Source organism: Falco cherrug, chromosome 10, assembly GCF_023634085.1.
Source record: "Falco cherrug isolate bFalChe1 chromosome 10, bFalChe1.pri, whole genome shotgun sequence".
NCBI lineage: Eukaryota > Metazoa > Chordata > Aves > Falconiformes > Falconidae > Falco > Falco cherrug.
In genome coordinates this window covers 8,813,219-8,885,307 of record NC_073706.1, presented here as the reverse complement: position 1 = coordinate 8,885,307, position 72,089 = coordinate 8,813,219, and the positions used below count along the sequence as shown (strand labels likewise).

The 72,089-nt window shown below is 41.3% G+C and overlaps 1 protein-coding gene across 1 annotated transcript; it reads left to right on the top strand.

Moving 5' to 3' along the window:
- The first annotated feature begins 12,410 nt into the window (after positions 1-12,410).
- ZFP64 (ZFP64 zinc finger protein) lies at positions 12,411-23,872 on the top strand. The gene is made up of 6 exons (XM_055722812.1): positions 12,411-12,660; positions 13,200-13,439; positions 14,764-14,925; positions 15,918-15,980; positions 16,596-16,847; positions 20,698-23,872. The coding sequence occupies exons 1-6, from the start codon at positions 12,606-12,608 to the stop codon at positions 21,996-21,998; spliced, it is 2,073 nt and encodes a 690-aa protein (XP_055578787.1). The 5' UTR covers positions 12,411-12,605; the 3' UTR covers positions 21,999-23,872.
- Positions 23,873-72,089: the final 48,217 nt, after the last annotated feature.

Genomic DNA, 72,089 nt, shown 5'->3' with positions numbered 1-72,089 from the left:
TTTTTGTGTTTGCTGCTATCTTCTCTTTTTCTCCATTTTAGACACAGAGTTTCTTATCTGGAGCATGGTTATGTGGCCACAGATCTGCCTGTATTCAGTCTGATCATTCCTAACTGTTTCGTGGGGCTCATGCACTGAAGGGAAGGATGAGAGGCAATTGTCAACAGTTCGCTGTATTAAATATGGATAGATATTATTCATGTAATTTGACAGTTCTTGACTTTCAGCTGTATAATGGCAGTGAAACGGTAGGAATTTGAGCAGCCGAACTTCTGTCTTACTTCAAGATAAGCTTATCAACTGTAGCCTGAATCCATTCAACTCATAAGCAGATCAAAACTCATGTCATGCTGAACTGCTGTGCTGATTCCTGCTTCCTACTATTGCTTTACATGTCCATATGGTCTTACTTGTTTGCCATCTTACAGTTATTTTGCAAGGTTTTAAGGAGACAGACTGTCTCTTGTATTTGTTCAGCACCTTGTACAGTGAAGCCACGGATCCTGCTTGATGCCACCAAATGCTCATGTAACATAAATAACATGTAATGAAGTGGTAATAGGTGATGGTCAGCCCTTGTATTTTTTTCTCTCTTCATCAGTCATGCACTTGATCTATGAAGAGTGGCTGCTTTGTTTGGCTTCCCATTTAACATGAAAAAACGCCCTGAGGTTTATCCTGTGCTATTTATACTGGAGATTCAGAGTGATCTCTGAACAATATGTAGGAATCATGGACATCATTGGGGCGCTCCCGCCGCTGCAGCATGGTGTGGCAGCTGCAGACTGAACAATGCATTTGGGTTAAGGATTGACCAAGTGGCTGTGGAATTTCCATACTCCCTTTCATGCTTTCCAGATTACAACATTTTCCAAACTGGTGGGATTTGGTGTCAGGGGGAGAACAGTGGATTTGGAGAATGTCTGGCAGTTGAATGTTCGATTTTTTTAAAAAAATCAAACCCCCAAACAAAACAGAATTGTGAAAGCAAATATGAAATCTCTCTGTAAGTCATCTCATTCATTTTCTTGTCTGCCAGTTCACTGGATTTTGATCTTACAGGGGCTGTAAACTCCTCCAGGCTAGGATTGTCATTCTGTTTCTGCCTGTACAATCAAGAGCATAAGAACATATAAAAAGGTACAAATGTTGCTACTGGCTGCGGCCACAGCCTACTATCCCATTTTCAGCTAGACCCTCTCCACTCACCATTGTGGCCAGTATCCCCCTTCTAGCTGGCAACTATGGGACACTGAAGAAAGTCAATCCCTACAGGCTCTCAAATAATATTTTCAATAATTTATGTTTCTTAAAGCATTGTTGATATGTTTTTCTTCTCTGAATTGGGTTGCTTTTTGAGTACACTGTTGAGCAGCAGTAAATCAAAATGATCATTGTCAGAATAATGGACGATACAGAAGTTTTGCAATTTCTTAACAGTAGGAAACCCTTTGCTATTTGACTTTTCACTAGAATATGTTGGCAGAAATATGACTTCAGGTTTCAGAATTAAATGCATGCCTCAGTGGCTCAGTTTATGCATTCATAATTATATTTACAATTAGAAATAATGTAATCAGGAACAGAATTTTTTTAATTGGCTGAGTGCACAAAATGAGTGGGAGGGAAAATGTAGTTTTAAGCCAGGCTTTCTCCCCCACAATTCAGGATCATTTCAGCTTCATCTCTGACATACATTAGGAAATTATAGGCTAATGAAGTCCATATGGGGCAGTGTTACAGCTAAAGATTGCTGGGTCCCTCACTAGACCTGATTCTGTAGTTACACCATGCAATGGTTTCCTGTAAATATTTTAATTCCTTTATAAGGGAAAAGTGAAGCTTTAAATGGGAAAACGGATGGGGAGAGGGCTCACGGCATCATGTAATTGAGAATTCACGTGCCCTGCTAGGCAGGGTTAATGGGCATTGCCCTGCAGTAAACCAGCTCCTGTGAATCCTTGAAATGTCAAAGTGGTACAAGACAAGACTGTGAACCAGGTCCTTCTGGTGTTAAATGGAGGCTGCAGGGCAGCTCTGAACCCAAATGCATAATTTGTAGACACAGGATGTCATTTACAATTGCTTACCTCTCATTAAAACTAATCAGAACGGCTTTCTGTGAAAAATTGATTTTTAATTGGAAAAGTTAAATCTGTGAACCCGTTTTATTTTTCCTTGAAAAGCTGGAAACATTTTGCTGGGAACTGATGGAGAATGTCCTTCTTGGCTGATAGCTTCAAAAGCACCGAGTGATCTTTATTTCCTTCAGTCTTTGCCCAAAATTAGCAATGAAAAATATTTGTTTGCATACTTTGCACAACGATTTTTGTCAGAAAAGTCATTCTCCATCAAAAAAAAAATGTTCAAGGGATGTTTTCACTTGCCAGATTGAGAGGCACACTAATGCTGGGATGCAAACAGGAGGGCAGGCTCTTGCAGTGGGCTTCCACACTTCTCATGATACTTTTCAACAGGACTGTCACTAACAGCAGAAGGTGCAGCAATGTCAGTTTTAATTAAAACCTTTTGTTTTACCTACTGCACAGAACAGCTGCAATATAAACTGAGAAGCAAAGGCACCACAACATGTGCAAGTTCAGGTTTTGTTGAACATAAATAGGAGACATTACTAATGTGAACCTCACACAAAGGTGGTTCGTCCCATAAATTCTAGAAAATGTTGATCGCTTCTCCCCGAAATGTTCTGCACAAACTTTTGCTGATTTTCAAGGAATGTCAGCTAGAAAACTTTGCAGGGTAGTTTTATTCCTTAAAAAGTAAAAGGCAACCAACTATTTTAAGCTTAGATATATGCATGAGTGGCTTAGGAATCCCAGGTAGATACCATTAAATAAGTAGCCCACAGAATGTGCTGGATCTAATTCAGTAACAATTATAAATTTAAGCTTGCTCTCCAAGCTTTCTGAATAAAACAATACTTTTTATAGGGTGGGTAGTAGCTGTTTACTGTTACTAACCACAAACTTAGACTTGGAAGATGGTTAAGATGAAGGGCCTTTAGGTAACAAATAGTTGTAGGTATCAAGTTCTTTTTGAATTTTGGTGTGACTGAAGGATTGGCAACAGAAAATCTTAAACCTCCATAAACAGTAAGTCTTCCTCTGTCCCTAAGCCTCAGGACTGCCCCATGTGCTGCTGCTCATCCCTGCCTGACAATGACACCTGCTGCTCTGACTCAGCTGCTGCCACTCTTTGAGGATGCTCAACCTACGATCTTGAAGTGGTCAGTGCAGTTCTCCAACTCTCTTAGCAGTAGAGTCAAAAGATTAACTTGGGGTAAAAGTCAATCCTGGGTAGAAAGGCTGACACAAGTGTGTACGCTTTATGCTGACCCATCGCACAGGATAAATCTTGCCTGGAATTGAATGCCCATTTGAGAATGTAGAGAATGAGCTGGGTGAGCAGGTGTGATCCTGAAGGAGGCAAATTATCACCTTCCCCAGCAATTAAAAAGGGGCTGGAAGTGTGTATCACCAACCTAGGGTGGGCCCTCATCTTCCTCAGGCCCCATTTAAGTAATTACTACAGGACATCCTAAGCTGGTGTGTCTGATAGTCCTCATCTTAGAAATGGGAGCTGTGGCCATGAGGGTGCAAGTACAAATTCACTTTGGAAGCAGCTACGTGAGCCACCAGGGGTGGTGACAAGGACCTGAAAATGACAGCATCTTCCCTGGGCAGCTGGGCCTGAAGGAGGGCGTTTGCCTGCAGCCTGGCTACAGCTGCCAAGTCCCCTCTGCCTCAGTTTCCCCTGACATGCAAAATGCAGGTAAACATATTCACCTCCCAGAAGGGGGTGATTGTTAATTAGATAATGATAGTCAAGTTATTTTAAACTGAAAAATCGCTAAGTTGGGTGTGCAATGTGTTTTTATTTCTTTCTTTGGTTTTCAGAGATATTTTTTTTTCCCTTTGTGAGCATTTGTGAGCATTCAAAGAAATATCCTTGCAAGACGTGCATCTCATTTTCATGAGAATTTTATGAAAACCCCAGGGAACGGCAACTATATTACCCGAAGTTACCTTTATGTCGTAAGATACAGGTAACAACTAGTCAAGGGACACAAAGGACCTTTGGAATTTAAACTTGTTAGGTGTTCTGCTTAATATAGCTGAGGAAGAATTTATGCTGGTATTGAAGTTTTCAGAGCTAGGCTATGCTATTTAAAATGGAATTTCACACTAATGAGCCTAAAATAAGATAATGTGTGGAAGGAGATTTGAAAGTATACTGAATTCTATCAGTCGTTCCGTATAAACAGAAAAAAAAATTACAACTACAACCTAACAGCACCCTCTCCCGGACACTAACACCCATGCAAAACGCTTTTCCAAAAATAGAGATTTTTCAGCAAATCCTAAGAGCTGTGCTGGTCCTAAAGGAGAAAGGGAGAGAAGGCAGGATGCTGTAGATGATGTTTCTCATTGCATTTTCCAAGAAAAACACAGAAAATATGACTCTGGTTTTATTTTTCTGTATGTTTTGTATTAAATCATGAAAAAATAACAGAAACAGAGAGCCAGTTTGCTTCAAAAGTAGATCCTAGTTATGAAAGGTTCATTTTCATCACAGTTTTATCATTACTGGAAGACCTTTCAGGTGTGTCACTCAACAGATCTGAGTTAATAATTTTTTTTTATCAGATACTTCATTTTTGTCTATTTCTGAGCTTATCGTCAAAAGGCTCCGCCGCTCCCCACCCACCCCCACCCCCCCCGGGGCCCTGTTCAGAAAATAGCTTGTGGAGATACATTTCATACTATAGTTCTTTATGAGCAAATATATTTTAAGAATATTATATTCTGCCTTCTTCACGAAGATCTTATGTTTCTGATTCTTGACTGAATAAATTTAATTCTTAAGTTCAAGTTTCCAATGTAAACATAAAATTTGCTTCTAATGAATATGCTGCCATAGGCTCTGAAACTCAGGAAGCCTGACAATAGATCAATGGATTTGTTACAGGATTCCCAGAAAGCAAACCCGTATGGCCATGGGGAATATTATCATGATAAAAGATTTAATTGTAAAATTAAGATAAGTAGCAGTTGAAATCCAGATAGTATTTCCCTAGTTGTGATTTCTGCATGCGGATGTTACTTTAAAGGAATTTAAGATGGTGCCCCCTCATGTTTGTTACCCTTTTCATGATCTTTTCAGTGCCGGAAAAAATGAAGTAGCAACATCTTGTCACATGAAGACAAAGCTAATGACTTCTTTCAGAAGGATTAAATTTTTTAAATTATTTTCTTGTGCAGTGGATGGTACAGAGCTCAAGAATAGTTGTGGTGAAAAAACAGTATTTTTTTTTAATTATCATCACCATTATCATTTTGCATCAGGACTGACCAAGCTAAATAACTTGATAACTCAAGATAAGTAGATAGAATTTTCTAGCCGGAATATCCTCTGATGCTTTGTAAAATAGCGGTATGTTTTTACAGTTCAGTTGCAGAGTTCTCTGCACGCTATTTCTGACAAAGAAGATCGGGAGTCATATGTCTTCTCTGTGTCAGGGCCGAGTTAATTAAAATTTGCATACAAACAAAGTGTCTCTCATACTTTGGTTATCATTCTAACAATATCAAATGTAATCTACAATAGCATAAAAAGAAACTCTGCTCTTGCTCACTTGAATAATCCCAGTAAACTCAGCATAGGACTTCCCTCGTAAGAAAAACCTGCAGCTGTCAGGAGCTGTAGCTCCCATGCCCAGGACGTGGTATTTAGTAACCGATGTATAATTAGGGATTTTCTTTTTACCTATCATCAACTAATCTAGCTGAAGAAATCTTGTGATTTAAAAGTTGGAGAGGTTTGTTCTCTAACAACCAAGATACAAGCAGAAGTCCTTCTTACTGTCAGTAAAACATTCCTCTTTTATGAACCTTTGCAGAAACCACAGCTGTGTGAAGAGGCAACCCAATAAAGGTGGTTTTGTGGCAAACTGACAGGCATTGCTTGTACTGAAACCCTGCAGTCTTTTCTATATGCACAGACTTTGTGAAAGATGGTAAGATTTATAGCGAAAAACTGAAGGAACAAGATTATTTTTGGTAAGCTTTGGAGTGTATGAATTAATAAATTCTAGTTGTCCTGGCTCTTAGGAATTCCATTCTGTCTAAATTTCAGTTTTGTTTTCTACTTTCCCTCCCCAGTAGAGTTGAACCTGGGAATAGCATCACTCAGTGGCTCGTTAGGTTGATAAAGTGGCGTAAGTGACTATAGCTACAATGGGTACTTCTAGCTCAGAAGCATTTATAGGTCTCAAGGGAATTCTGAAAAACACCAGAAAGTCTTTACGTACTGAATCACAGGCAAGTATTTTGAATCTTTAATTTTTTACATATTTTCTTTTCTATGAGAATGTCAGAACTAAAATATGGAATATGCTTTTCCCACTTGGTTTCTATTACTTGTAAAGCATTCTAAAGCTTCTAGAATAAAATTACCTCTATGCCCTGCTAGGGAGCAGGCAAAACTCCACTGAGTATCAAGGGAGTCCCTCTGCTGGTGTTGCTTTCCATTTTTAACCCAAATATAATAATAAAAATGACTAAATATTAGACTGGAGCTACACAATCTTAGATCCAGCATTTATTTGTTATCATGTTTGTCCCAGTGGGGTTTTACTGTACTCCTATATTTATAAAAATGTGCTGAAATATATTGCATAAATTAACTAGTTTATTTTCAGGTGTGACATTCATCATCATAATAACGTAAGTTTGTTTTAGAAGTTTGTTCAGATTATGATAAAAGCCAATTTGCATTTAGAAAAAAAGTAGAATTGAAACAGAAATGCAAAGATACAAGAGGTGCAGGAAGGAAGGAAAGGTATGGCAGAGAAATGGTTTGCAAAGAAAGAAGTGAATTGCAGATAACAGATTAACGGGGGAAAAAAGATTACCAGCCTTCAAAAAATCCAACAATTTTACAATAGTTTAGGGATATTCCAATTCCACAAAAATCTGAAGCCCACACAACTCTCAGGGGAAAAAAGGGGCATAGAACATCTTCTTAAGGATAACCAGAGCCTGCTATCAGAACAGCACTTTCATGCACAAAGCCCCAAGCCACTGCAGCCTGCCTGTGCCCCAGCTACGGCAGTGACAAAACCAGGAGAGCTCAGGTCCACGTCCACTGATGCAGCTGGTCACTTGCTCCCACTGGTCACTTGCTCCCACGTACTGGTCCTGCCGCACCTCCATCTGCATGAAGGGTAACGGAGCGAGGAGACTGCACCAGCCAGGGCTGCCAGGCAGCCGGTAAGGGACAGTTCATGCTGAGAAGCAACTGCACATCATCAGAAACTCCCTAAGAATCTGAATTCAATCCTGAAACAGTATAGGTACCTTTTCTAATCATAACTGTATTTTCCATACATGAAAGACAGTGTGAAAGACAGTGTATCATAGTAGCGCAGTTAACCCCATAAAACCCTGAAAATTTCCCCAGTGTGGATTTAGGTCTGCTTTCTGACAGTAAATAATTAAGACATCTCAACACAAAAATACATTTCTATTTTGTTACAGTACTCATTTGAGGCTTAACCACACATGTCAATGTGCTTTTTCAGTGAATAATATTTTTATATTGAATTATTTTACAGTTCATACAGCAGTAAGAAATATCTTAAGGTACTAACTGATTATTTAGACTTTATTTATTGTAGAGGAAAGCAATGCCACTGAAAATATTGTATAAATAGCAAATACATTAAATAGCAAAATACCCACCTTGCATTATGAACTGAAATGGCATTATTTTGAAACATTTGAAAACATCATCATAATTATGTTATCAACACAGAGACAGATTAGCTATTATTTTAACATAATTAATTTGAGCTCAGTGGATTTATGTTGCTGTGTATGTCATTATCCATCAATATAATTATGAAATGCTAAAAATTGGGTTTGAATCTTTAAGTTCTTTTAATTGCCTGGGTTTTTTCTCTAAACCCACCGTTCATTTGTCTCTATCTTTAATGTCTGAAAATTTTAATTACAATTTACATTTCCTTTTTTGTCTGTCCCCTAGGCCACATTCCGATGTCACTTGTGATGTTTTCGCGCCAGGGCCTTCAAGAGAGATAAGCTTCCCCTCTTCAGTGACCACTTTTCTTTTCTTGCAATACGGTTGGGGTTTTTTTCACATCTTATTGGTACGTCTGTTCATTTATACCTCTGGTTTCCATCAATTTTTTTCTCTTTTAAACCCATCTTCCTCCATCTACTGTGAATGGACTAATAAATCACGTAATATTTTAAAGGGCTTTCTCTGTGTCAGGGTTTGTTCTCCTGTCTAGCTCAACTGATAACTCTCTTCCCAGTACTTCAATGGGTTCGGGTTTGTGGGGGTTTTTTCCTCCGAGCTTGCAAGGTAGGATACATTGCCCCTGTGTGATCTCAGATGACAGGAGGGTGGATGGAAGCTCTGTATGAAGGTAAAAGTCTACACATTTCTTGTCGTACATAAATGTCTGTCTCCAGGAAAGCACTGAGGCCACGGCTGTCCAACACAGTGCCCAGGAACGCCTGTCTCCAAGGCTCTGATGAGGCCTGACTTTTTTTATGCCTCTGTCTGATTTTTTTTCTTTCTCTCTCGTGATTGACATTTGTCTTTTCTGGGCCTTGTTTGCTTGCACTGCACTTGTAGGGAGCCTGAAGCACTGCAGTATTTTCATTTCAGTCAGGTTAAGGGTGATGAAGATTACACATGCATACTGATTTATGCCTTAAAGGCTGGAAATAGTGTCAAGTGTGATCTCAGCAGAGCTCTGCTCGATGACTCAAGTGCTCAGTACGGTGTTATACTCTCAGACATCAATCCTCATGCAGGAAAATGAAAACTCTCTGTCCAGAACATCGTTCAATAAAGTCCTGATCTGTAAGTGTTATTAGTTATTAATAAGATAATAATGGTATTTTCAATGTTCATGCCAAAGCCAGAATTGAGTCTTTATCAGGCTAAGTTCCATTGAAACACAAGCAGTGAGTAGTGCCAGCTTCAAAGAGCTCTCACTGTAAATGTGCACCAATAACCGGTATCTCTGCAAGCTATGTTATGCACATACTGGTGTGCTTCTGAGAACATTTCACTACGCAGGTCTTATGCAAAGAGGCGACATAACTGTAAGTCCAAAGTTTTTAAAGACAGGTCCTTACATGATTATATTTGGAAGTGCCGTATGGCAGGAGTTCTTGTAAATAGCAATGGATCTGACAGTGGCTGTTATCCCAAAGAAACGAAGCATTTTTAGAAGTATTTCAAGCTCTGCATTACACTGAAGTCAGTGCCTGTTGACTGGGGTTTTCTCTTCTTCTTCTTCTAATCATGCATGTAAAACAAAACCCAGAGAGAGCTATTTGACAGTTAACAGTCCCTTAAGATATAAAAGGCCAAAGACTTGAACAACAGGCGCCTGCATTGCAAGCTACTGGTTCTTCTTGTACAGCTGTCTTTCTTCCTCTGGTTTTAACCACGTGTAGCTGCCTGGACCTCAAAAATCTTTCCCAGCACAGTCATTATCAAAATTCATATGTCCCTAAGACAAGTATTAATTTGGCCCCATCTCCTCTTCCCCCTATGAAAAAAGGCCTGAAAATTCCCAGCCAAGCTGTATCTGCAGCATGCTGGGAAATACCAGAAATGGGAAGAACAACGCAAGAGCAGTCCAAGACTGAGCACTTTCCTTCCAATTGCTTTCAGACCTTGCCAGCACAGGGAACTAAGCAGTTTGCTACTGACCAAGCGCTTTTTGCAAGACAGCTGGAAGGAATGATGGAAGGGGTGGAGGGAATTCCTCTTTCAGATGCCAGTTGCAGCAGTACAGTTAGCTCTGAATCTTTTCCTGCAAGTTAATTTAACACCTCCCGTTAATAGTGTCCAATTGAATAATGTAGCAAATGTTTCTAAAAGCGCTGGTAACACACCAGACATGAAACCATTCATATCTGACTCAGTAGTGCAACCTCAGACTATCCCTGTATCAATTAAATATTGTTACCCTGACACCCAGGCTGAAGGAGCAAGCACATCAGTGAGTACAGCTGCAATGCTCTTTCCCTGCTGTATTTGTTCTGGCAGTCAAAAGGGGGCACACAGCCTGCCTGTCTTTACTGGTCTTTGGTAAGTGAAAATTCACTTTTAACAAACCGCAATGCTTATTCTTTCCTAATCAAGTCAAGCAGGCTTGTATCCTAATGAAAAGGCATTAAAACGAGGGAGAAAGAGATAAAAATAAGTTATGCTGTACTCCAAAGTACACCTGTGACTGCAACTATAATTGGTGGAATAGAGAGACAGGCAGACGCTCTGTCAGCTTTGGAAATGGGTCATAGTGTTCTGGAAAAAACAGCAAAATGAGTTAAAAGTCAGCTTACAGTTCTACAGCTCAATCTATACTGCAGAAAAATAGATCTGGGTTGATTACTCTTACTCTAAGGTTTAATTTCTTTTGGATATATTCCCAAAACAGTCTCATCAGCACTAACTGTACTCTTATTTCTGTGCTATGCTTTATAGGTGCTGGCTGTGTAGCCATGCTAACATAAAACCATCTGTATTTCCAGAGTCAATATAAATTCCTTAATTTTTATTATTTTGGAGGAGAAGGGGGGCTGGGGGGGGGGGTGGTCCTGAATAAATTTTGAAACTCCTAGTAATGTTCCACATTTTATATGCATTGTGTGGAGTTTATTTGGTTTCCTTTGTTAGTATTTTAATGCGTTAATAAAAATTTTAATCTAAAATTGCATTAAAATATACCTGAGGTCTTTAAGTGAGATAAATTTGATCCTTGCAACCAGCACTACGATGTGCTACCAACACATTTAGCATGTTTCAAAGGCCGGAACTAGGATTATCACCTTTTGTGTCTTATCTTGGCCCCCTAACAATCCCATGTCTGTGCTATATTGTTTTGGCAAAATGGGTCAACGGAAATGTCAAGCGGACACCACTTTCCCAGGAAAATAAAACTTCAAGTGTAATATGAACTGGCATCTGAAATTCTGGGTATGTTTAGTGCATACAGCAACTATATTCTGCATTTATTAATGAATACACAGTTACATCTACACTGCTATAAAACCATTCAGCAACAAAATCAAATTTGCAAGCAGAAAGCAGAATTAATAGTCTGTTTTCCCATTCACATTCATTCAGATTACACAATCTCCAGTTTCCCACATTAGTCCACCTTCCTCCCTCTGCTGCCACTTTACCCTTGTAACGCCAGGTAAGTGTTTTCCTCCCCACTACTGCGCACTCCCCAGAGCAGAGAAGAAATATCGGTGCCTAACACAAGTCTGGAGGCAGCAGGAGCCTGAACTGGATGCAAAGTGCACATAGATGGAATGTGTCTGTGAGACACTTCAGCTGCCAAACTAAGTCTTTACTGATAGCATGCAAATAGAGCTTTTTGTGTCTTACAGCTTGGTGAAATTCAAGTACCAAAAGGCATCGACCCAAAATAAAGGCTATCTGACTTCCAAATTTTCATTTTCTACTCAGCATACACATAATGCCGTGGGTCTTTCCCGAATAGCTGCATATTTAATATAGAGCAAAGCAACGTAACTTTTTGTGAGCTGGCACTCCAAAATGGCTGACTCAGTCAGCTGCTGCAAAGCACTAAATGAACTTGGTGCAAAATACATCAATTCCCCATAAAAATGGCTGTCATCTTACAGGGGAGAGTTCCCTCCAAACCTCAGCCTGAGGAACACTCTGCCTGTAATGCACAGCAAGGTCTGCACCCAGAAACCCACCCAAACAATGGAGAGGCTTTCTAGTAACTTCAGTGGGTGTCAGCTTCTTATCTGGCACTACTAACAAAACTATCTGTGAGATTTGGGTGCGCACGACTGAAGAAAAACTTGAGGGCTCGTGCAAGGCAAACGGCCTGTAAAACCAGAGGTCCTGAGAGGGCCGGCTGATGAAAGAACGGGAATATCAGAGTGGTTTACTGGCAATTATGCCCGTGCAATCCCTTTAGCTCTCTGCATAAGTTATTAGTGTTGTGGTAGCAAAAAAAATGAAGACCAGCAATATGACCCAAAAAGTCAAAACACAAGGCAGTTTTCACTGCTTCTACCACCCCAAGATGTAAAACCCAGTGTCGGCGCAAACTCGTTGCCAAATCACACAAGCACTGCGAGGCAAACTAAAGCCCCAATTTTCAGACGAAGGCCTCGGCGGGAGGCTGGGCCGCCTCAGCGCCGGGCCGGGGCGGGCTGCCCCCCCCTCAGCCGGGGCGCTTCGCCCCTCACGGACCGCGCAGGCCCCGCGTTGGCGGCCACAGGGCCTAATATCGGCATTTGGCTTGTGAGGGCCCGCCGGGGGCTGCCCGTCAGGCCGGCAGAAAGGAGAGCAGCTGGGGGGTGGGGAAGCGGCGGGAGCCCTCAGCCCGGCGGTCGGTGAGGACAGCCGCAGCCCCGCCGCTGCCACTGAGCATGCTCGGCTCCTCCACATCCGCCCCTGCTCGGCGGCCGAGAGGTGCGGGGGGAGAGGTTCCCCGTCGGTAATAAGCCCCTTGCCGGTGGTAGAGGCGGCGTGCGGGGCTGGCTGCCGCCATGAACCCCGGCGGCGGCGGGGGGGCGGCGCCGGCCTTCCCCGGCCCTGTGCAGTGTAAGTGCCGCTGCGCGCCAGCGGGGTATGCGCGCTCCGGGGCCCGCGCGGCGGAAGCCGAGTTGAGCCGGGACCTGCCCAGGCCCCGAAACCTGAGTAGCGCATGAAACGGGCGGGAGCGGAGCCCGGGAACCTGACTGGGGGGGGAACCCGGGAATCTGGGTGAGCGCCGCGGCCGCCCCGGCGGTGAGGGGCTGCGGGCCGCCGGGAGCACCGGCCCGGGCGGCGGGGCCCGGGCGAGCCCCGCGGGGCGCGGCCGCTGGGCGAGTGCTCTCCCCGCGGCGCGGCGGCGGGGACCCCCGCGGGACCCCGAGGCCTTCGGGGAGGCGGGCATGGGCGGCCCCGCCGTGCCCTGAGTGTCCCCCCCAGCTCTGGGCTGGGCCGGGCAGCCCGGGCCCGCGGGGAGGAGGGGGGCTCTGGGCCTGGCCGGGCAGCCCCGGGCCCGCAGGGTCAGCAGGGTGGCCATGTGTCGGCTGGGGCGGCCTCAGCCGTCCCGGTTTCCTCAGGACGAGCTTTTGACCGTGCTCCTGTTCCCCCAGTTCCCGGCAGCACCACCGTGCTGGTGGAGCTCACCCCCGACATCCACATCTGTGGCATCTGCAAGCAGCAGTTCAATAACCTCGACGCATTCGTTGGGCACAAGCAAAGTGGCTGCCAGCTCACTAGTGCGACAGCTGGGGCCGCCAGTACGGTCCAGTTTGTGTCGGAAGAAACAGTGCCGTCCACACAGGCACAAACCACAACCAGGACCATCGCTTCGGAGACCCAGACCATCACAGGTATTGCGGTGTTGCATACCAGGAGCTCGAAGCACCCAGCTTGTGCAAAGCAGCAATGTTTCGTAGCCCTCTGCTCATTTGTCCCCACCACACTAAGCTAAAATAAGTTTTAGTCATCACGTACCTGCATGCAAAGGAAGGAAAACAAGTGGCATGCTGCACTGCCTTGGTGGGTTTGGTATGACAATAGGTACTTCATTTGCTAATTGAGATACACGAGTTCATTTAGAAGATTCGGTAAGTCTGATTGTTGTATAACCAGCGTGAACAAACTAATTAAAATTGTCAATACTTACGAAAAATAATCAAATTACTATACATTTTATTTTTCTAAGAGTGCTCTTGATGAAAAACAGACACAGAATTGCTGTCGGGCACCAATCCAGGCCTTTTTATGTGAGAACACTGCATTCCCTAACGTTGCTCCCCCAACTAATTGGCGGGGAAAATAATTACTCAAAATTTCTACTTATGTGAAGGCTCAAGTGAGGTCCTGATCCTTGAGACATTTTAATAAAACTAGAATTTTGTTCCACGTGTGAAGGTTTGCCCTTCTATATGTGGTTATATTCTGTTTTATTTTGGTCTGAGACCTTACTAAAATCCAAATTATTTTATTTTAATTAGATAGATTAGGGCAGAGAATGTGGAAGAGCAGTGAAACACACTGAATTTAGGGCTCGCTTCCAGGAATTTTTGTATTATAATTCCTCAACTCAGTGTGGGTTTTGGATGAGTCATTTTTCTGCTTCATATTTACTCATCTTTAAAATGAAGGCAGTTATATCCCTCTGCACTTTTGGGGTATAGTGTTGTTTAATTGATTTAAAAGCTGCTACTTTAGCTGAGGGAGTCTCACCTGGTATTCTTGTAACAGCTAAAAAGAGTATAGTTGAAAGAGGCCGAACTTCGTTAACAATTTAAAAAAAAAATATGTGATGCCTTTTGACATTTGCTATATAAATAAGTTCAGTTTTTTTCTTCTTCGGACTGTAGCACAGCCAGTGTTGGAAAAACAAACATACCTTTATTAGTGCAAATCCAGGACTGCCATCAGAAAAAAATGAACTTCTGAAGAAACTGAATGGTGCAGTCAGATATGATTCAGAGAGAGACAAGTGTGCCTGCATAGGGTTGTACTGATAGCAGGATAGCAAGGGAGGGAAAAGCCTTTTTCCTTTCCCCCTCTGCCAGGTGAATAGGAACCCAGGAACAGGAATGTTGCTGGAAAAAACAGAGAAGTAATTAATGAACCTAGAAACTTATTAGATTTTTCTGATTGGGGAAGTTAATGTTCTCAAATAAAGGTCTTTTATGTGTTTAGTTTCTGCACCAGAGTTTGTTTTTGAGCATGGCTATCAAACATACCTGCCCAGTGAGAGCAGTGAGCCTCCAACTGCTGCTATCGTCTCTGCACCACCAAAAGTACGTTCAAGAAAATCCACTTCCTCAGTTACACAGAAGAAGCTAAACTGCTGCTATCCAGGTAAGTTGTGGACTCTTACCTTCTTCCTTTTCATTTTAAGATCAGTAGGTTTCATGTAATGATAGGCACAGTAGCTCTGGCTGTCTTAAGCAGTTAAGATGTGCAGAACCTGGAATGCAACCCTCCTTACTAAGGGTGTGATGTATTGATACCAGTAGTAGTTTTGCTGTTGATTTCACATGTCCTTGGACTTTGGTCCTGTACTGTGGTATACTCTGGTGATGCTGCAGTGGGTTTGTGTATAGACTTTGGCCCACGTCTACACCTACAGCAATGTAAGATCAGAGTCTTGTTACCTTTTTGCTAACTGCGTTGTTGTGTGTGAGAAACGTACAGCATTTTGAGTTAAATGTTTTGTGTTTGGTCAGTGTTTTTATAAGGATGGATTGAGCCAAAGTGTTTGGAGACCTTAAAGAGTAAAAACCATGCAAGATTCAGAAGACGTGTGCAGAGACAGTCGTGTAGATGAGTAGTCAAGTTAATGGTAGCAGAAGTTGTGTTCTCTTTTCATAAGCTTGCCTTCATTTGAAAGGCACGTTTCAAATGCTTAGCATTCATTTCTGTGCTCTCAAACTGCAGCACTTCCTACTGGGACAGAATTCCTGAACGGTGAGCTGTTACCCAAGTTCCCAATTGAAGTTATACATGGAATGAATTAGCCCCCCCAGCATCCCCTGTGTACTGTAAAGAGCATCTCAAATATAGGCAGAGATTCCAGGGAATTTGTTTCAAAGCTTACGGAAAATGGTAATGTAGGGAGTGAATTGCCTCCTAGGGGAAACGTTAGAAAACTAAAGTTCATAGGTAAGCCAGTCACTATTTGAAGTAGATGTGAGTAAACAAGATGATAAAATTGTTTTCTGTTAATACTGAACTTTGCAGAAAATGTTCTTGAAAATAAATGTAATGCCCAGAATATTGTGGGAATATGGTAGTAATATATTTTGTTAGATTTTCCATTAATTTAATGATCTTAATCTTACCATTTTCAGGTTGCCAGTTCAAGACTTCCTATGGCATGAAGGATATGGAACGTCATCTACGAACGCACACAGGTTTCTATAGTTGCTATATTTTATTTTTGGTTGGTTTCCTCCTTTTTGTTTTTTGCCAAAAGCTATTTTCCTGCAAAATAATGTGTCTATTGTTAGAAGGTACATGTATGTCTGTACATTCTAGTGTTGTAGTTCTCTGTGCCTGGAGGATTGCCCCTTTTTGGGTATGGCATGCTCAACTGTGAGCAGTACCACTTTGCAGCTATGAGACATGAACACTGTGCATTAATTTAAGGCACAGGTAAATTTCTGGGGGTGCAGACCATGTGTTTATCAGGCTGCAGTGTGGTGGTAGTGCATAAACCTAGTTTGTTCTTCATATAGAACAGTGATTCCAGCATTTCACCTCCCGTTCCCCTAAACAACAATTTCAGAGTTATACAGGGAGAAAGTTCCAAAGGGCCTCTAAATTTGTTGCAATGTGCATGCAGCCTTCTGGGGCATAGAAGAGTTCTTAGCTGATAGGATGGCTGCCAAAATCCAGGGTCAGTTTTTTGAAAACTAGTCCCATTTCTCTTAAGTGTTCAGGTTTTTAGGTTTTGGGTTCTGTTATTGCAACAACATCCTTATAGTACAAAAATTCTTGATTTGTTGATGCTTTTCTGTTTGTTTCAGGAGACAAGCCCCATAAATGTGAAGTTTGTAACAAATGTTTTAGTCGTAAAGATAAGCTGAAGATGCATATGCGTTCTCACACTGGGGTGAAGCCTTACAAATGTAAACACTGTGACTATGCAGCTGCTGACAGCAGCAGCCTCAACAAGCACCAGCGCATTCACTCCAATGAGCGTCCTTTTAAATGCCAGATCTGTCCTTATGCAAGCCGCAACTCTAGCCAGCTAACTGTACATCTCAGATCCCACACAGGTACGTTTATACTAAAATTGAGATCTGTAAAAGTTTGAAGGTCATAGGGAAGACTTCAAAAGGCACAGAGGTATCAAGAGATGCTAGAAAGGGCCTATTTGAGTTCTCAAAAGCACCTAGGCATCTAGCTTCTGTGAATTTCATGGGTACAGAATCTAGTAGAGCGATACAGCTCTACTATTAAGTACCTGGAAATAATCAGAAGACAGATATGACTCTTGGTAGATTTTCTTTTAAAATTATTTTGAAACAGCATATTAGATGTTCTCAAACCAGTAGAACTGAAGGATCTGATTGATTGATTAAGAGCATCTAGGTTCCTATCTTGTGTCTCTCAAATCTGGTCTGCTATATTAGAAACACTGAAATTACTTTAAAATTGAACTAGTTATATCAGCGCAAACCTCTACTGCGTAATTTTTTTTTCTTGCATTAGTAAGTTATCAAGTAATCAGCAATTGAAGTTACATCTTTTGTAGACCTTTCTTTGTGGTACCTTCCATGTGCAGACTGATGGACGTTAACAGTGTAGTATGAGCAGCTGGAACTGTATTCTGCCCATGTCATTTTTGCTGTATGGATAGAAAGCTTTAGCCTCCAGGCTTAGAAACATTGTATCATTTTATATTTGCATTATTTGCCAAAGTTTCATTTCAATCAGATTTCTCTTCTATACATTGTTCCTAGAATACATTTGCTGCAGAGACACTGCTGTACAGTTGTCTTTATACAGTTGTCTTTGTATGTTGTTTTTTACCTAATCCAGGGTACTGCATTACTTTCTGTGTTGTGTTTTATACATTTCATTAGTTCTGTGAATTTTAGCTGCAAGGTGGTTATGGTTCAGTGATTACTAGATTAGCTTTGAACCTATCCTACATCTGATTCTGAATTAGAGTACTGAACAACATTAGTTCAGATGTGTGCAAGATGGGGATTTATTTCTTTTATCTACTCAAAATAAATCCTTGTGCATTGTGAAGGAGGGGAGCATTAAACCAATCTGTCTCTGGCAGAAAAGAATCTTTTATACTTCACAAATCTCCTGTGATGGAATAGGCAGGACTGCCAGGCAGTTGTTTTACAAATTTCCCTCTTTGTATTGCTGGAGAAGATGATGTGATGGTCAGTCAAAATAGTATGGGTTGTTATGAGGAGTTATCTGTTAGTAAACACAGTCATCAGAGAATACAGTTTTGCATTTTTCGCGTGTCATACAAGAGCGTGCATACTTGTGCATTTATGGACATGGACAGGTATGCTCTGAATTTGGCTGTGGGAGAAGATATGGATGATCATGGTTCTCTTGTATTTCCAGCAGACAGATTTTTGTGAGTTTAAATATTGCAGTAGTTGGGAAAGGGGGTTTAGGCTACCTTCTTTCTTTTCGGCAGGTCAGTCTGTTGTATTTTTAGCAACTGAATTATGCTAAAATTCAAGTCTTCAGTTTTGTTGTCTCATCCATTTCCTCAAAACAATCCTCTTTTGTAAAGAAATATTTTCTTGATTTGCTGAAAGGAGGCACAAGAATGTTGAAAGTAATTGTTTCATTCTTGTTGGGTTACTAAGCTGTTATGCACACAGCCAGTTTTAGGAGAAAAGTAAGACTGGTATGTAGAATATATTGCTTACTGGAATTAGTCATTCTCTAGAAGGTGAGTCTAATCTACATTGCTCAGAGTGAGATCATCTACATAGCATTACTTGTTGAACTAGTCATCTGAAGATCAGTTTCCTGTTAATTTGAGTAAAACTACTCTTACAATTAATTCCAGGATCACACACTCTTTTTGTTGAGCTATATTCTGTCAGTGTCAATTATGTATGAACAGAAATATGAAGAAAAGTAATAGATCGCTCTTTACATGAACTGAACCAACATACTTTGCTATATTCTGTAAAATTATTAATTCTTTTTCATACATTTTGCCATCCTGTATGTGAAAATTAAGTCATTGAAATACATACTGTGCCTTCATGAGCAAAGCAGATAAAAATTCAGTAGCTGAGCGTGCAGCTGAGACTAAAATAAACTAGATGAACAAACAGTGCATCTTCATTAATAAAAATCTGTTTAATATAGATAATACACCATGTATCTCAATTATTAAACAGATACATGGATTAGCACAGTAGGCCACAACTTGATTTGAAAAATATGCAGCTAAACCTATGACATATGTAGCTGGATAAGTAAATTATGCAAAATTATACAGCTATCACAAACTCTATAAAATATTAACTTATAAAATAAATCCATTTGCAGTTTGATTATTAAAGAAGAGAAATGCTTGCTGAACTAAGTACAGTCTCTTTTTCCTTCTCCCACCAAGGGTGTCTTAGAACCTAAAAAACAAGTCTTCTACTTTTTCAAAATAAAATACCTGAGCATGAAGCCTTTAGGTAGATTTTAGAGAACTATATATTTAGATTTAAAAAGAAAAAGTGAACAGTTATTTAGTTGGGTTGGTAGGTTTGTTTTGGATGTTTTTTTAAATTATTTCAGAACAGAGTCACTGGTCTTTACCCTGAATTGATTATGGACTAAACAGAGCTACAGCTTAATTTGCTTATGCATGTTGTGACACAAGCCTGCAAATAAAGAAAATGCAAAATAGCGGTTTAGATCCCGGCAGTTCAAATGGTTATTCTTGTAGGTAGTCTGACATAAATAGGCTTATAGAGATCTTGCAGATGACTCTGGTTCATTTTCCATTTTTTATCAGTTAAGAATTTGACAGGCTTTCAACTGTTGTTGTTAGGTTTCTGGATCAGCATTGCTCTCAAAAAAAAAAAAAGCACTTATGAATATTTTCTACACCGTTTGCATGAATACAAACTGATACTAAATTTTCTTGAAGTGGTTACGTATGAAACACGGTGCAAATATCTCTTCCCTGGTTGCTGAAATGCCAGGAAAACAAAAGCTTAATGTTACTTCTCTGTGTAAGCACATTGCCCTAGAGTCACATACTTGCAGGCATGTTTCATTGGTCTCACATTTGTCTTTTCCAGTTGCGTTTCTGTAGCTGTGATCCCTTTTGGTTTTTTTCCTCTTCTCTAACTGTAGTAATGCTATATTTGTACAGTTACCTGACACTGACCTAGGTATGGACTTTTGGCCCTGCATCTCCCTATGTTCTCAACAAGAGTTTCCACTGCCTTCCTGTGCCAGCAGTAATATTGTGCCATACCACATGAACCAGGCCAAAAAAAGTAATCAGTTTTTCTTATCAGCTGATCTAACTCACCATGTGAACAAATGTACAAGAAAGGCAGTAAGGAATGTGTTGAGGCAGTAAGGAAAGGTTGAGCAGTAACAGTGCACATTGAGTATCTGTTTCTGCAGTAGCCTACCATTTACCTATGCTTAAAGTTAACCTGCAAGCCTCCCTGTACATCTTGTAGTGTAAACTTGAGAAGTAGATGTGTTTGTTGTTTTCTTAAGGTTCAAAAATATAGCAGCTGTTAAAATTACTGTGTTTATTTTTATTAAACACTAGTTGAGATCCACTGTTGCTAAAGAGGGACAAGTTACAAGCTTCAGTCCCTTCTCTGAAGCACGCTGAACAGTTTTACACACAAAATGAACCAAAAACAGAGAGTATCTTACAGATGCAGACATGAAAAAGCAACAGGTGTGGGCAAGCATGCTTGTGGAGAGTTTGCACACAAATATGTCAGACCAGATGATAAATACTGTGCCATTAAAGTTCTCTACATCTTGAAAATATGTTGGGAGTTTACAGGTATTTAGAACAAATCAGCTGTACATAATTCATCATAGTATTGGTCTCTCCAGTGAATCTTGGTGTCTCATCTTAATTTTAACTCTTGGTTTTGTTGACAGGAGATGCTCCTTTCCAATGTCAGATGTGTCCTGCTAAATTTAAAATCAACTCAGACTTGAAAAGGCACATGCGTGTGCATTCTGGTGAGAAACCTTACAAATGTGAGTTCTGTGAGGTCCGGTGTGCCATGAAAGGAAACTTGAAATCACACATCCGTATCAAGCACAGCATGGAAAATACTCTCAAGTGTCCAGAGTGTGAATTTCAGTGTGGAAACAAAACAAGCCTTCGGCACCACATAAGAACTCATCAGCCAGAACAACCAGTGAAGTGTTCCGAGTGCAACTACTCTTGCTCCAACAAGGCAGCTCTGAAAGTGCATGAGCGAATTCACTGCAAAGATCGTCCTTTCAAATGTGAATTCTGCAGCTTTGATACCAAGCAGCGGAGCAATCTGACAACTCATGTGAGGAAGGCTCATGGCGACAAAGTCAAGACCAAGAAGCAAACTGTGGAGAAGAAGGAAGGAGATAGGCCAAAGCAAGGTGGCTCCAGGCAAGTTGCCAAATTGGATGCCAAGAGAGCATTTAAGTGTGACCTGTGTGATGCTTCCTTTGTCCGAGAAGATTCTCTTAGGAGTCATAAGAAGCAGCACAGTATGTATAATGGATCTAAAAATAATGAACTGGCTGTTCTGCAGCTCCAGATGGATCCCAGTCGGCACACCAGTGCCCCAATTACTGTCAGTCACCTCCAGGTCCCACTTCAGGCTGCTCAGGTTTCTCCATACAATGAGGGAAGGGTCAAGATCATTGTGGGTCATCAGGTCCCTCAGACTAACAGTATTGTTCAGGCTGCATCAGTGAATGTTATGCCTCCTACATTAGTTAGCCAGAATCAGGAAGACCTCTCAGCCAACAGCCGCTTGCAGCTTCTGGGCCAAGTCAGTTTGCTGGCACCACCTCCGCCTCCCATAGCTCAAAGTGAAGCAGGGCCTGTGGCACAACCAGCAGTTCTTCTCACAACCCATGACCAAAGCGATGGAAGTGCTTTACATCAGACTCTGATTCCTGCTGCTCCCGTCAGCAGTCACGAGGCCTCAGCAAACCAAGCTTTCATCACCAGCTCTGGAATCAGCTGCTCTGACTTAGAAGGCCTTAATGCTTTGATTCAAGAAGGAGCAACAGAAGTGACTGTGGTTAGTGATGGAGGTCAGAGTATAACAGTGTCCACTTCAGCTCCCCCTCCTCCTATCTTTTCTTCATCCTCTCACACAGACACCCCAAAGCAGACCTATTCTATCATTCAAAGTGGAGCCCATACAGCTTTGCTGTGTCCAGCAGACTCCATACCGGATTAGTCACAAAGTACTGTTACTAAACAAATTTCAATCTCAGAGGCAGTGCTGAGATCAGCAGAAATGCATAGGACGTAAGGGAATGCAGGATTTGTCCTACAAAGGCAAATACCTTGCAGTTACACATTTTGCTTGTCTGTATGTGGAAACATACATCTTATATGTGAAAGAGAGGATGTGTATGTTTATGTGCCTCTATTGAAATTGGAGGCTGTGTTCTTTGTAAAATCTAAGCATCAAAGCAGCTGTTGACAATTTCACCAAGCCCTAAGCTTCCCAGAATATGATTCTTGTATTGTGCTGACTAAAATTGAGAAAGCCTCATCTTACGATGAGCTACCTTCACAGCAGACTTGTTCTTTCATGCACACATGAAAAAGTAACAGTCCAAGCCACGCTGCAGTTTATTTTTAAGTGAAGTCCGTTTCAGTTACATGCTATGTATACATTAACTGCACCTGGCTGATTGTTGTTCTGTAAGAAATGTCTACTGCTGGGTCTGATGCAGCCCTGGTAAAATTTAAGGGGGCTGCTCCTTAATATCTGTACAAGTTGCTAGCACCTGGTACTTAATCTGGAAATACTTAATGCGGAAGACCAGGTGATTGTTTGTGGCAAACAAAAGAATTTTGTCCATCCATCAGTAATAACTAACTTTGTTAGCAGGAACACTCTTGCGAATTATGTATATGGCACAGTGATCTCTGTCAGAGGCACCTGTGTTTTAAAGAGCAAAACAACTGCAAATATATTTTTTACAAACACTCTTAAATTTTGTTTTTATTTTGATGCTGCTTGTTTTTTGTGGCATGGGTGATAAAAGTGCATTACGCTTTGGCTCTGTTCCTTTCAAGTTAAAGGGGAAAAAGAAAAACATTTAATTCCATTTGAAATATAAAATGAATAGATTCTAATCTATGGTCTGAAACTCTGGCATAAATTCAGATTGGATCACAATGAGATAGTAATTTACCATTATATGATGGATGTTTCTATAATGAATGAATTCTAGGCTGTATTTTGAACTATGCAATTATAGTCCTATCTGGTGAGCATTCTTGTAGTGCTAGCTAATATTATCTTCACTACCAAGCTCTCTATTTAAAGAACAGACTCTCAACTTGAGAAAATAGATGGCTCTGTAGGTGCCTGGATCTACAAAAATTGGAGATCATTTCACAGCCAGACAGCATCCCAAGGACAGTTGTTAACATACATGAAGACTGAAAAGAGACCGTTATCAAAACCAGCTCTGAGATTCCCTCTTGGGGAATCAAAGTCAAGTTAAATTTCACAGTATTTGCAAGTGGGAGACATTGAAGGATTGCTTTATCTGCTAGAAACATGCTTGGAAAACTTATACATAGGGCTGCTTTCTGAACAGGCCTCGTGTTTGAAATTTTTAGCTTCTACAACCTTTATTGGGGGGTGGGGGGGATGCTCCCCACTCCTTCCCTGTGTGGTATTACTCTATCTACAGTGTAAGGCTTCCTGCTTTAGAATGACGAGTAGGAAAATGCAATCATAACTCACAAGTACAGTCGTACAGGTTGTTTTTGAAAATGTGACCTTTGGATTTTGTTGAAATAAGGGTTGTTCAAACTTTAATGCTCCAATATCACTGTCTTCATTACTTATAGGAAATAGTATATTTGAAGATCCATATCTCTTTTTGCCTTCCTAATCCTTGATTCTAAATTTATATCCTTTAAAAACAAAAAAACCTTCCAAATAACCTTGGTTTAAAAATCTGGCTTTTGATTTGAACTGTCTGACAGTGCCTGAAGCTTGTGGATATCAGAAAAGACCACACCCCAGTTAGAGGGACAGAGTTCATCAGTGCTTAATTAAAGTCATTATTAAAGGCTTGTTTCCTAGCCCTTTGCCCTACAAAGCAAAATTTCTAAGCTGACAGTTGTATTTCAGGGTTTATTATTTCCTATGCTGCTTTTCCAACTTTTCTGGTGATACAGGTTTGTCACCTGTTAATTACCTCTTCCCTACAGACAGGTGTTTTAAGCACTTGACAAGACCCAGTTCCAAGTCATGGAGTACACCTGTGGGGTTTTTTTTACATAAATTAGAAGTAGGCGGGAGGCTTTTACTACATGAGATCACTGCAGAACATTCATTGAGAACAATAAATTGAAAGCCTAGATACTTTAAATTTTAACGCTGGCATTGCTGGTTTGTGGCTCCCCAGTCATTGTTTCGTTGTTGCACCTATAGCACAGACCGGATGGTTTTCTGTGATCACATTTCAGCTGTGCTGAGACTACTTGTAAAGCATTTTGAAGATAAAAGGCATCACAGGTAAGTGCTTGATCATCTTATATGTGGTCCCTGATATCCAGGTTTTAAATGATCGCTGAACAGCATAGATCAAACACTGTGTTATCTTTGAGTTAAAATGCATGGCATAGTAGCAGTTCTTCGCTATTAACCCACCTCCAAATGTATGTCTACATATGTGCTTGGTCTACACCATCAGGCTGTGTACAGCGTTTCTGTAACAATAGTTTTTGTAAACAGTGGCGAAAGATGGGCAACTTTCAGTTGGGTAACGGTAAATACACATTTTTCATGCAGCGTACAGTGGTTCCAGACCATGTGCAGCACTGGAGTCGCTTCCCCAGGAACACGAGGGCCTGGCGGGGCTGAGCTGCCCAGGCTGTGGCGTGTGTGCTGGACAGCTGAGCTGCAGGAGGGCAAGCTTGGGGTGGCTCGGTGCAGGGGGACATCCAAGTCTACTTGATCTGCAGGGGGAGGGAGCACCTTCAGGTCACCTCAGTGGTCCAGCACTGCTCCACAGTTACACTACCATAGCAAAGTAAATCATAAACTACAACCAAGATCAAACTAGAGTTGAGTTGGGCAGGAGAATTCTTCCAACTGTGGGTTTTTTTGCCAAACTACAACACTGAGCAACACAAATGGTGATAGCAAATTATGCTCTCAGCTTTCAAAACCTCTGCTACGTCTTTGAATAGGATTAACCAGTCCATCGGTGATCTAGGTTTTAATACCAGTTATTATATTTTTCCCTTTATTGTAATACGAAAGAATCTAAGTTGATCTGCCCTCAACATACTTGTTTTTTTCAATAGTAAGCATTTATCTGCTTGCTCAGATGCCATTTTCCCAATATTTCTTGCTGGTTGATCTTTATGAAGGGTGGCAATCTCAAGGATAATTATGTTCTAATTTTTACAAGCCACGTGGGTAGAGAGTTTCAGTATCCCAGCTGAGGGCCTTGTACATTGGAGACCCTGGGGATGGAGCTTTCCAGGTCCTCCAGCTGGATGAGAAATTTCTGCCTGGGCCATGGGCTAGGAGCTGGCAGGCATGCTGCTCTGGCTTTGGGGCTGGTGGTTGTACAATCCTGCAAAGGGGGTTAGTAGTCTTTTTTTTAAGATCAAAGTTTGGGTGTAGTTAGACTAACTGCTGATACTGGTGGATAAGGTAGGCAGGCTTCGGGGTGTAGAAAATATTACCAAGCCTACAAGCTTTTAAGTGCAAATGCATTACAATTTGGCAACTAAAGACATTTAATTGTCATATCCTTGTTGGTATAAATGAGCTCCGCGTGCAGGGTTTCAGGAGCATGACGTGTTTTGTGTCCTCTATAGATGGTGCTAGAGATCCAGATAAGCTTCTAAGCGTGGCCTGACCTGCTTGGTGTTAGTTTCCTGTTAAACAGTTCCCTGCTTGTAACTTGTTGCCCGGTAAAAACATTTCAGAATCCACTTTTATACGACGTTGCAAAACGCTTGGCTGTAAAAATCTTACTTTCACTTCAGATAAAAAGCCACAAATAAAGAATGCGTCCAAAGTTTTCTACTGTTAAAAGCCCATGAAGCAGTTCTGTGGCTCACAATTTACATTAAATTGATCATTTTTTACTCCCTGTTAATTAATTTTAATCTGTACATAGTTTGCAGCTGCAGAATTGTTGCATACTGAAAGAAAGATAAAAATACACCATTTTTGACAAAGCTGATGGTTTGACCTGCAATTTATCTGTGTTTGCACTTGGCCAACAGACCTGCACCCAGGGGATGCACCACCACATCCAGGAATCTCATGTTCAATCTAATGTCACAATTAATGTTACACAGCTCTGTTATCTGCATTTCAGTTTCACAAAAAGCCTTGTTTACCTTCTAAAATAGGAAACCAGTAGATCTGTCATATTGTAAAGACTAACCTTCATTCTTGTCCTGTGTGTGTCTCTAAGATAAACAGGAAAGATAACAAAATGGTGTGAATGAATAGACAAAGCTTAGTGCTGCTTCTTCAACATTGTTTAGCTGATTGCATTATGATGAAGGGAACAATCTAGAGACTTCTCTCCTCCACCCTAACAAATAAAAAAAAACAACCCACCAAACCAAAAACGAAGAAAGCAGCTGATAACCAAGGCTAACATGGGGGCAATTGTTTTTTCAATCTTCTGTTCCAATATTGTGGCTTTATTTCTATGTATGACATTAATGGTCTCTGTGTTTTGGAGCTGGCAGAAGCAGATTGTTTTAATCAGATATTCATTTAATTCATTCTTCATGTTATCAACAAGACTATCCCTTGAGAGAGCATGGTAATTCGTAACAAGTGTCTCTTGTAGAGCTTGCTTACTTTCAAGCACATGGTAAATAAATAGTGTACCTTCCTGGAGTTCTGCCATAGCCTCAGAGCTCCGTGGCAAGTTGTCTCTTTTGAGGACGAAATATTGGGATAGATGTTGTTCTTCTTGCCTGGGGATCTCCAAGCCCTCCCTGTGCGCATGTGGCACGGAGCGAGCAATCTGCTGCCGGGGAGCCCTTCTCGCTTGTGCTCACTTGTTACAAAATGGATGATGTTTACACTGCATTGCACTGAACGAGCTCTAAGAGGGAAATGTACAACTCGATATTCCACCGTTAGCTTCCTTCCACACGCTCGTTTGCAGTTTTGCTCTTTGCACAGTCTCATGGTTTTTACACTGTTTGCTGGTGGGGTCCCGGTTGGGAGTTTACAGTGCGTTACAGTCCTCCCTCTTTTGTGAATACAGATCCCTATGGCTGCTTAAAGAAATGAGGGTAAACGGAGCAAGAACATTAGCCAGAACGCTAACCAAGCAGTGGTGTGTAGCCTGCATGCATTTCAAATAAAGCAACCCCCTGCTCTTGCATCCTTCCCAACCTTTTATGATTTTGTTGTTACTCCATGCCACTGCTTTTTAAAACTGACCCAAGTATCACGTGAGCAGAGGCTTATCCTCTGCAAGACCTGCTAGAATGTGCTTTTCCCTCTTCTTTTTCTGAGGTAGAAACATGCAGCAGGGAAAAAAAAAATCCAAAGTCCAAAGAAAAATTGGTCTTGAACACCTTGGAATGTGTTTCAGGGTGGCAGGCTTCTGCCGGAGCTCCTGCACAGTGTCCCAGTGTAGAGTCCGAACAATAAACCAGCAGCACTCTGGATTAAACCCTCTACCAATGTTGCTAGTATCTTTTATGCGGTTTCGATAGATACTTCAGCTGTCATTTGCATCAAAATGGCAGATTCCTGCTCAAAACCAGCATCAATTTGTCCCATCCACAGAGGGGGTTGCTGGATATGCAGATGCTCCTGGACAAGTGGGATCAAGATGAGACCTAAAAGCAGCAGAACTTGGCCCAAAGCTAGCTCTTTTGGGAGCTGGGGGAAAACCAACCTTCTATTGAACACACATGGCTTTTGCAATTAAAAAAATTATAATCAGAATATTTCCCAATCGTTTTGGCAGAGCTATTTATTGCTATTATGATCTGACTGCACTGGAAAGTACCTTCTGTTGTGGGGTTTTAAGTTGTTCTTTAAAAATGTAAGAACCAAGCCAAGACATTTTTCTCTAGATTACAAACAACTGGGGAAAGGCTTTTTTGGGCTGTGTTTTTTATACATTTGCTTTACTCTGTATTTCTGATTTTTTATTTGCATTTGCAGTCAAAATGTAGTCAGTCATCCTTTTTGCAATGTGATGATGCTCTGGTGTCTGTAAAAACATTTGCTGTGTCCTCAGCGGAAAGGCTTCTATCCTATAATTTAGGAATATTGACTGGATACTCTTAATGGCTTTTTACATCTCTAGTTGGAAAATCTTTAGCCTTGTTATTTAAATTTTAAGAAGATAAACCAATATTGTTAAGAGAAACTGATGTCTCCTGTCACTTATCCCGATGACCTTTCATAAGGTGATAAAGGTTTCTATAGTGACCTGAGGAAATAATGTCTCAGGTATCATTGTGAATTAAAAGTCTGTCACAGGAAAAGCTTTTTTTTCTCTCAGGTATCCAGTTCTGCCTTTGTCTTTATTCCAGTTGCTAGACACGGAGAAGGACTCATAAAACATACAGTATTTGGTTACATGGCTGTCTTTCATCTTCTAGAGACTTCACAATGTTGTAGGGAAGTAAAAAAAAATCCATGACAAAGTAAAGTTGGGTTTTTTTTTTTTAATGCTGTGTACCGTTAAAGTAACAAATAACACTTATGTTCAGGGTCTGCTGCTGTACTGCCACTGAGTTCTGTGAACTGTGATATCAGATAATTTATTCCATAAGCTTCAGGAGTTTGCTTTGCCTCCGTAAAAAACAGGAATTATGTATTATTGCAGATTCAACTTCGGCAGAGATGTTGTGGGGATTGCTCAGAGTTCGTTGTGGGGATTGCTCAGAGTTCCTAATTTCAAACATGTAAACTTGCTTTTAATGTCTGGAAGCAAAAGCTCTCTTGGTTAGTGATGGAGTGGGCGAATTTTGTGGGTCAAAGCTGAGCATTACCTGGAAAATAATTATCTGAGGACCTGTAGAGTTTTTTGTTTGTTTGCATGTTGTTGTGTTTTGATTTGGTTATTTTTTAAGGATACCAGAATGCATTTATGCCTTTTTGTGCTCCTGGATGAAACAACATGTTGTGCCATGAACATCTTCCGATGTATTGAACCCGATGTGACAGACACCTAAAACAAAGCTTGGAGAAACCTCCAACATCTTGAGTTTCCCACTGACAGTTTTCAAAATGAAGGAGAGCTGTTAAAAATCTTTGTGCTGTCTGTATAGGCAGCGTTTGGAAAGACAGGCTGGCCCTATATAGCAGACTTGGGCTGCATATCCCTGTTGCTCAGAGCTGCTCAGGCAATTTTCCATCATTCTGCTTTTGATCACAAAATAGAAGCTTGTGGAGGCTGGGACCCCCTGGCCAGGTGAGGCAGAGCAAGGCCCGCAGTGCAGGGCGGCTGCGCCCCTGCTGGGTCTCCCAGCCCCCGGCCATCACTCCCTTCTGCTTGGTGGTTCTTCTGTTTGCACCTTTTAAATGTCAGTCTCTGAAAGAAAATACGCATCCCCCGCCTTTTCTTCACATACTTCATACTTGGGAAGCATGTCTCCCCTTGCTGTTGCTGGCCATATTTAATGATTATATTAGTAATATGTATTTTCACTGGAGTAGTGCTGCTGAATTCTCCACCTGGAGAGGGTGACGTGCACCTCAGAAGTATATTGTGAAGATGAGAATAACCTGGATACCTCAGTGATGAGTGAGATGCAAATGCCTAGATAGATACTGGAGATAGTCCATCCCATGATGGCCTGAAGGAAAATTTGAAAGGACAGGAATGCATAAAGCTAAACTGCATAATGCCTAGCAGTCATAATTAATAGATTAAAGTTCTTTGTGAAACATGCTTTTTTATCCTAATAAAGAAAAGGGACTATAAATGGTGACACAGTTTTAGAAAAACAACAATGTAAGATTGCCATGTTAAAGTTGTAAAGCTAAAGAGGTGGTAAAAATCTACCTTAAATTTTTACAAGACTGGTGTAAGGCTTTTTATCTTAAATAGTAGCACTTTTCCTTATCTCTGGGCATATTGGATCATTCTGTTTCTTTAAGTACGTACAGTTGCTGGGGGATTATGAAAAAGTCATTGATCCTTGCTGCTCAGTCCCTCCTAAAAAGTTCCGAATTTATCACAACAATCAATTTGCCTAAACAATGTTAAATTTTGCTTTTGTTGTAAAATCATGTAGATCAGCCATTGATATAACTTTAATTGGCTAGGGATGTTCATGACTTTTTTTCTTTAAAAAAAAAAAAAAAAAAAAAAAAAGCAGCCTGCCAGCAAAATTGCTTTTTGGTGATGACTCTGCTTGAAAGTGCTCTGCAGGGGCCCATTCCCAATTGATTATCTTTCACAGCTAATAGCTTCAAAGGCTATTTGGTGGACAGTCCAGTTTTACATTTAAATGTAAATCTTGATAGCCTTGACAGACTGATGATCAGAAAAAAGGGAGGTAAAAACAGTAAAATAAATGTACAGCTGGTATAACTTTCAACAGCTCCTCCAGGGGCAATTGTAGTAAAATTAAAATGGTTACAGTTTGACAAAGCTCTTTAGAGCGGATGGTGAGTGAAAACTTTCCTCAAAAGATCTAGCATTAATAAGTTGCTAAATAGCGTGTCAGCCTTAAAAGTTCAGTACAGTGTCAATTGGTCCCATTTGTGCTTCGTTTGGATTGAGGAGTAAAGTTCAAAGCACTGAAGCCACCAGGGTAAAGCCAGTCTTTTGATGAAGATACAGCAGGGAAGTTCTCTGGAAAACCAAGTTCACATTTGCAGCTAAATCCTTGCGGCAGGCCAGGTGGCATTGGGGTGAGAAGACGTGTTGGTTGGCCACTGGTTTCTTGAGGTGCCACGGCTCCCACCGGGACCAGGGTGGTTCTGCCTTTCGGGAGCAGGAGCAGGGGCTCTGCTGGCCCTGGGCCTCTGCCTGGGCAGGTGGTGGACTCTGGATTTTGACAGACCTTCTAAGAATCACCAAAGCGGCATGAAGATAAAGCTAAGGAAGATGGCAGAAGCCTGGTTCCGCTGCAACGTGCCAACCGCCTCATCCCTTTTGTGAGCTGGCTGGGGTTGTGGCACGGTGGGAGGGACACAGGCTTCAACCTACCGTTCATCTTGGAAGCAGGTGAGGCAACAGCAGGACACTGAGGGTTGCATAGTTGAGGGCTCCTTCAGCAATGATGTGCTTGTCATCTTTGCCGTAGAATGACTGAATTTAGCACAGAACAAATGGAGGACCCTGCGGAGGCAGCCCACAGGCTTGGCCACTGTTACTTCGCCTCTTTCACCCTTTCCCTGAGCCTTATCCTTTCCTTGCACATTACCATCAGATCATAGTTAGCATCTTCATTGGCTTCATTGCTTGAACTGCCCAAAACTCTCCAAGAGTCTCTGGCTGCCTTATATTCACATGCCAACTACACCATGTGGAGAGAGAAGAGCACTCACTGAGGATGGAGCAAGTGGTTGATGCCATCCTACTGGTAGGAGCTCTGGAAAAGGCTCTTCACCACAGAAAACTACTGAAATAAAAGGTTGTCCAAAAGCAGCTCGAGTTTCTTACTTCATTACTGCCTTGTTTAATTTCGGCTGTGTTCCAGGACTCCTTACATGGCAGTGGTGAAGTGTGTGTTTGAGCTGTTCCGCTGTGTGAGTCAGCGATGAGTCCTTGACCACAGGAACTGCTTGCAGGGTTACAGATGTAACCGCTACTCCGGCCCCGTTCGCCAGCCTCGCCATCTGCTCCCCATGTTTACATAAAATGCTCTGAAACTGTGGTCAGGGAGCAGTGCTACCTCTCTGTCTCATGCTAAAATATGTTGTAGAGGAGCTGTAATCTCCGACTGAGCTGCTGACCACTGCTAAGCATCAGTGCGAGTGCTTCTGGTCCTTGTGCTATGCTTCCACAGGCCATGAGACGGACAAAAGCTGGACAAGGGAGTCCTCATCTCGAAAACATCTCAACAACTATGAGCAGGTGCCTTTTTCTCATTTTTAATCTTTGTTGCCATGGAAACTGAGCCACAGATACTCACTGCTTGTTTTCTCCTGCATAGTCCTCGTGTCCAAACACTCAAGAATACCAGTTAGCCACTGTCCAGCATTTTCCAGACTTTCAAGGGAAAGAAAAATAAGGGCCAAAAAGGGAAAACGCTCAGTGTAGAAGCCACTGAGAAACAGGAGATCAAGGAAGGAAAGTCTGCCTATCTCAAAGGAAAACAGGAAAGTAAAGAGTTTGGGATAATCGGTGATGAAGAGGTAGCAGAAAATGTGTTTATCCTAAGCAAGGGCCACCACGAGGGACTGACACGTTCTGCAAAAAAAAACCACCTCTGGTCCTCTACTTGCTTTTTCATATCAGTTTCTGAAATCCTCTGTATAAGCTCTATGGACTCAAGACGGTTTGTACCGCTGCTGCCATGCTAACGCCTGGCACGGCTCCTCCACATGTGGTGATCAAACGAACAGCCTGGTGGGGATTTACATCTCCATCCTCATGCTGGAGCTGGTTAGCCACGTTTGGTGCCCTCGTGAAGGGGTAAGAGACACCTGCCAGCCTCTGGGCATTGAGCTTGGAGCCAAAATGTTTCAGATAGGGAAGGTGAGCGGGGCAGACCTTGCACTTCTCAATAGTAAGTGTTTTGCAAGAAGAAAATGCTTGTTTAAATTAGGTTTCAATTCTACTCCAACAGCACAATATTCCTCTGTAATAGGGTAAAGGTCATCTAAGCCTGTCTTTTTCATTTTTCTTCTTACTTCTTTCCTTTTTTTCTTTTAAGTTTTACAGATCTCTAAAGCCTCTGCAATAAATCCCAAACTTAGTGCTGACCAGCACATTGGCCATAGTAAAATGGTATCATATTCAGGCAAGCCCACCTGCCTTTTATTCATCCTTCAGTCCTACAGGGCAGGACCATGATTTAGCAAACACTCCCCCTCAGTGAAATGATATCCCCCTTCCAATATAAAATTAAGAAAAGTGCATAAAGCATGTTTAACAAAAGCTGACAGTCAGTTTTTTCTTTACTCGGGATGTACAAAGCAAAGAGCCAGCAGACCCAGAAACCTCACCCATTCAGCTACAGCACCAAAACGGCCCAAACCAAAAAGCCTTGCGCCATAAGAGAACCCAAGCTGCGGGATGTTTTTTGAGCCTGTCCCCTCCAGATGCTCTAGTATCCAATGTCCCTGATGTCACGGCAGCAGGAGCAGCTGGGCAGGACCTGGCAGCAGTGAGGAGGGGGGATTCCTGCCACAGGGGCTGGGTGCCTTTTTTTTGAGGGAAACCCCTCCACTGGAGCCAGTGCCTCGAGGCAAAATCCTAGCTGGTTCTGGCAGAGTTACCAAGCACCAGCTAGTACAGAGCGGCTGCAGCAAAATGTTTAAATTTAAATTAATCCTCTTTTCCTCCCCATGTAGGTAAGTCTTTAAGAGTAAACCCAGCTATCGATGCAGTTTATATGAAAAGGTATGGTCTATAAAATCCATGCACAGAAATACAAAGTCCTGTCTGTATTAAGCTCTGAGTATATTATTTGTGTGGCCACAGAACTTTGTAGGAATCGTTCCATTGACTTCAGCAGGCTTTGTGTTAGATTACTAGTTAAAATATGCTTGGTCACACATACTGGTACAGAAAGTAGCAGTAATACAAAAGAAAACAGAAAAAAAAGTTTGCATTACTTGTTCTTTTGCCTTTCTGACGTGCCAGTTTTCTGTTTTGGGTTAGGTTTTCAAATACTTGTTTTGCAAGCCGTTGACACATGCATGCATAATTAGTCTATTTGCATGTGCAAATTTCTATTATTGGCCATGCATCTGCATCTGCACATTCCATTGTATGCATTCAATTTTTGCATTTGTTAAATAGAAATACTTTGTATTTAGAGGAAAACTAGACACACACACACAATTCTTCTATTTACAATGATAACTAGCAGCAAGTATTAAAAATGAAAATAAACACATTCACCATTAAAGCAGTATTAATTCATATAGAAAATCCAGTTCATTCAAAGGTTTTCCATCTTGTATGTATCCATGCTATAAATATGTTAATTTCCTTAAATCACAAAGACTATCATTTTAATTCATATTTAGACACAGAGTATACCATAAACTTAAGAACATTCCTCTCTTTCTTTCTGCATTTTTACCAGTGGAAAACAATTACAAAAACACAATTTATTTGCAGTGTACTTCCCAAAAATAGAAACCCTGTTCCTTTTAATTGTAAAGATGTTCCATTTAAATATTGCATATAATTTTTTGTATTCACACTTGGGCAAAAGCTGGGTGTTCACTAATTTTATGTGACCCCAGTCCTGCTGGTTTGAGCTGGCTTGTTGGAAGGAAGAAGGTACCACTATGGTAATTGAGAGCAGTTTGGCAGTAAGGGGCTGGTTAGTATTGCTGATGAGTTACGCCATCAATACCAAACCGATTTCCAAAATAAATGCAACACTGAGGCATAACAAAGCACAAGTTATGGCCAACCGTCTGCATGTGTGATCATCTTATAGTGATAATACAACTTAGAGTTGCTTTTATCACTAGTCTGGTGATGCATTTGTTGTGGGTTTTGGAAAGAAAAGGATTAAATTAAGAAGACAGTGTGGTATTATCAGTTAAATTCTTTAGTTCGGCTCCTAATTGTTGAACATGTTACTCAGCGGACATTGAATGAGTCTAAGAAAAATTGAAGTACAAATGATTTGTGAGAAAAGCAAGTAATTTGGGTTACAGTTACAGAAACAGCATGTGAGGCCTCTCGGTGACCACATCATCTTCTATGTACAAACAGCTGATAATCTTATCAATGCAAAATTGCCTCTGTGCTGCATTTAAAAGCAAGTTGCCTTTATTCCAGCTTCCACTCCATTGAAATCTGCTATAAATACCTACTTTATAACACCGACCCAATATATAAATTGCTTAGTTCAAAAGAAAAGCTTTTTTGGAGGAAGGGGGGGAATGGAGTAAACGCAGTGTGTTGTAAAAGCTAAGTGGTTTTATTGGCACTTTAAAATACCCTTTTATGCTAAACTCTATCAGCTCTGATTATATATAACAACAGTAGTTATGTATTAAAAATGTGTGTCAATAGTTCTAGTAACACTCTGATTTGTCATTTGTGTGCCAGAGGTCCCAACAGACTTGATTGACAAAATCTAGCCATGGCTTAAAAGGATCAGACACTGAGGTATGTTGTTTGTTTGGTAAATTGATAAGGGTAACCATTTCAGTTATTTAAATAAGAAACTTCATGTATCAACCACAAAAATGCTAACACAGTCTGCACTTGCACACCTATTATGGATGCCCATTCGTGGTGCCAGTGGGGAAGCTCAGGCTGCTGTACAAGTCACCAGCCTGGCTGGTGCAGGAGGTTCTCATAGGAGTTTATCAATCAAATAATGAATAAAACCTCTAGTAAAGATTCAGGATCAAGTTTACTCAAACTTACATAGGAAGGCTGATATTCTCCCATACTCAGTGATTTAGTACATGCCCTCGTAACTGGTTGGCTAGATGTCAGTGATGATAAAGCCTGTGAACTCTTGCTCCCAAAACAACATCTCTACCACGGGAGGTAAAGGTGTGTCTCGCTGAGAAGTATTAAACCTTACATTTTCCATGGATGAACTACTCAAAAGTATCATACATTTTTGTGTGTGAGACTGTAGCTAGGATATTACCGCTCAGACATCTTGTCTCGCCTAAACCTCTGAAATAAGCAGCATATAAAGCAAGCGATATAATAATAGCTTCCAAAGATCAGCCAAGCTTTTGAAAAGATGGTTGTAAGACAGTACTGTATATAAAAACAGTGAATAAAGTTTCATTGCACTTGGCGCAAGTGAAGCTGTGCTCAGGCAGCAGGTGTGGAGCCAGGCTCGTTTGGTGAGGGCAACCTCTTGGTTTTCACCAGCTTGTTCTGCCTGCGTGTGAGTTCACAGGCTGTGAAATGAAACATCCCCCAGGACAGCTCGCTCTTTGAATTCTCTCAGCTGTATCGTACATAAATTATGGTACTCTGAGAGTGGAGGAAGTAATTTAATGCTGGAATTCTCCAAAGGGTTTGACTGCTTGTTTTGCTGAGGTGTAGCTGTGTTATACATGATATATAAACGGTGACTCTGGAAGACCCCTCCTCTTCTTTGCAGCCGTAACGATTCCTGCAGGCATTAGGTCAGTGACTTTATATTGATAAAATTGTGGAGTACTCAGTACTTTGTTTTCTTTTCATACCGTCCTCAGCTGAAGGCCAAGCTGAGTAATGCCCGCAGAACCAGCCAGCTGCTTCTCACCCTTAGCGAGCATGCTTTGACCAACGGGCCACAGCTGGAGAACATGCACCTTCCTCCTCTCTCTAGATATAAACACCAGCTCCCACCGCTCTTGAAATCATATCTTTATGTGTGTGCTCCAGTCCCAGCTGCTCCTTGCTGTACACAGCAGTCACTGAGCAAATGCCCGTGTAAGATGCTGAGGTTCCCTGCTGTACATCCAGGTTCTGTTACCCTCCGAGGCACGGTGCCGTGGTGGTAGCTGGAGTTACTTTATGGCGCATTTGGTTGTCCTACTGCTGCTCTGATTCATCTTTTTAAAGCGAATAACATTATCAGTGGTGGTTAAAGCTATTGTGCTGTACTGCAAGCCATGATGATTGGGGCAAGTTTTTCTGCTCCAGAAACTACAGCATCTAAGACAGAACAGGAGAGATCCAGGAGCAGTGATGTTTGGAAGTACCTGGGTGAGCCTCTCTGCTCTTGCTGGGGCCAGGGAGGCTCCAGGAGGGAGCATCCTGCCAAATATTAGTCGTGGTGATATCGGTGAGTCCTTGTGCAGATGGGAAGTTTGCAGGATTATCACTTTAGGGTGACAAAAGTAGCTTTGTTATATTTGTAAAGCACCTACAACTCTTTTAGAGGCTTACAAATAGAAGGTAAAGGAATTGCTTCAAAAAGATTTTTGTTTTAAAGCACCATTTATAACTTTGCAATCTAGACTAATGGGGATAGTCACAAAGGCTGGCCATTGCCTAATGAGGCTAATCACACCCTGCCTGCTCCGTATCAGTGGAGGGAAATGGTTTTCTCCAGGCTGAGTCAGAAGTGTCAGCTTTGGCTCGCCCATCGGAACAGCTTCTTTCTCTGCATTGATACGCAAAGAAATTAAGACCATGAGGCTGAAGTTGGGCTTTGCAAATACTCCCTGTAAAGACAAGAGATGTGTTGGAGACTCACTTCCTTCATCCATGCTGCTTAGAGGCGCTTCTTTTCTGTTTTAGCATCAGAAAGACATGTGGATTACTTTTGTTTATTATTATTTTAAAATAAGTTGAACTTTCTTTGTGAGCTGTGTATTTCAACACCAGTCTCTGGGTAACCAGCATGTTAACCAAGCGATGCCCAGGTGTTTCTGACTGTAAGTACTCTGATGAGGAATGGCAATATACTGGTCCTTCAGTTCTATAATATAAAATGCATCCAACAAACTACCCAGCCAGTTCTGTTAGTAGCCTTAAGATGTCACTAACTGACTTGGCCCTGGCTCTTTCCACTGGTTTGTGGCGGAGCTGGGGCTGGAGAAACGGAAATAGGCTGTTATTTTTAACAAATCTCCCCCCTCCTATAGCGAGTGACAGACAAGGTGCTGATGTCAATTGGCTAGTGTTACAGGCATTAATTAAGTCAACTAAAAGTCCTTTTAGTTTCCATTTCCTTCTGCAGGGACAGCTAACCTACATAAGTGGGAAGTGCAAGAGGAGAAGGCGAGGTGACCTGCAGCTGGTTGTGCTGGGCAGTGACACCAGCCGCGCGCCTGCTCCTGGGGCACGAGCTGTGTCGAATAGTACCTGGGTGAGGGCCCCAGCTGAACACTTGCTTTATTGTGAGGGTTACCTTAAGCATCTCAGGGCTTTTCACTCTACTTTTTTTTTTTTTTTTTTTTTTTTAAAAAAAAGCTTTTGTTTTCTTACATGTCACCACTCCATGCTCTCTCCATGCCCTGCACCGAGCTGCTGAAGCCCCTCACGGTGTTAACCTCTGCTTTGAAGACTGCTTATTCTCCCCCACTTTGCCTGATCTGAGTCCTGGTTGTAACACCTTTCTTTTGGCAATAGGGCTGTGAAGTTTTTTAATGTCTGTACTGAGGTATTTGCATTGAACGTATGGATAGATACAACTGGAGACTGGTGGAAGACTCTGTTGTAGCCAGGCCAGTTTGTAGCTGCTCCAGAGTGGGTGCTTGCAGCTCCTGGTGCTGGCAGGATGCTGCAGGGGGGGTTCTGGGTGTCTGGACAAACCTTGAGGACTCAGCCAAAGACCGGTACAACCTTATTCCTTATCCACCAAGATGCTGTAGCTGACTGTGGAGCTGAGCAGCGGCACATTTATGATAAAATTCACAAGTGTAAAACCCTGTAAACAGTGCTGATGAATGTTTCACTCTCCATTTGCAGTGCGATAAAACTATGATAAGCCAGCTGATGTGTGATAACCAGTGCCAGGCCTTGGACAGCTGGTTCTTTACCTCTGTTTCAGATCTTGTTGGTGCCATCCTGAACTTTGCCAAAGTAAGAGAGACCACTGACAACTTCCAGTGATCTTTAAATCAGATCTGTAGCATCCATCATACTGATGTCCATACAGCTGGGATTGGAGCCGGAACTTTCTTTTCTGTTAAGCAAGAGTCTGGACACTGCAAATGCTAGACCTTAACATAGAACTTCTACCCTAGTGCATTAAGACCTGCTGCCTGTCCCCTGAGCATCTGGCAAAAAATAAAGGTTAAACTGGGAGATATGTTCTATCTTTCACCTCCTTTGTCCATATTTACAGTTGTTAAATAGCTATTATATTTCTCTAAAATGAGTCATTATAGTTTTCTTAATATTTTGTCAGATGCTGAAGTCTGAGTTATCTTTGCACTAACCTACTGTTTCCTGTCCACCCAGTGTATCATAGTATGTTACATACATCTTATTCATATAGGTAAAATATATTTATAACTTCCCAAGATTAAAGCATACTTTACAAAAGTACAAACCTGTGACAAAATCTACCAGATTTGTTAATCCACTGTTTCGGGGTTTGTTTGGTTTTTTTCTATTGTACCAACTGCTCCATCCTCTCTCACAGAAACTTTTCTTCCTTACAATTCTACAGATGCTTAATTAGTTAGGATCTGGTCTGCATGTTACTTTCTTACCGTTAAAATTATTTTAAATGGTTATAGGAGTGGACTAGTAGCTTTTGCAAGAGAGACCTGTTGTACCTGTACGGTATCTTCCCAGCAGCAAACACAACAACCACAAGTCACATACTAGCAGCTAAGGTGACATAAGTCAAATTGACAAAGCCGTTGTCCTACAACTCATTTTGTCTCTTTTCACCTGGTGAGGATCCATAGCACACTTGTCTTGGCAGGACAGGAAAAACTGCTGTCTGTCAGATTCCTCAGAGTGATCTTTGGTGGGAAAGAGAAAGATTATGGACAGTGGGGTGGACTGGGGAACTGGACACTATTTAATAGTGTTCATTAATTCAGAAAATAAATGAGTATTAAAAGAATTGCTTTTGTGTTCTGGAATTCAATTTTTAGGGTTAAATGTTTAGATCTTCAAGAAAACAATGTATTCATATCTTATAAACTTTATTGCTTTAAAGGAGGGGGGAAGTAATTAATGATAAACACCAGGCGATGTGGCAGAGCACACTGGGGGAGGGCATGCTGGCCCTGGGTTGTGGTAGAGGTCTCCGATTCAAGGTTTACTACTCTACCATGGTTTCATGAACCTCTTTGTGACCCTAAGCGAGTTACTCCCATCTCACTATTCTTCCATTTCCCCTTTCTGTAAAATGATATTAATAGCACTTCAGCTGCAGAGCAGGTTTATTGTACAAAGCTTAATGAATGTTTGTCTCCCTCTGATTGAGATTCTTTCCTGCTGGAGGCAAGAATTTTAAGCAGGTTGATTAAATAAAAAAAAGCTCTCTAACTCTGAAGCTATTATTAAAAGCAGAAGGAATTATTTCTTAGGGAATTTTTAATTTGATGTCCATTAGCATTGTCTAAAACATAGCAGCTTTAGTTCTTCTGTTATTTAGCAACTTTAGTTTTGTTTCCCCTAGAAATTCTGTTGGGGGATACTCTGACTTTTGAAACGATCCAAGGCAATTAGTGCCGAGACAGACACTGCTAAACTCTTACTGCCCTGTGGCACAAAAACTCACAGCAGTTACACAGTCAGAAAACTTGTCACTGTATCAGCAATATATGTAGAGTTCTGGGATTGCAGAAAAAAATCCATTTTGGATGTTTGGTCAGATCCAATCTTCCCTAAGGCTGTGATCTTAGCATGATGCTCTGGCATGAATTTTCAGGTGCTAAGAGGTGCAAGACTCTTGCTGTTTGCATGGAGAAAGCTCAGCAGCCCACAACAAGATGGACAGAAAAAGATGTGCTGAGCATGGAGCACTAAATCAAGCCACTAAGAAATGCTGAAGACAACTTTAGGACACCCCAAATGCCTTGTGGAGGCCAGCAGTTGTGTACCTGTCTTCACCTACAACTGAAAGCCCAGAAGCATCACAAATGTCTTCCCCTTTGAAGGAGAGGTCCCGCTCTTCGTTTAAAAGGTTGCTGCCACCAGGTGTGGTTGTATCCTCCTGTGCTGTAGCTTATTGCTAAGAGCCCTTACTGAGAAAATAGTTCTTGCCCTCTACCCTTGTCTGTCTCGATGGAACTGCATCTGAGCCCCTCCGTCATGAGTGGTAACCACTGTGCTGTGCATGTCCCACAGCCAGGCAGCCTCTTCTCTCACAAGAAAAAGCACAGTTACTGCTCTCTGGCCTCACTCTATTTATGTGATTTCTGTAAAACCATCTTTAGACAGGACACAGAAGCAGTCCTAGAAGCAGGGGCTGGAGCCTAAGAGCTTGTGCCCCTCAGGTGGCTGTGGGGCAGCCACGACCCCCCCTCCCTGGCTCCAGCCAGCCTTCAGTTACAGCCCCCGAGAGGCCAAGCTCTGGCAGAGGATGGGTCTCGCAGTTTGGGGTGCTGCTCAGGGGGCTTTTGGCACAGTCTATGGCACAGCTTAACAGCTGGTTCCTGTACCAGATCTGGAACTCTTCTTCTGGAGAAGCTCAGGTTTCTAGCCCTCATTCCCACCTGTAGAGTATCTCCAAAGCTGACTGGTGAACTCCCAAACATTAGAAGTATTAATTGTGCCAGGTTTTTACCTGGAATTGCTCCATCTTTTTCCCCACCTTTTGCTATCACGTAGTTCAGATATCTTCTGCCACCAAGAACATTTGGTAACTGACCAGTCTTGCCAAAGCAAAATTATGATTACGTACAATGAGAGTATTTTAATCCTTAGAAGATTAAATAGCATGTGGTGCTCAGAAAAATACAACGCAGGCATAATGTGAACTTAATTTGATGTGCACTAGTCTTGTGTGTGGTTTGCAAGTCAAGGTGAGTAGGGCCTCCAAGGGCCACGCACCATGGCAATGGTGTACGGCCATTTCATCCACCCTCCGTCCAGCCCAACAGCACGCTTGAAAATCAGTTGTGTCGACATGAAGTTACATGCATACCCAAGGAATTTGCTATAGGATCTGAACACCCAGCTCTAATGCTTCTTCTGAAAATCGGCACAGAATCACACTTTGTATTATATACTTCTTAAGTATACCTCCATAAAAACATAACTGTCTTTATCACAGTAATAAAAGCATAATTACAGTATCCTGTTTTCCTTTAGTACATGAAAAAAGGAATTTGTAAACGCTCCCAAAACTTTCAGAAAAGCTTCAAGAAGTTCCTGAAACGCTAAGCATTTAAAAGGTTTTCGTTCCTTTCTGGAATCAGTCCCCTTTGCCTATAAGATTAAACAATCTGAGTTAACAAATATATGTCGATATTGGGTGTCTTCACAGTTGTTTGTAGTGTTTTTCCTAATGAATGAGGGGCAGCAAATTAGAGCAGGTTTGTGTAGGGAAGCCTTACAGCCAGATGTCCTGCACCGAGCGATAAGTGACTGCACCTCTGACTGTAGCAGGCAGGGGCAAGGAGGCAGATTGCAGTCTTCTCTGGATTCAGATATTTATTACAAAATGGACCTATGTGCTTGACGAAGGAGCTTTTACAAGCAGTTGTATGAATGGCCATTAGCAGTTATATGAATTTAATCTCTTTTCTGTGGATATGATGAAAAGCTTGGCAAGAATTTAGACACCAGCCAAGGCGAGTGTTACAGAGCGCTATTGTGGGCCAGGGATTATATAGCTACTGCTGGTGGCCAGAGACAAAAGATCTGATGTTTTAAGAGTTAGCCCCAATAGAAACCGCAGTGTTTCCATTATTATACAAACAGGACTTAAAGTCCTTGTCTTTCTTCCTGATGTGTTAAAAGCAATTGAACTGGTTAATAAAATTCAGGGACAGGTTTTGGTTTTGTCAGAAAATGGAGCCGATGGAGCCTCTTCAGAAAGCTGTATCATGTAATTCTGCTAATATCTGCAACTTATGGCTAAGAAAACTAATTCATGTTTCCCATGTTACAACCAGAATGGCCAAGAGAGGCTTTGTAAAAAATGACAAAAGGAAGAAAACACAGGGGAATGCATAAAGCAAAAAGATTTTGCTATGGGAGCAACAGCTTTAATATACAACACACACCTGGCCAACAAATCTTCCCTTTTTTCCTTCTTCACTTTGATTCCATGACCTGACGTTTACTCCTAAACCTAACCTGCTTCTCTTGTTCATATCAGCTACAGAATGAATAGATCAATGTCAGGAGTCAGCATGATGACATGGGAGCAGTGCTTAAAGTGGTGGGATTTATAGGTGGTCAAGGGGGGCAGATATACAACACGCAGGTGAGGACGTTCACAGCTTTTAGCCTGATGGGCTGGGCACGCCGTGACCACAAGGCACCCAGGGACCCACAGTAATGCCAGGACGAGCATTTTCTGTTCTCCCTCCTCAGCTACCCTCAGACACAAGAACGGCAGAAATTGTTGAAATCGCCTTCTGTTGTCAAACTTCCAAAGGGACCAGCCTGGTGTAATAACCCTCGTACACATCTGGAAGGAGGTTGGTTTGGAGCTGTACAAAATGATTGCCATAAAATCTAAATGATGCCAGTTTTGCCAGGGTTTGGATTCCAGATAACAAATTCAGCTCAGTTCAGTAAGAAAAATTTAGAGGTTTTAAATGAATTAATAATTTGATTATGTTTCTGTGTTAAGAGTAACATGTTTTTTCTGTTTGGCAAAGAAGCTTGTAGTCAAAACTTTTAGTGTCTACTTAATCCTTCTGATGTTTGAGAGTCATTAATTTATGAAATCCTCAAGTTATTCATATCCTGCTCATGTAGAAGTCACTACAAAATTAGCATGAAATCTCCCAACAGAAATCAGAGGTTTCACGGAGCTTTTGCTATGAAAGAATAATAACAACGATCATTTCTTGAAACCTGTTCAGAATGTCATACTAAGTTTTGGATGTGCTAGAAAATAGATCTTACCTGTCACTCCGTTCTCTCAAAATAAATTGTGAGAGTTCCTCTGGTAGATTAATTCAGAGCTTGTGTCTTTTTCACTTCCATTACATTTTGGCATGCTCAGGCAATAAAACTAACAATCTTCCCCATGTAAAAATGTGTTTTATAAGCTGCAAAACTACACTCTGTTCTCTCTTATGGGGATCTTTCAGCATCGGTGCAGAATTGCACATAGAAAAATGTATGCACACCGAAGGCTGCAGTCAAAATCAAATTGATGCTACTTTCACAAATAATCATGCTTTTTCAGGCTATCTACCGAGTTGTCAAATTCCATTAAAACAGAAGTCCTCTTTTACCATCCTTAGTCTTTAATTTTTCATTAAATTTAATAGTCTACAAACGTGGGTAGAGTGGTTGTGCCTTCATAATAACAGCTGCAGTAGTTGTTTGGAGGGAAACTGCACATTTATGTAGACACTTTAGTGCAAGTTTTTATTCCAAGTTTATTAAAAACATTTTTGAGGGCACACTTCTTTAAGAAAGATGGTCCATATTTGTAGTTTTCTATGTTAACAGTTTATTTACTTATTTACTTATTTATTTCAGCTGCTGATCTCTCTCTAACTATTGCATTCCCAATCACTTTTCTTCCATCAGAGGAAGCAATCAGAAAAAGCTGTCATTGCCCCTCAAGGTTTCTTGTTGGCTAATTGGAGTTTTTGGCTCTTTATCCTGATGATTAAAAGAACAGCTGAATGGAAGTCAGAATGCATTTACAGAGCTGACACACCCAGCTCTGCTCTTTGGTTTACTCTGATTAATTTAGCAAATGAAACTCCTGTAAACTCACATAACTTTTTGCCTATACAAAACTACCGTTGCTGTATAGTTTTAGTAAGCCTTGGGTAAACTGTCTTGTAGATAACTAAATCAGTATAACAAAAGCTTTTTAAAAGCTTTTTGTTGAAAAGTGGTTTTCTGCAAAGTAACATTTTGTGCTGGGGCATATAGATTGTATGAAATGGAACAGCCCTTTTCAAGAAGCTGCCTTTATTTTAGTGTATGAGAAAAACAACTGTTACTGTTTACGCTCTTCAATCAAGGTAAGCGTGTTTGTCTAAAGTATTACTACAGCTTGGCTTGCAAACACTTGAAGATTGCTTACCATTTTTCTATATATAGACTGCTTTGTGGAATTGTCTTTATCAAAACTTTTGGGAAAATCTTTAACGGAATCTGAGAAACTTGCCTAATTTATGCATCCATCTATTCTCCTTCTATTGATTCCCTCTGTGATATATCTTTATCCTCCCCACCTGTGAAAACCTAGAATTAAAACTGAAGCATTTCTATTTTATGCCTGTAATTGCTGGTAGAAAAGAGATGGGGTTTATGCGTAAAAGCCGTAATCTGTTTAGTGAGCTTTAAACAAATCATCTTGTAAAACCAAATACAAAACTATCCCAAGTTTGCAAGATAGGAACTTCCAAACAGCAAAGCCTTACTCCACCGCAATTTTTAGAAACTACTCTTAAAGAACTAACCGTTCCTACACCTTTTGTAATGAAATAATACAAAGTGAACCACCCAGCTCCCTGGTTTTGAGAGGGGAGAGAGAGTGTTGGGGACCTGGTCCCCACATCAAAACTATCCTGGAGAGATCAACCATTGATGATTTAAATCTTCACTACTTTATCTCTTTGTTTGCTGCTTGGAATGCTATTGATACCTTCTTTGTCTTTGTAATTGTTTTAATTAGCCACCCAGCATGGGCCCCTGACAGTGCTTGTGATAGAGTATTATGGACAACCCAGCAGGACAGTGAGCCTGTTAACATGAAACACAGACATTATGGCAAGCTTAATTTCTTTTATTTGTGTCATTTTTTTTTTCTGTCTTCTTTGTTTGCTTGTGTGTGTGTGCATGCATTATTTCTTGAGAGAGTGAAAATAACTTCCCAAGCACTCTGCCTTTTAAAGGGGGAAAGAAGCATGAAAACCCCATTGTAAATATTTCTCGGGGATTGTACAATTTAAGCTGATATTACCACGTATCATTTCTGGAGTCAGACACAGAGTGAAACATTGGCCCTATTGATTAGTCTTTTCACGCACCGTGTCTTCAGCAATTAGGCTGATATTTATGTCAGTTACTGTACTCTTGACTCCGCAAATTTCTTCCTAATTATTATTTTTTTGGCTCTGTGATGTTATTTGTTCTCGTTGACCACATCCTTCTTTTGTAAATGGAAATCTGGATGTTCAATTATGATGCAGATCTGCAACTCATTAGCAGTAAGCTTTGGTACTGTTGCCATTTGAAGACAATTCTGTCATTTAACTTGTGGGAACTTTTGGCAATGTGTATATTCTGCGGGGGGGAAAGCAAAACTCAAAAGTTTGTTTTTAGAGATAAACAGTTCAACAACGTCAAAACCTCAAATCCTTTCATACTGGGGGGTGGTGGTGGGGTGTGCTCAGAAAAAAATTGTGCTTGGGATAGAGGAATGTGGAGAGAGAGAGAGAGAGGTGCTTCATGGAAGCACAAGGTTTTTTTGGATTTGGTTTGTTCAAATTAGCCCCAGGTCGGTCCCTGCCAATTATTGCCCCACTTCAGCTGTTCTCCGGGCATTAATAAAAGCATCTGCTTTATTAACCAGGAATCCAGTTTTGCACTCTCAAAGCAAGGAGCTTGGGGGGGTTCCCCCCACTGTGTTGAATTTCTAGCTCGTTAGCCTATTTGTTTCATTTTATTGGCCTCCTTGAAATATATCCATGATAAAGTATTAGTCTGTGGCTTAACGGACCAGATTGAAATCATTCTCCACTTTGACAGAGCTGAATGTAAATCCTAAACGCCTGGGAATTCCGATGTTGTGTTAACCTAAAGGCACTGCTTATTTTCAGTGTTGCCAACACTTGCACTTTTCCACATCCCTCAATCAAGACAAAAAGGTGTGTAGCAGCGGGGAGGGGGGGGACAGGCTCGTTTCTTAAGGAAGATTTTGATCGTGACTGTTTGGAAGACAAGCTGAAACACAACCTGTGGTGTCCACTTCAAGCCAAAGGAAAAGCTGGGGGGAAGGAGGAGAGGAAGAGAGCCATGATGCTGTGGGGCCGTGCTGGGCGGTGGGCTCAAGAGCCACAAGAGGTGAATGAATCACTGTACGGTGAACTGCAATCTTAAAATCAGAGGGGGTGGCTGCACCACCACGTATCTGCTCCTTCCACAGTTTGCAGCTCAGCAGCTGACGGTAAATTCTCATCCTTTTCTATGTATGTGAACACAACAGTGATGACCCAGAGGGGTGGAGGGCTCCAAGGCCTGGATGGATGGGGCAGCAGCAGGAGCCTGCTCAGCTTCCGTGGGGACAGTAAATCAAAGACATGTTAGCTGTAACTCCACCAGGCAATGCACTAGAGAAATTACTTAATTTAAATTGGGAGGATGAGAAATTCCTATTGCCATTAAAATAGTGAAAGAAGGCTCTTTAATAGAACAAACAGACAAATAATGTTGCCTTATGTAGAGTGTGAGGGATGTGGGTTCCTTCAGGGAAGGAAGCAGTGAGGCATTCACTGGCCACGTTTTACCCATCTTCAAAATAGCCTACAACGCAGTAATACTAAGTTCCTCTGTAGCACAGCCCTGTTTCGTTTGCTGGAAGATACAAAGGGAAAGAGATAGCTGTAGTTTTCCTCAGCACAGTTCAATTGCATTAGCGAGGCTGGGGTAGGGCAAAAATTAAGTTTTCTCAAGATTTGCTAATTTTTTATTTAAAAAGTCCAAGTCATGAGGTATATATCTTGGTCACAGACTTCTCATTTGACCTTGGGCAACTTGCACAGCCCGCTGTGTGCTTCAGCCTCCTCCCCCCCATGAAGTACGTGCAGCTCCTTTTGCTCTTCTAGAATGTCATAGGGCTCAAAAGCCACTAAGGATTGCAAAGAGCTCAGAGACTGCTTTAAAGAATACTGTTGGGGCTGAATGGAAGAGAACTGATAGCATCTCTGATGCCAGTCCTTAGTCATCCTTTACAGAAAAATAAATAATCTTATTTATGTCTATTTGTTTCTCTTCAAATAGAAACGTAACTCTCTAGTAGCACTCAGACTGAATAGCTGTGGCATGCCATGTTTGCCAAGCTGATACTTATATGTGGTGTTTTAGTATTTTAATCAAAAATAATTAAGCTAAACCATGGCACATGTGTCTGCGCTGTGAAATCACATGCTTGCAAACTTTAGTTTTTACATTTCTGAAGTCTCTTCTGGTTACTTTGAATTTGGATGTGCACTTACTCGCAAGCAGCAGTGGTGGCACTGCTGATTAGGTAATTAGGTTCTGATTTACTTATTTCCATATGTATTCGTGGAAAATGCATGTAGGAATTAAAGGTACAATTTGTTATTTGGTGCTTATTATACCCCAAATACTGCACCTATTGTTTGATAAACCTGACTGATTGTAAAGTAGTTACTGCATTTTATGTGATGCCATGAATGCAGCTGGCTGTGGGCAGCATGACTTCAGTGACATGACAAGTTAAGAGCCAGATCATTGCTTTAATTACCTGGGACTTAAAATTATTTATCCAGAACCCACTGAAATCAGTGGTGCCTCTTTCACCGGTCCCACTGTTTTTTTTTGCTGGCACCTGCTGGTGCTGAGGGTGCTTGGGGCACCTCAACCCATGTACAGACACCGTGAAGGCAGTGACAGTTTCATCAGCTCCTGCATCCCTTTCTTCCACCATTCTTTTCTGTCTCATTGTGTGCTGGCCTCTCCAGTAGACCAATACAATTGTTGGACTGCATAGATTTTTTTTTTTTTTTCCAGCTTGGTCCAGTGTCCTGATGGAGATCATGGTGCAGCTGAATGGGAGGGATGGAAAGCTCCAGGGCTGAGTCCAATGTGACGGACAGCTGGGGTGGCAATGCAGTAAGCTGCTTTTCCTTGCTGCATGCCTTGTGATATTGAATGACAGTTTGAGGTGGGCGTCCTGCAAAGGATGGGAGTTGCATGCCCTGCAAAGCCAGTGGGAAGAGATGGGCACCCTTGGGGAAAGTAGTGGAGCACCTGAATTAGATGCCTACCCTGTGTAAGCAAAACCAGAACAAACTAAACCAGAAAGAATCCCTTGTACTCAAAAAGCTTGTGGAAAGAGGCAGAATTCCTCCAGTTTAAAGGAAGTTTGACATGTTATTAAGAGATTAATATATTCTCTGTGATTATGATGGAGCCATTGGTCTGGCGCTGATTTTCTTTTCATATCAACAAACCTTGTTTGCTAGTTATTTGCTAGATGATGAAGGCTCCTTTAAAGTAACAGTGGAGAGCTTTTTGTCCCTTAATCTGACTCACAATTTATAAATAATAGCTGTGTTTACAAATCAACCATGAGCAAAACTCTCCTGGGTGAGGCAGTGTCTAAACAGAGACAGTTTAATTAGTTCTTACTCAATATTTGGTAGGCAACAAAGGCCCATCCCAATGCCAGCAGAAATCAGTGGCTGGCTTCATGGGATGCCGGATTAGCTATCCGATTTGACCACTTTATACAATGAATTTTATTTTCATGTTGGAAAACTTGCATGGGAAAGCTTTGCAAGTTATCTGTAAGCCCCAGATATTGGTGTGCAATAACATGGCCTGAATCACGTGGCCCTCTTCTCTCCCCAGACATACTCATGGGCTATAAAGTTTAAAGAGAAAAATAGTATCTTCTGCATCATGGCTTGACATTCTCACTGGCAAAGGCTTCTAGAACATATTGAATCTTAAATCCCCGCTTTCATACTGACTAGTGTTAGGGCCTATTATTAATGACTCCACTGTACAGGCTGCCTGCGGCCAGCCCCAGACCAGGGAGGTGGGGATGCTTTTTGTGGGGGGCGGGGTGTGGGGACCTGCTCTCTCATGTGGGCATGGAGGGGTGTGCACACCCCACCTTGGAGAAACCAACAGTTTAAACCCATCCTGATGGAGATGCCATGGTGGGGAGGGGATTTCTTGTACCTTGAGCAGTGGGGAAGGTCATTGTAAACCTGCTAGGGAGAATGGACTTCTGTCTGAAATGGGAGAAATACGTGACGTAGCTAAAACTATTCATTTCTTACACAAGAATTCTTGTAGTAATGGATTTACTGAAAGGCAGCTTGAGTGCAAACAACTAATTGTAAAGGTCGAGTGATTATTTTCTAGTTTTCATTTTGAACTAGATGGTGAAATGTTTACATCTCCTATAGATATGATTGATGTGGAGAGCAAACAAGAAAAAAATCCTTCACTGGGTCAACAGGTTACTTAGAAATGTGTGGAAAGGTTAATCCCAAAGCTTCTGTCCTTCTTAAGTGACCATTGTTATTTATGTATTCATAACCCTGGAAAAATCATAAAGACCTTTCCCCCCACTCCAGGAAGTTATACTCATGCATTTACCTGTTACAAATGACTAACTAAAGTAATCCGCAATTTTTATGACCTCTCACTGCACTTTCAAATGGGGTGTTTTTTTCTTGGTGAGGTATTACTTTCTGCTCAGGTGTAACTGAAATCCTGGGTCATCCATTCAAGAATGTTGTTGCCTGCAAGATATTAATTGCTTCTCAAACCTTAGAACTACTCCAACTTCCAAAGGTTAATGGAGCAGATAGATTTAGGACATGTTTCTAACCACACAGGTTATCCTCCCTTCCAGAAATATGACACTCGCTGGAGATGGGTCATTCATTTTTATTGTTTAAAATGTAATGAAGCATGGCATTTATAATCCGCTGGCTGGGAATGTCTTGCAAAAAAAAAAACAAAAAAACAAAAAAACCCACAATATGTACTGCTTTTATGGATATTAGCACATCCATCTTTGTTCTCATTCTCTGGAAACTGGCCGCAGGGGTATGTTTTAGTTAAAGCATCTGGTTACCCTTAAAGGGCACAGCTGCCCATGGCCCTGCCAGGGTTAGGTGGTAGCTGCAGGCGCTAGGCTGATGTGAGGAGCTCAGGCAGGTACAGTCCGAGCACATACCACCTCCCTGGCAGCAGTGAGAAGCAGCTGGTTCAGCTTTGCAGATTGTGAATGCGGTGGGTGGTGTGCTTTGGTCCTGAGCCCAGTCCTCCAGCATCGGTGGTTCAGGAGTTCCTGAGCTGCCCTGGAATAGCCTCGCAGCGGAGAGCGGTGTGCTCTGCGTTACGTTACACTGGGTTGATGCAAGCTGGCTTTTCTGTGGTGTAAAATATACTCAGCTGAAATTTGGAGTGAAATGTTAGTTTCTTTAAATATCAGTAGGCCAGGACCCTTGAACTCTGTGCCAGACGACACTCTTGAACAGCAACAACAAATTCCTCATGTGAATTTCATTATCCACTCCTAATTTTCAGAAGTTATCTAAATTCTATCTATCATAAACCCTTGGCAAAACAACTGCTAAGTTTTGATAAATATTCGATAAGCCTCAGGATTTACTAGGAAGATTCATGAGGGTCCCCTCGCCCCTCCCACACACACTGTGGGCTCTGGAATTTTAAAAATATTTGCACAGGTTCTGTGTGAACAGTGTGTGTGGACACGTGGTTGCCCATAGCATGGATAAACTCCAGCTTCTTCTCTTTGTCTTACACAAATGGATGTTGTGGTTTGGCTCGCAGGGTTCTCCAGCCCACTAGGTACTGAAAATACGACCGAGGTCTATATCTGGTTTGTACCAGTTAAGAACCATGTCTTTTTACTCCACTTAAGGTTTTGACCAATAAATATAATCAATGTTCTGTGCAAAAGAACAGAAATACTACTTCTGGCTTTTTGGTGTATGTCAGTGAAGTCAGATATTTTAATAGGTTGAAATGGTGATATGAAAATGTCATCCCTGGTTTTTTTACAATAGGCTGAATTAAAAAAAATTATGAAAGATACTTTCAGAATGATAAGGAAAACAAGAGAGAACTTCTGATCTTGGTTTAGGAGAGATCCATGTAAGCATCAAGCTTCAGTTGCTATCTCAGGGAAATCAGATTCTGTGCAAGGGCAGGTGTCATCCAGACTTTTTTCTTTCATTTAAAGATGAAGGGCCAAACAACTACTGCCCTCAAATCTGTCATTGATTTTTCCTTGGGAGCTAGTGGAAAACTTTATGCTTTAAGTTTTGATCTTGCAGAAGAGTCTGTCCAGCATTTCTGACTGCAGTGTCATTGCACTCCAGGCTGCTTTACATTAGTACCAGGCTCAAACTATCTTGAGACAGTGGCAAGAGTTTTTTCATTTATTACTCAATAAATCTCAAGAATATTTGGTGAAGTCTTAATCTGTAAATTTAATTTTTAAACTTTTCCCCATTGTTTATTTTTTTAAAATTTCTGAATTCTGAGTGTATTCACCTCTTCCACTCAAAAACAGGAGGCTATTTCTTTCCCCTAGTTTCTCAGTAGAGCTCTTGCAGCTCGCAGAAGTAGCTCAACAAGTTGCCAGTCAAATGGGCGTGCACATCGCCTACGACTTCAATGATAAAGTGTATTGGCTAAAGACTGCAACGGCTGGGTTTGAATTCTGTAGCTTGAAAATTCTTGTCAAGCATCTTAAAAGACTCAGGATCATTTTAAGACTCCATCTCTGTAATTAATATAGCCTTTAAGGAAACTCCTGAGGGACTAGAATTAGCACTGCCATTTCAATATAGATCTCCCAGAAAAGCCTGTGGACACATCCCCCCAGACCACGGTGATCTCAGTTGCCCACAGAGAGGGATGGTAAATTATGTGATGCTCCTTGTGGTCTCCTGCTGTGGAAACTCTTTTATAGACTACAGAGTTGAGTACCACGCTGTAAAACACGACGGGGGAAATTTTACATCTTCATCACAGAGTGATATCGAGGATGAAATTACTTCAATACTTAGGACAAATAGTAAGTGGGAGGTCAGTAGATAAAGAGATTAAGAGCACCCAAAAGGTCAGCGCGTCTTACTGTGGAGCCAGGAAGAAGCTAGATGAAAGAGATAGGTATGGGGGAGAGCGAGAGGTTTGCTGGCTCCTATACAGTATGGGCAGCCTCAGCACTGCTGAAAACGCAATCCCCATCAGGCTAGCGAGGGGCTAGATACATCACAAGAAGAGAACAGTTGTTTAACAGAATTTCTTCGCTACTGCATTTGGATTAATTGAATCCTGTGCCAGGCCTTATCAGGAAGAGCTGTCAGCAAAGAATTCCAATAATCCAATCAGGAGGTCACGAGTGCAAGAATAAGTATCTAAAGTCGGATTGAGAGCACCAAACCTGAAGCCAGGCAATATTCCAGAGATGACAGAGTAGATGATTTCACCACATTGTTGATATAATTGATGGAGATTGATAAGTTCATCACAACACCCGTGTTTTGTTTGTTGTGCTGCAAAGGTGATAGTCTAAAATCCTGATTGGAAAGGCAGCAGAACAAAACAAGAAGTGTAAATCAGGTGATAATAGCAGCTAAACAATCATGTCTGTCATGTTACAAGTCTGTGCAATATTGTGAATATCACATATTTCTAAGCAGGTGTCCAATGTTCACCACCACAAAGTAAGTACAAAGGCAGTTGATAAATGAGTTACAGATGAGTTAGAGGTCATTTAAAAGAAATAAATAAAACATTGGTCATGGGACTTGTTGTGTCAAACAGTCACCTGAAAACAACTCTTCTGCAGTGCAGATATTCAGGAATATCAGCTGTATCAAACTGTCCTTGGGAAGAAATCTTTCAAGTGTATGATTCAAACCTTAGTCAGTTCTTGTGTGTTTCCTATTGTAGTTACCAGAGCAGCCTTTTAATGCGAGTTGTTTTATATTAAAAAAAAATAAAGCTGTCCATAACTGAATGAAATACAGCAAGTCCAACTTTCACCCTGGTTTCACTTACCAGTCTATTAATTTAAGGTTTGGGTTTGGGTGGGGGTTTTCCCTTATAGGAAAGGATAGTCTCAAAAATAGAAATGCAATGTATGCTCAGGACTTGGGTCTTCACTGGGTAAAGCATTGTAAATGTATGTATAAATTTTAACAGATAACTTGACGCAGTTGAAATGTGGTATTAGACCAGGACAGACCTGGGGACTTCTGACTCTCCAAAGGGAAGGGATCTATGAGCTCTTTTCATTCAGTGCAACTTTAGGTCCGTCAATTAGTAATGTGAAACATAATGCCATCATAAGTGCTGTGAATAGGACTTCCCCCACTGTTGTTGAAGAACAATTTCAGGCTAGAGATGCAGAGAGTGTATATCTATATAGTGCTTGGTCTATTTCTGTTTCTTGTGTTACAAGATAGGAAAATCTGCATATGCCAATAAACTAAAGGTGAGAACAAGTGAAATGTGTTAAGTCCAACTTCCCTTACACAGAAATGACTGAGAGTAACTTTGTGATTTAACCCAGTGTGACTGAGAGTTGATTTGGTCTATTGCTGACTGCATAAAGGCTTTCCTGATCCAAGAGATGCCTCTCTATTGTAAAACCTTGTATTTCTAACCTTTAACATCTTACCAAGAGTACTGTCCATTGCTTTCACATCATTATCTGAGTTTAAATACCTCTCATCTGAGCTTGTTCTTCCTTAATCTTTAAACCTTGCTTAGTGCTACATTCATACTTAATCATTCTCCTGCTTTGCAAAGCACTTGGGCATCATTCCAATGATAAATTTCAGCTTCATCAGTTACTGACCCACATATGCTCTGCAGCCAGACTGCAACTGCTTGTCCCTATAGGTCCTGGGGTAATGTTATAATTAAAGAGCAGCTGCTGGCATATACAGGCTCCATGGACTCTGTCATCAAAGGGCAACTGATGTCCCACATTAACTGAATGGATCTCTGAGGAATTTCAGTGATAGAAACTTTCCTCCTCAGGAGAAATTACAGCACATCTGCCTTGCCATAACCAGATGCTGCACTTGTCCTGATGATTATGTCTCATCCAGTACTACAGTCGTGTCGATAGGTGTGGTGACCAAGGTCTTGACAGTACTTTGGGACCTCTGTCCATCTTGCTAGGGTTCCCCGGGAGTAGCAGAGATGCTTCTGTGCATGCCATGCAATAAAGTCGTGTGGTTAATTACACTTATTTACCCATCTGATGATTAAATAGCAGTCAAATTTAAAACGTCCTTTTAGATGGCAACAAAAATGGATAAAAGAAAATAATCTTGTGTTTGGTGTATGATTAACCTGTGGAATTTACTGCAGTAGGATATTACTGAGGCAAATAGTTTAGTAGGATTTAGGGATTAGACGCATGAATAAGAGGAGCATTTACTGGTTACCTTCTCTAGATTTAAGAAAGGTAATTTCTTCCCAGTGCAATTTGATACATAAGGTCAGCAAACGATCGCTAGCATAAGGACAGGCAATGTCTTCTCCAGCCCATGGCTTCTAGCAGGTCTCCAAGAGAAGGTGCTTCCTTCCTGGAGAAGGATAAGGTATCGAGGTACTTGTAAACGGGGGCAAAACACTGTACTGAGCGCGCAACTGTTCTCTTCTGTGGGGGGATTATTTTGTCCCTGCAGGTCAGGTCAGGACTATTTCACACCATCAGCAGTTTGGGGGTTTGCCCTCCCACCTTTTTTATTCCTTTCTTAATTTCAGAAAGCCTGACAGTGTGGCCAATGCCCTTCCACGACAATCATTGCAACTAATGGACAAGCCTATTTATAATAAAGTCTGTTAAAGAGTGGTTAACAAGCCCTGATTTCTATTTAACTGTCACTCTGTAACCTGCTTGAGAGCAGATCTGCACTCTAAACATAATCACCTCTTAATGCTTCTTATTTATTTATTTAGAGGCAGTATAAACACCGTAGGGCAGAACCTCTGCTGATACATCCGTGTGCCCCTGGCAGCCAGGATCTGTTGAAATCAATGGGGCTTTACTGATTTACATCCCCTGAGAATCTCCACGTAAAATAAATTCCAGCCAGGAGGTAGGAGAGATATGTATATGCAGAAGTCAGATAAATTGGTGTGTTTGTATGACACACAGACATTTCAGGGTCAATAGTATGTACAGAATTCAGAGTTCCTTGAAAACAAAACCTAGTGACTAATCCAACTTATTAAACCTGATTTATGTTTGTTAAAAAACAGTCATGTGACAAGTAACTGATGCATATCTTTATTTGCTTTGGTGTAATCCTGCATTTTTGTTTTGCACTCATAGATATGATGTTTCACTGTTTTAAGGTCAGAGTCTAATTTCAGATGTCACAAGAAAGGTAGTGTATGAAGAGGCACATTGCTGCTTTGTGTGCATGCAAAGAAAAAAAAAACCACCCAGATATTTTGCAACACTGAACTCTTCCGCAGTCACAGTAGCTATAAACTGCCCTGTCAACTTTAAAAACAACAAAATACCTTTAAATCAAGAAGTTGCAAAACCCTTTTTAAATTGTCATCCCAGCCAGCAAAGTTTTAAATAAATGGCAATAGTCCTAATAATTTTTTTTTCCCCTTGTCGAAGTTAGTCTTCAGAAAACTATGTGCAGCTTGTGCTCCGAGTGAAATGAATATACATCCAATTTTCTGGGGCTGCAGTCCATGACGTGTGCACAATTGGAAGTTGGATTAAGCTGAAATAGGTGGATTTTTATTAAGGAATGCTAGTATTGTATATTTTAAGTACATAATCTTAACTGACTCATTTCTCTGCCACTTTTCCACCTCCCCCAGGATGAAAGAATAAACCAAAACTTTTGACACAATTATTTCTGCGTTTTTTAGTGATGTAGCTTTGTCTCTTAAAACATGACTACTGTACTATGACTTATTATAATGCTGTGCCATGAAACACCTCATAAAAATAATGTTATTTCCTCTGCTTTCTTCTGAACCTTTACAAGAGAATTGCTTTCAGTCGGCTTAAATCCTGTTACTTTTCGTAACAACCTCTTACAAATATAAAAGCAGTACAGTTAACTAGGCTGATACGAACAAACCAGAGAAATAGGGTAGATGTTTGATTTTTTTTTTCTCTATATTTTGTTTATTGCTTCATCACTTTCCAAAAGTTGGAAGAAAAAAAAAAAGTAATTGGATGTTTTATAATTTGTGACCATTTAAAAGAATAAATGACCTGAATCAAAGGTCAAAGCCTTTGTGCTTTCTGCAGTAGAGAGGGGTTTTGTTTTGTTTTCCCCCCGAATCTTTTTATACTGGAAAAAAATTAAAGCTGACTAAAATAAAAACCTTCCCTGTGCATATTCATGCACAAGCCTGTTCCTAAAAGAGCTTTACGGCTTCTGATTTAAACGCCTTTTTCCTTAAAGCTTGCAAATATCAACAACATTCCTGCACACTGTAATCAAATACTTTCCCAAAAAGCCATGGAATGTGCCATAATTTGTCAAAGATCCTCACTGACAAGTTTTTAGTAAAGTCCACTACAGCAAACCCTCCTCGGCCCCCTTGACCCACGTAGCAAGAGACCTTTGACCCTATTTGGGCCTCTTTTATGAGCTTCTTTCACTCTGACCAGATGGCTAAACTATCAAAGGTTTTTATGAGTAAAAACTGCTTTTCAAACTCACAAGTTGTATATTTCTCTCCATGTTAATGTGAACTATCAACCCAAAGGCTTTAAATTGAAAACACAAAAGGTGCTCTGCAGCTGCCGCGGCACCTCGCATTGTGCCGGCTGGGTGGGGATGTTTGCAGAGTAAACAGCTGATGTCCAGATGAAGACAGTTTAAGGCCAAATAGTTTAAAAAAACACCCATCGAAACCCTAATAAATTATTTTTCCCCGGGATAGTGTTTTGAGCCTCTAACGTGGAGTTTGCGTATGCATTCACAATGACCACCAGCCCACCCGCTCTCTCCCGTGTGGAGTGGCAAATTAGGACTAATTAGACCAAATTGTGTCAGAAACAAAAATAGAGAGATTACAGACTTCTCCATCAGTTTGGATTTCAATGCAAACATCTCTGAACACCTGGACATCACTTTCTTAAAGCTGATTGAACTGTCTTGTCCCCTGCTGTTCGTGTGCTGGCAGAGTAGCACTGGGGAGGATTTTTGATCTCGGATCGTTAGTGGATATTTGCTGTTACTGTATCTATTCCACATTGGTTTCCTTTACAGAACAATTCACTAGTTTTCTTAATCTAATATGCTCCTGTATGTATCTTGAATATGAGCTATTACTATACTGCATGTATTTTGCGGCGTTTGAACTTCCTATTTTTAACAGGTATTTAATGATTTTCAAAGCAAGATACTATAAATCACAGAGAGATTAATAAAGAAAAATCATACCCCCATAGGCTTTCCCAAGAGAGGTAGGGAATATAATCTGCTCTTCCTCTATCTCACAGGTTTCCAAGAGGTCTTTTTTTAACCCTTCATGTTCTGGCACGCCATTCTCACCATGACATATTTGTTTCATTAATGGAAAAATCATATATTGCCAAAGTTGCAGAACTACATGTTTGGGAACAACTTTAGTTTAACAGTCTTAATCAAGTGGCTCTTATGCAAGGTATTTCTTTAGTTTGAAATGAGGGTCTTAATTGGTTACGTATCTTTTTAAGTCAAATATCCTTTCCTCTCACTTAAAATCACAAAAGGGTTTTGTTTTGAGGAAAACAATGGTGTCCAAGTAGGATAAAAGATACGTACTGGCAAGAAGTCTCTACTTTAGTGAAATGGGGTGTCTGTTAACACCAGGCTCACAGATCACACCATCATCCATGCGCTCCGAAGCCACAGAGGCCAGGGCTGTGTCTCCTCTTCAGTGGTTCAGACCTACTGTACTCAGAGCTATCAGTCATGTCTGCACGTGTTACAAGTGAAGATAATGTACGGAAAAATAGATGTAAAAATATATCAATTTTTCTCTTACCTTGGGAAAAAAAAATCAGCTTATCCTTACCTTCTGTCTAAAGCTTTTCACTTTCTCAGATTTCTTTACATGTGACTTGTTAATCCATCAGTCTTGTTTATCCAACCAGGTTTATTAATGACAAATGTTGCTGGCCTTGCTGAGTTATGACTGTAAACTGAAAGAATATGAGGGCCAAGGTGAAAAGGTGATTTCTTTATAACAGCTGTAATTTATCCTGGGCTTTGGCCAGGCCTTTGATTTTGGACTGGCCCTGGATATAGTATTCCTACTGATTGCATTAGAATAGCCCTCAGGGGTCATGCTGAATTCCAGGGCCCTGGAACCAGTTAGAAGAATGGAAGATGACCATATGTGCAGGGTTAGAGAATGATAATAAGGTGCAGCACAATACAAGCCCGGGTGTTGTGGAAATCCTCTGCTATGCCTTCGCATGCTGTCATTCATATAAGCATTGCATAAGAAATGCATCCCAGCTTGGTCAGGAGGAGGAGAAAAGAAAGCAGGAAAAAAGAAATTAAGTCTCTTAGTTAGTCCTTGGGTTCATTAAATGTCTCCTGCAATGAGAGGGTTTGAGTGTATCGTGTTACTTCTGTTTAGGTTTTGAAAGGATAGGAGAGGCCAGTGCCATCTAAAGCAGCTTCAGCAATTGTTGTTTCCAAGTATCACTTCTTGTGCGAAAGCCATCTGGTCCTTGTCCCACAAAGAAGGACGAGACGAAGAATATAAGGGCCTCATCTCTGGTTTTCACTTAGATTAGTAGTCCTGAAGTCAGGTCTTCAGTCAGGCAGCAGTTCTATCGCCAGCACTTGTTTCAGAAACAAGGTCTGGGTCTGTCTGGACCTGATCCTCCCCTCCTGCCTGGCTGCGGTCTCCATGGTTGAAGCAGTCACCCAGGTGTAGAAGACCTTTCTCATTCATTCCTTTTTCACCCTGGATGAATAGTGTATCTTAATTGGGAGCGAGTTCTCAGTCTTTCCTGTTGAAATTATTCCACTTTTTGTGGAATACTCAAGAGTTTAAAACAGAGTTGTAGGGAGAGAACGAGAATGCATATAACTTTCCTAACCAGGGGTTACAGCACTGTCTTGGGAGAGGAAAATGAGTAAGGGGCTCTGCTCTTGCAAATATTTGCATTATTTTTATTAAGCAGTCACAGGTATGTTACTGCAGGAACTTTCTTTATCTTTTAATGTTCCATTCTAAACCATAAAACTATAAGAAACCCCCGGAAACAGGAGATCTGGGCTCACCTGCCCTCAAGTCAGCTGGTTCGTGACTTTGTAGGTGCAAACAGATGATTACGCTGCAGTAACAATTGTCTGACTCAGTGATACATACTGCTATAGACAAGTTTTCACAGGTGCAAGATTGCCTTTGAAAAGAGATCAATCCAACCTCTTAAAGTAGTTTTATTAACTGTTGACAATTCCCATTATTTTTCAGGCATGGCTGATTACACTGTCACTTTTGGCAAATGCTAAAATAGCTCGTGATCTCTGCTGACTTCAAAGGCTTTGGAGCAGGGCAATACTGTACCTGAATTCTACAAAATACATCTGGTATCTCAATAAGCACAAAGCTGTTAATTGTAGGGGTACAGGTCTGGCTATCTGGCTGCACAGCAAACTGTACATACTACCTCTAATCCTCCTACCTGCCAACCTGTCATTAAGTGCTGAAACTGTGATTTGCAGCCAGACATGATCACCGTGACTCGAGTAACCGTTTTCACATGAGATCAGTAGCGTAGTCAGTCTGTATTAAAACACGACATGGCATTAGCTCTTCCTTGCGTGTGTGCCTTTTGGCCTCTGCAGTGTTTTATCACTGTTATCATATGTTAAGTTATTAATGGTCCAGATTTTACCTAGTGTCAATGTGAACCTACTCTTTTCAAGTTCTCACGTTGTTCAGCTTGTCAGGGTGCATCTGAGCATCTTCCAGAAGTGCAATAAATAATGTGCTTAATGTAGTACATGTTCATTCTCCTCCCTCGAAGGAAAAACAGGCAGTGGAATAGCTTGCTTTCAGGACGGAGAGACTAGGATTTGTCTGAGAGGTGGGTGAACATCCATAAGGTGCTTACTGCAGTAATTTAACATGCGAGGACATTCAGGCCTCTGGACAGTTCCTAAAAGTAATAAAAAAGCAAAAACTACTACTCACATACCACCGCAGCTGCTATTCTGGTCTTGTGATAGGTGTCAGTAAATGACAAGACAGAGATATGAGTGGGAGAGCTGTACTCCCAGAGGCATGTGATGCATGGGCAATTGCATACTTCATTTGCACAGAGTGACTCTTGCAGCTCCTGGCTAAACAATTGCTCTTGCAATGTGCCAGTGGAGCAATAAACAGCTGGAAGGACTGTTTGGGCCAAATGCTAGTGGTTCTGTGTTCTTTGTGGCCAATATTTCGGAAAATACAGCCTTGAATTCCTTCCTGTTCAGATGGCAAAATTAACAGTAAAGCATCAATCTTCACTGGCAGAAGCACTGCAAGTTATTTGAAGATTCATTATTAGGTATATAAAGGCTACGGAGTTTCATCTCAAAACCCACTCTCAATGTCTGATGAGGGATACTAAAGAAAACAATAATTTGTTTCTGTTCCCTGTTCCATGTTGTTGTCTGTACTGCTCATAGCCTAAAGGTAAGGGTAAAAGGTACACCTGAGTATTTGGGGAGTGGTGGTCCTGCTAGAAATGCTAGGCAGGAAACACGTATAGCTCGTCCCTACCGCATTAAGCATTAAAATCTCAATTCATGCATTATTTTAAAGCACGAGATTTTAAAAAAGACTTTTTTTTTTACTCATATTTGAGCCCTTAGATGATATATATCAGAGTTTTTCTTTCCATTGAGCTTACATTTTAAATTTTTTTTTTCATGAAAACTAAAATTTTAAAATTGCTTTACTTTTGCACCATTTCTTATCTACAACTAGAGTTAGTAGTGCTTTGGTATAATGCAGCTGTATTCCCAAACCATTGCACCACTATGGCATAAACAAAGAGTACCTGAACAAGAGCAGGCTAGAACGGGGATGTCAGAGCTGCAGTATGTCAGGACCAAGAGTGTTGACTGACAGATTCTTGCAGGTCTGGCTAGTGCAGTTCAAGAAGTTCCTGCCTGCCCCTGTTTATTACTGACTCTGGCTTGGTGATAACTAGCTGAGAGGTGGGAGCAAACAAATAAGGGTGGTAACTTCTTAAATTGTTCCAGGTAGATCCATTTACAAAGTGTCAGCCCGCATCCTGACAAGTGCTCAGTCTGTTGAGACTGCATCATTTGGCTAAAATTTTGGTGCTACTATTTTAAACTCAGGCATTAAAAAGATCAATAAGAAAATTGCATTTCTCAGTTTGCGTCCTTGGAGGGCTGGGCAGAGCACCAGGATGAATGAAATGAAATGAAACCCCTTCACAGGTAACTGCACCTTGGGCTCGCATAATGCAAATCTGTTGTTTTATCTTCACATCTGACATGCCACTCCGGTCTTAGTTGCAGAAAGCTGACCCTGTGTCAAACAAGATGATCTGACTGACATTTTCTATTTCTGGAAATGATTAATCTGTTTATAAAAAGTTCAGTTAAGAAAAGCCTTGAAGTTTCCTTCTACATTTTCATTGATTTCTTAAAGATTGAGTTACATTTTCCGTTTGTAAGAAGATGTAGAACTTGCTATTCAAAGAAGTGCTTATCCCAGTGCTCTGGTGACAGTTGCACTCTTACACACTGTTTACTCATCCTAGCATCGTGATACACCTTTCTGTAACCAACAGAAGCTTTTTGGTTCTAAACATGTTTGAAAATTTGGTAGTTAAAAAGTAACAAAAAACATTTCCCATGCCCCCCAAATTGTATAAACCCCACTTAGAAGTTTCATTTGTGTGAGCCTGTTGACTACGCTGACGCGTTCACAGGCACAGCTGGATCTCCTGGACCAGGTTCTCTGTGGAGAAAATCAACTTTTGTCTGAGGTTGAGACTCGTGTAAGGAACGGAGCTTTTGCAGCATTTGTGAGCAACTGTAGCTGCATTTTTACCTCCATATACAGTCTAGATAATAATTACATCTCAAAAGCCATGCGATGCCACCTTTGCCCCACAGAATGGCAGTATGGGTTCTCTTCAAATTTGTTCGCATTTCATTATTATTTTTTTTTTTAGTCTGTTCTGAGCTATAAATACTCTCAGGATCCATTAGGCTTATATCAGATACATTCATATTTCCCCTTCTTTTGGCATTCCAGTTCCCAGCTGAATCTGATAAGCAGATCAGTCACTGCTATGTCAGCACAGAAGAGCAGTGTTGTACCTTAATATTTGTCATCATTACCCAACACACCCATGCAGAGCAAGCTGTGAGGAATGCAGGTTTTCATGCTTTATCAGCTGTAACTAAACATCTGGTTACAAAAAGAAAGAAGAATCACTCAAAGTTAATGAAGGTTATGATTTCATATAATCCTTTTCAAGCAAAACAAATTCCACTGGAAGAACATAATAGATTAACTGCGGAACAGAATCAATTGAGGTTTAAACATCACTGTTATTTACAACCTATCCATTTTCCATTCTAAGCTCAAACTTTGTTTTGTCATTGCCAGCAGGGCTTTTGCATTTCTTTTTAAATGCACTCTAAAATGCCTTCATTTTGTAGTTTCCTAGAAACGTAACTGCTAGTCTAGCTGTGAGTTCAAACAAATTAATTCCGTTTGTATTACAGAAATGGGAAAAAATATATATACTCTTTAAATTCAGGTATCATATGCATTCTTGATGTAGGGTTCAGCTGCAGCAGTGGAGTAATATAGAAGTGGCCTTCTATAGCCTTTCTCAGCAGCAGATCTTAAATTTTTCACATATGTTAGGAAGATCGTAGTAATGCCCTGCCAGGATGAGGAAGGAAGTCTTGATTTCCCTTCCACAGGTGGGAGGAACTGGGGCACATGCTGCAAGTGGTGTGCAGTGCTGCTGCCAACAGTGGTAAGAGCTGAAGCGGGCAGTGTTGTGCTAGGCAGGAGGAAGGACATCGTGCCCCAGGGACACATCATCCCTGAGTAAAATGCTGGCCCGGTCCCCAGCAGGGCACTTGGGCATCCCCACAGCCATGCCTGTTTTGACCACACAGTTCCCTGGCCTCATCAGCATAGTCTGATTTCCTAAGGAAATGAGGTTTACATGATTGTACTCCCTGCGCCTGCCTGTTTGTGTGTGCCCATCTCCCTTATCCGCCTCCCCGCTGTAAGAAATTGTTCAATTTCAACCAAATTTGAGAGACAAATACAGGTCCCAAAGGAAAATCAATTTCCCAAGATTTCTGTGTGCGGACTGGAAGGAAGGAGGTAACTTATTAGTGTGCTGATGGAGGCAGGACCAGCTGCCTGGGTTGTCCGTCTTAGAAACAGGAGAATCCACACCAGCAAAAAGCAATGGAAAACCAGCTGTATTCCCTGTTTGTTTGTTTTTCTGTTTTCTCTGGTTTGTGCCATTATAGCATTTTAGGTGCTGAAGGAAGGAATGAAAGGCAAAAGCCCAAGTGACTGTCCTCCAGCTCCACCCTGTAATTTCCATTCCCAGCCATTGATTCCCACTCCAGGAGAATCTGGGAATAGGAAAATTTATCCAGACATTTGTCCTTGCTTTATCGAGTAAAAGGAGATTGGTGTGAGATGGAGGCAGGTGATTGTGGAGAAGTGTGGTAGCACATCAAGCAAAAAGCTCCTGTGAACACGCAGGCACTGCTGGGAAGTCAGGGGCACCCCAACATTACATGTTTGGCTCGTCAAGCCGCCAGCAGAAATAGTAGCGCATAGACTAGTAAATGACAGATCTTCTCTTTGCTACTCATCGTTACTAATGGGCAAAGGAGGAAGGTATTTCTTGCTGGTGTTCTTGAAGAGGTGGCTGGAATTGGTGAAAGAGCAGGAGAGAAGACAGGCAGTCTGACAGCACTGCCCTGCGGTGGGCAAAACCAGCAAACCGTAACAGAGCAAAATAACAGAACAATAGTCTGTAGAATTGAAAAGGGATGCATGAGTACTTTAAAATCGCTAAACAATTTTTCCTGGCACATGGGTGACATAATTTTGAGAGGCATGGTAGGGGAAGAGTGCTCTGATGCTTTAATGAAACCTCTGACTTATTCACTATCAAATTATGATTCACCTAAATGTAATTTAGACTATCAATTTCATTTTTAAAAGTAAAACTAGATAAAACTGCCTGGTTTTTAAGAATACTGCTCTCTGCACCCCTGAGTCTGGGATTTAGCAGACTAATGGGATCAGTCATCCCCTACTTAAGCACATCCTGGACAGCATTCACAGGAATGTTGTTGTTTGTGTTCAAAATGCGCTGCTGTTCTCTTTTTAGCATCTCTGAAAATAAGTGAAGATCGTGGCAGTGGCAGACCGTGGCAGGTCTGGTCTTGGTGGGCCATGCCTGCAGGAGCATCTCTCCCATCGTGCTGGCCCATGTCCCTGGAGGATCTGCTCTCCCTGACTTACCCTGCTAGCCCCTTTGAGGCTTGCGATTTAGTGTCCCGCTTTCAATGCGCCCAAACTCTTCCCTGCCCGTTGCTGGTGACAGGCTGAGGCATCAGCGCTGTGCTGGTCCCCGTGCTCTTGTCACAAGTGGGGTTGTGCCAGCATTGGAGTGGACAAGTGATGGTCATGACCACCTGGGCTGGGAGTCGGGCAGCAGGTGAAGCTGCCCAGGCATGCAGTGGGAGCATTGGCATCCAGCCTGTTGGAGAAAATGCTTCTTGAGGCTCAACAAACTCAACTCAGCTAAAACTACAGATATGTTAGAAAATCGTTAGTGTTGGATACACAGCAATTCAGCTTCTGACCTCTGGTAGTACACTGAAACTTCTAAGTGGAGAAATCCCACTGGGCTCAGCTCTGTCTTCTTGTGCTGTGGTATAAATCCAGAATAGTTTGCTTTAATGATTCTGAGGACAGAATGAAGCCATTGAGCATTAACGGACATTAATCGTTTAGTGGGGAAGTAAAAAACCAAATGGATTCAGGATCTTTCTGGAAGGAGAATGTAAGCCACAAAAATAGATGTTCTTTGACAGCCACCTTTTTGCTGGGTAAAGTTTCACATCCTTCCAAATGACATCCAGTTGTCTCCTCTGCGTCGCAAAGTTCTCTCTCTTCTTTTACAAAGCCTCCGCAACTTATCTATTTTTGTTTTTCCCAGCTGTTGTTGTAAAATCTGTTATCTTTAATGTATTACCCTGAAAAACAACACACCTTTGAGAAGGCCAGTGGACTGTGACATAATTAGATGCAAAATGCACATCTAAAAGCTGTTTACTTCCTGTAACACTAGGATAACTACTAATGAATCACTGACTCTGGGGATTCTCAGTTTGTAACTGGATACTTCACAAACTTCTTATCAGATCAACAATGATTTCTGTCAAAAAAAAGGGGGGGGGGGAAGAGGAAAAAAGTGGGGGTGGGCAGGTTTTTTTCCCCTGAAACCAGAGTTTAGCCTATATGCACCAATTCTAAAGCATTTTTAGCATGTCAGGCAGAGTAGTCATGGTGAGTTTGAAGGGATAAGGGAAGATAAAGTGTATCAAAGCAGGATCTGACACTCGTGATGCTATGCAGACCTTTCTTTCTGAGAGCATCTCGCAGACTGGACTGACAGCAGGGATTAATCCATGCAATGGCAATAAACAATAGTTGAAGTGGGGTTGAGGCCTAACACCTGGATGTTATGTTACCATCAGTAAAGAAGCCTGTTTCATGCTGGGGATGAATATATACGATTCTGACACTCTTGCTTTCTCAGCGACAGGTAAGGCTTCTCAGACCTCTTTTGTGATTTTTTTTTTTTTTTTCTTCTTGTATGTGAGAAAGCTGCAGGCTGCCCGACTCACATGAAATGCTTTAACACGTTTTGCATATGACCCTCATTGCCAGGTACGAGCAGCTTAAATGCACAGGCCAGCAATTTATGTTCATCCGCAGGTGCATGTTTATTCTTTTTAAATCAGTCCCGCTAAATGGGAGGACCAAGCTTTACCTTGTTGGGCAATGACACCTCCAAATTTTGAAGGTTGTCCAAAGAGGTGTAGCTCCGCTTCCCACGCGAGACAGCGGGGATGTCCTCCCGGCAGCTCAGTGGTGCCAGCGGAGGGGGGAGTCCCGTGCCAGGAGCCACCGAGGCTGCCACGCCACATTGTCCTCAGCAGAACCGAGTTTGTCACCTCCGCTCAAGCGTGCCGGCACTGTGGAGGGGCCAAGGGAGGAGAGCGTGAAGGAACCTTCCCTTAGCTGCCTCTCTCCGGGGTTGCCCTTTTTGGCAATAAACCTTGCCAAAAATCTACGTAAGGAATCTGAAAGGCCTTTAAAGGACACAGGTTGAAACTTGACCGTGCGCCGGGTGGCTTTCAGGAAGTCATGGTGCAACCAGACCCTGGCAGGGAGTTCACCGTGTGGGGGCTTTTCTCCATTTTTGACCTCATTTACTCTTGTGTATTATCTCTGACTCCTCGGGGTCAGCCTATGTAGGTCAGGGATTCATTGACATAGATGTTCATCTCTCTTCTTTACAAGAAAAAAAGGGCAGGGGAGAGCAAAGAGAAAGTGGGTTGGACAAACTGACAGAAGGCCTCAGCAGCCATGGCCATAAAATGTCCCAGTGAGAGGACGTGAGGGCAGGTGCGAGAGGGGCCATGAAGGAAAAGAAGAATGCTTCAGGGGTCCCTTTGGCCAAGTAATGGAAAAACATATGTGTGGGAGCTATCACACTCATTTGGAAGTACTCCACCTTGGTCTTCCCAGGACAGACCTGGTCTTACCAGCCTGAGAGCAGAGAACTGGAGACATGGGACACAAGGAGCTCCAGCGCTCTCCCGTTCTTCACTTGGCAGACCTTCAATTGCTTTATAAGAAATACCTATCAGAAAGCGTGCAGGCAGGAGCTTCTGAGAAATAGAAATGCCCCTGAATGTTTCTCAGTGAAATACTGCTCCTCTCGGATCCAGATCTGTGTGCTGAACTGGGAAAAACAGTAACATTCCCGCTTTGCGTGTTTTGGCCCAGAAGAAAAGACATGTATCTGAAGGTGCCATGGGGTTGGAAATCTCAACAGCAGGCACAGAAATGGCCCTAAAATGACTTGTTTTACAGTGTGTTTTCCAGGCAACAGAAAGGAAGCTCATCTCTTCCAACATGCTTTATGAGGTTACACAAATGAGGGGCTCTGGCCCACATCCAGACTGCACCAAATTCCCAAATGTAATTTCTCATGTAGTTCATTTCCTAGTCTCTTGGCAATGAGCTGCCACTAATCTTGGCTGTGGAGGTGGCACTCACTGCCTGGCTGGCCAAGCAGACCCAGGGCTAGGGTTTTTCCAGCTAGCTGGCTTCAGTAAAATTACTTGGGGAATTTAATTATCCTCGTCATATACTAGGATATCCCCTGAGAAAATAAAGGGAAATTTGCGCTCTGTTGCAAACACCTTTTGCATTCAGAAGCCCTAGGCTATATGTATTGAAGGTCCAATTGCTAAGTTGCTTGGCCAAGATCAAGAAAGATTTTGCTTAGGAAAACAAGGAATTAAATCCAGATTTCCCAAAGCTGTAGGCTAACTCCGACCTGCCAGTCTGGAGCAATCCACACTGAATATGAACCAACATTTTAACAAGGGACAAGATCACTTTCGGCCATAGTTATCAAGAGGTACAAATGGCTATTCCAATTTCACCTATCTCATCTAGCTCTTTATAACTACCCAGTCTGTTATCAAAAGTAGCGCAGGGAAGTATCAAATGTGACTCCTTTGTGAACTAACTGTTCTGTCTGTCAGATCCTGCAGAGACATTAATTTAAATAAGTAGCTATGATTTTTTTTTTTTTCTTCTTCTATCCTTTTCTCTGCCCAGACAGATATTTAACACATTTTTGTCTCCTTCCTCTGCTAGTTGGCTGGTGTATTTAGATGTTACAGAAGAGATTTTGTACACATTGAATGCTTGCAAGGGCCAAAGTCCAAGTCTGGTAACTAGTGAGGTATCTGGAATACAGAAGTTAGTCTGTCTAATTCAGTCCCACTCATGTGTTACTGGAAGCCTTTCTGCTAAATTCAGGCTTACGATCAGCCTGTTAATGTTTACAATGTGGCTCTTTTGGAATAGATGGGAAGGATTTGCAAAGTGAATGTGCCTATAAAATCTCTTATTTACATGCATCATTTGAGTGATTGTGTGTGCAGAAGGACAATGACGTGAGTTGTTTCCTATGCAGTGTATTCAGCAGTCTTTTTCATGCAGCAGTGTGGGCACAATGGGTTTTTAGGGGCATTCATCAGTGCCCTCCTCTGTAACCTGCCTCACAGAGTTTACAGCAACTTGATTTCTGAAAGTGTTAGACTTCCAGAGGAAAAAATATAAATCCATCAAGTAAGGCTAGGAAATCTGGCCAGGTAGGGGATTACTGTAGGACCTGAGCAGCTGCTCAGCCTGGCAGAGTCTTTGGGGCAGTGAGGAGTCCCGTCCCCAGCCCTCTGTCTGATGTTTGCACCTCTACTGGGTCTTGGGGTATTTTTTTTTTTTTTCCCAGATCCATGGGCATTTAAAAAACTGTTTCTAGAAACAAAGGCCAAACTTGGGAAGGGACTGTCCTTTCTATGATTATGAACAGGGAAATATGTGCTGGATGAGAGCCAGATTCAGCTACAATTAACTAGGAACCATATCATGAAAAGTCTAATGGTGAAAATGTGGTTTTATCCTTGGCTGTTTACCAAAATGCATCATAGCTTAGGAGCCAGCTCTCCCAGCCTTTGCCTGTCTTGCCTTTCCAGGAGGACATGAGGTCGGTGGCTTTTTCTCATTTACGTAGGCTGAATAGGGCCCAGCACACAGAGGCTGATCTGAAAACTCTGGAAGCTCCTACAATACAGAAAATGTATTCACAATATTGGCTGAATGCATCATGTAATAAAGCTTTTAGGCTAAAGAATATCTAGCAGCAGAACTGTGCAAATCTTGCTCACAAAATTTTAGATATGATGTATTTCTTGATCCAATAATAATATTGCTTCACAGGTCTACATCTTTTTATCCAGGTGTTTCAAACTGTTTTCAAAATATTAATTCCTGTGGTCTCCCAGCGGCACTGAATGGTAGATACCTTGTTCACTTCCATTCATTGAACTACTATATTAAAAAAAAAAAAAAGTAAATCTGCATTCAGTTTTACTCCTGATGAAACCTGCTTGTCACTGCAGCAGAAATTAACCTTTTGTCAACAGCTGTTAACAGGAAGGTTGCAAAGACCCCGACTTCCTAAACGGCGGAAATAGCTAAGAAGCAGCAGTACTCTGACATCTGAATTTTAATACACTAACCCCTTAGCAAGCTTATCAGAAGGGTAGGGGGAAGTATTTGTGCAAAATGCTTTTATTTGGCTGTTTTCTCTCCATTCAGGAAGAGTAGTTGCCCTAACAATGGCATGAATCCAGTGTATCGGTGAGTTGTATCCCTTGAACTCCAACTTACAGAACAAAAGACTTCTAAGAAGCATCCATGCAGCAGATGTTTAGTTATCTGAAGTGTCAGAATGCCAATTAGATATTGAACATGGCAGGAGGAGGGTGGAGTTTCCAAAACAAATGAATGATGAATAGGAACAGTTCCCGAGTTTGGTCTAAAGTCCTGCTGTTCTTTTGTAAAATGATTTGTGGCAAATTTGTTTTGTCACTGAGGCATAGTTCCCCTTCAGGATTTAAGTGATTTTTATAATCACTCCAAGGAAAGTTTTAAAAAAGAAAAGGAGGAGGGAAAGAAAAAAAAAGAGAAAGAATATGAGGATAAAATGCCCTATTTGTTATGAAGAACAGGCTCTAAAAATGAACATGATTTAAAGTGTAACCAAATAATCCTTTCTTCCATGTGGTTCATACATAGGGGCTACTCCCCCACAGTGAAATCCTAGCCTTGCTTTGAAATAGAAAGGGGATTCTTTTTCAGGGGGGAGTGGGGGTCAGAACATGAATTAATTTAGTGAAAATTGTTTGTTTCAGAGATTAAATTTTAAATTCTGTTGCTAGTCAGTGCCAGGGTAATCTTGTATATGGTAGCATGAAGGGGGTTAAAAAAAAATCAACTAGGTTACAAAATGCTCCATAGCTGACTTGCATTTTTATTGTCATTGACCTCAGTAAATCATTGTTAGAAATTAATATAACGTGGACATTTTTAGTTCAGCATTTTTACATGGCGTTACTTTTAAAATAGTCGTCTTTGACCTGCAAAATGCTCTAGATTATGCTTGCTTAATAGTCGCATGAAACTTGTAAGTGTACTTAGGACAACTGATACTGTGTGTGTGTCTGTCACATAAGAATAATACTGGACAGTATAAAATACCAGGCAAAACAGCGGAGAGGAAATTGGACTTGCATTGACTTAAATAAGCAAGTGCTGTGACAAAATTGTTTAGCTCTCTTTTGACCTTTTGAGGTCACGTTTGACTATTTATGCTATCTCCTAATGCTCTACTTCTCCCTGCCTGGTAACAATTATGTGTTTATGCTGTTCTTTGCCTTTTCAGTTGGTATATTAAACAATCACTAATTACTCCATAAAAATATACATTCCTATTTTGGAGCTTCCTGTAAACACCCACCTACTTCCAAATATTCTATTTAAACAGCTGAATGAAGCCCTACATGTTTTAGCCGTGTTGGTTGATTTGTTTAAAACAAAGGCATAGAAACCAAAATATTAAAAACTGGTATACATTTTTTTTACAACCTGATATGGGATAGAGAGAGTCAATAACAAAAGCTGTTTTGGGGAGGAGGGAGTTGAATGATGTAGGTAGGGTGAAATTTTGTTTACAGTAGTGTTAACAGAGAAAAAGCTCAGGTGAACCCAATATTAATAGACATTTTATGGTCATCTTTAAGTGTAGTATTCAAACCTATTTTTCTCAGATAGGGTGTTGCTAAGAAGACTGAATATAAGACCTCTCTTACTGTCCTACATATGGCAATTCTTGTCAAGTTTCGCAGGAAAGGAAATAAGAAGTAAAAGTCTCTGGGCTGTCTTTAAGAACTTGATGCTACAAAGTGTTGAGTGAGTTCTGCTGCTTTGAGACCTTTCCGCATTCTCATTGAGGTCTACAGATGTTGCTTAATTCAAAAGGCGACCAAGCCAAAGTGTAGCTAATTTAAAGTTGGGTCTTGATGCTCATATTTAAGTACTTGATTGAAAAAGATTTTATATTTAAGATACTTGGAGAGTTCATCTCCTACTAACCAGTAGTTACCAAACACTTCCAGGAAATATTGATGATAAGTTTTCATGGTAGGTAACCAGCCACTGTAAAACCTGTTTGATTTCCCAACGCCACCCCCCTTTTTCTTAATTGTATGCCCTCTAGTTCAATGCTGCAACTTGAAATTAATTCAGGCAATTTATTGTTACTACCATTAAGAGCCAGACTGAGCAATTCCACCCAACTCAGTATTTCAATAAAGCTGTTAAGCACCAAACAGGTCATGCACTTTGCCCACCTGGTTCTTTGTTGTAGTGGTTAAAAGCATTGAAGTCTTATGGAAAATTGTTTACAAAATACAAATTCTTTTCTTGCACTCTCAGTTTATGAACTCTCCTTCCACACTGAATACTCCTTTAGAGAAAATAGTTTGTGAAAATTAAAATGCTGGATGAATCATCTGTTTCCTGGGTAGACTTGATCTTTCTGCTTTTACTTTTAAAAATGTATTAGAGGGCAGATGGTTCAAAGTGAGTGTTCATTGTGTCTAACTAGCTCAAACATGCCTAGTTTTCCAGTTAACCGCATAAAT

Excerpts from the sequence above, each read along its gene's own strand:
- ZFP64 (XM_055722812.1), top strand. The coding sequence starts at position 12,606 with ATGAACCCCGGCGGCGGCGGGGGGGCGGCGCCGGCCTTCCCCGGCCCT. Across the intron at positions 12,661-13,199 it reads CTTCCCCGGCCCTGTGCAGT|TTCCCGGCAGCACCACCGTG; the intron begins GTAAGTGCCGCT and ends CTGTTCCCCCAG. Across the intron at positions 15,981-16,595 it reads TCATCTACGAACGCACACAG|GAGACAAGCCCCATAAATGT; the intron begins GTTTCTATAGTT and ends TGTTTGTTTCAG.